The 61,375-nt window shown below is 48.8% G+C and overlaps 1 protein-coding gene across 1 annotated transcript; it reads left to right on the top strand.

Moving 5' to 3' along the window:
- Nucleotides 1-10,159: 10,159 nt before the first annotated feature.
- LOC111939391 (uncharacterized) lies at nt 10,160-55,701 on the top strand. The gene is made up of 65 exons (XM_086860974.1): nt 10,160-10,218; nt 11,417-11,553; nt 12,206-12,275; nt 14,274-14,397; nt 15,675-15,866; nt 17,812-17,960; nt 19,559-19,599; nt 19,677-19,817; nt 20,706-20,888; nt 21,265-21,336; nt 21,569-21,695; nt 21,907-22,046; nt 22,335-22,538; nt 23,116-23,265; nt 23,714-23,893; nt 24,062-24,178; nt 24,527-24,676; nt 25,421-25,636; nt 26,545-26,649; nt 26,732-26,876; nt 26,976-27,190; nt 27,268-27,367; nt 27,992-28,158; nt 28,766-28,999; nt 29,341-29,438; nt 29,969-30,146; nt 30,815-31,042; nt 31,283-31,375; nt 31,538-31,711; nt 32,331-32,486; nt 32,738-32,858; nt 33,228-33,442; nt 33,959-34,210; nt 34,310-34,501; nt 35,410-35,559; nt 35,676-35,779; nt 36,288-36,505; nt 37,886-38,106; nt 38,868-39,014; nt 40,086-40,250; nt 40,391-40,542; nt 41,238-41,406; nt 41,598-41,706; nt 42,208-42,353; nt 42,699-42,824; nt 43,553-43,732; nt 44,543-44,767; nt 45,126-45,252; nt 45,542-45,741; nt 46,103-46,315; nt 47,119-47,264; nt 48,344-48,471; nt 49,470-49,602; nt 49,814-49,946; nt 50,377-50,529; nt 50,846-50,972; nt 51,162-51,373; nt 52,060-52,222; nt 52,349-52,431; nt 53,120-53,280; nt 53,494-53,623; nt 53,944-54,122; nt 54,206-54,266; nt 54,747-54,884; nt 55,251-55,701. Exons 1-65 carry the CDS (start codon nt 10,160-10,162, stop codon nt 55,292-55,294), a joined length of 9,768 nt encoding a protein of 3,255 aa, XP_086717100.1. The 3' UTR covers nt 55,295-55,701.
- The last annotated feature ends 5,674 nt before the right edge of the window (nt 55,702-61,375 follow it).

A 61,375-nucleotide genomic window follows, 5' to 3' on the forward strand; every position in this document is an offset into this window, starting at 1 on the left:
GCCCTGTGGAAACCCAGGGATGTTTTGCTGTTGGATTCTCTGGATCTACAATTCCCCCCCTTGTTTTTTTTCTTCCCCTCCTGCTGCCTTTCACTCCCAATTTCCATCAGCTTTCCATGCTGCTGGAGATGTCTGGCAAAGCTCTGCTTCATCTTCATCTAAAATTTCCTCAAGCTCTGATTCTCTGTGTTAGTCCACTTAATTTTTCCTCTACATTGTTTATTGCCTCTGTAAATTCAGTATTTAACCGTGCAAGCTTAGTAAGGATGGAGTTTAACTTGGATAATAAAGCTCTGCTATGATTTTACACTGCTGCAGTTTATTCCAGAAGGGGAAAAACTTCCAGTTTCATCTTGGGAGTGTGTTGGCATCCTGCTCATGCCACCCTCAGGTCAAGGCTTTGAAACCAAATGATCTCTCATGTCTTTTCCAACCCAAAACATCCAAAATATCCCTGGATTATTTTTTTTCCCCCATGTTAAATCTGCTATTTTTTACCCTCTTTTCCCAACTTGCTCTAGGACTGCCCAACAGGAAAGTGGCCTCTGTGTCACTGCAGCACGTCTCAGTAAACCTGGAGGGTTTTGCATTGCTAAGTGGAGTTATTTTGTGATATTTCCTCATTTTTTTTCTCCCCAGGTCATTGGGATGAACAGATGGGAAGCACTGGAGCTGCCCAAAATCCCACAGTGAATTCTCAGTGTGTTTTATAGGTGTCACTACCTTGCAGAGTTATTTTTTTGGGAGGAGGGGTGTGCATTTACATAAATGACTGAAGGAAAGGTGTAGCCCTGACTTTGCAGCTTTAAAAGGGGAATTTGAATGTACTAATCCACTGAATTAATAATAAAAATAATAAATAAAAAATAAATGTGGTAAAAAGAATGAAATAAAAATAAAAATAAAAATAAAAATAAAAATAAAAATAAAAATAAAAATAAAAATAAAAATAAAAATGAAAAATAAATATTAAATAACAAATAATAATAAATAAATAAAATTAATAATTAATAAATAATAAAAAATGTAATAACATGAGGGAAAGAAGGAGAAAAAGGGAGAGGGAAGCACAGGAGAGGAGGCCTCACCCTCACCCATCACTGCCATCCCTGACTTTTTTTCAAACCAAGGGGTGGTTTGAAGTTGAAATGTCCTTCCTGCTGCTCTACAAGTAATTTGGATCCAAAATCACAGCTTTTTTTTCCTTTTATTTTAAACCTCTGTGAGCTGTTGGTGCCACTGAAATTTCTATCTGTACAAATAAGTAACAGAATAATTCCCAATGTGATTTCCAGCTCCTGCTTTTCCCCCAGCTTTGAGCTGTCTCTGTCCTTTCCCCACTTCCCCTTTTCACCTCTGTACCCGCTGTGGGTGAAATGAGATGTGCAATTTGGGGCATTTGCATATTTTTCATTTAGGAAAGGGATATTTTATCAGGTTTGATGGCTGAGGAAAATTGCCTGTGTGGAAATAGAAACCAATTTCAGGATGAGTGATTGGAGCTCCCTGCGAGGTTCCAGGTCATTCCTGTCCCCTCCAGTGTGTTCACACACAAAATTCTTGCTCTGAGGAATTCCTGCCCTTGTAGTGCTGCTGATTCCACACCTGGGAGGTGCCACTGAGCTGAACAGAATGAACTTTTGGGGGTCAAATCGAGAAAAATGGTGAAATAACTCCAAATATTTCAGGTCTGACTGGTTCCTTTAGGATTGACCAATGAGTTCAGGATAAGTCAGAGCTTTCCAGACACAGCCAGGGTGGCAGGAGCAATACCAGGAGGAGAGATGAGCGTGTCAGTGCTGGAAGCTGAGCCATTTTTATCCTAGAGGGATAAATATGCTGATTTTTGGGCATCCTCCAACACCTGCATGGAGAAGAAGACATTCCTATTTATTTTCCTTGCTGGAGCCACACTCCCATCCCTGTGGGTTGATTTATAATTCAATCAGTGTCCATTTGTTTGCTGACAGAAGAGGATGAAATCGGAGCAGCTTTTCTTTATAACCAGGAGCAGATCTCAGTGTGGAGGGGTTTGGGGATGTGTGGGATGGATGATGTTGCTGCTGCTGCTGTGTGGAAGCAAATCCCAAAATCCTGGAGTGAGTCCCAGGCCACTGCTGCCTCACAGGGTTTGGATTCTGTGCTTGAGGAGAAGCAATCAGGGCAGATTTTCCTTGCTGCTGGCTGCAGTGGGAGTGGGAAGGTTCAAGATGGGTGTGGATGAAGCGGATCAGGACCTGCTCTGAGAGGTTTTGTGCTGGGAATTGGGAATTCTCAGGGGTGCCATCCCTGTCTGACAAGTCAGGGCCCCTCAGAGCTCTGGTGGCTGATCAGAGGAAGGACAAGCCAGCATTTCACCCCTCAAATGAGCCCACAATTAAATAGCTGACCCTTCCCCACGCTCCAGTTCGTGCCACAGGAGGGAATTTGACCTGTGAATTATCTCTGCATAGATCTGAGATTCTGCAGTGCAACGGGAGGGGATCTGACCCCCGAGCTACCTCTGCATTAATCTGAGTATTCCATGGTTAACTGGGGAACTGGAAACCAGACAAAGTGAATCAAACCCTTCCTCTCACCACTTCTGCCTCCTATTGCATCTTCCATCTTTTCTGAACTTTCTCAAGTACAAGGGACGAGCAGGTCGAAAATGAGGAGAAAATCAGAAGCACTTGGCCTGGTGCCTGCCTTTACACTGTGTTGATTAGGTTTTAATTGGCAATTCTTGCCTGTAATATAAGATAATTGCAGAGATTTTCAGGAGTAGTTGTACAATAGGAAGAAAAGACACATCTGAGTTCTGCTGGAGGAGTGTAATTGAAGGCTTTTAAAAGTGCACCAGGTGGTGCTTTGCTGGGTGGGAAGAGAGGTGTGAGGCCTCTCTGTGGACGTGATGTGATGGTCAGAGCTTCTCCTCCCTCCTGCCTGGAAATGTTCTCCATCTCCTGAAGGAAGGGACTTGGACAATTCAAGGATAATGCACAATTCTCATTTTGGTCCCAATTCTGAAGGTCTTTGCTCAGGAAGTGAAGTCAGGCAGCCCTGGAGTGAAATTCCTGGTGTGTGTGGCAGGGCTGCCCTTCCCAGCTTTTTGCTGTCACTGAAGGTGTCCTCAGCTCCCTTCCAGAAGTCACCAGACCAGGGGGAATGGCTTCAGACTGGAAGGGAGAAGGTTTAGATGGGATATTGGGAAGAAATTCCTCCCTGTGAGTGTGGTGAGGGGCTGGGATGGAATTCCCAGGGAAGCTGTGGATCCCCTGGATCCCTGGCAGTGCCCAGGATGGGGCTTGGAGCAGCCTGGGACAGTGGGAGGAGTCCCTGCCCATGGAAGGGAGCAGAACTGATCTTTAATTTCCCTTCCAACCCGAACCATGCTGGGACTCCACAAAACTTCTTCCTCCCCAGTCCCCAGCATCATCGAAGGGTTACCTTGGAAAGGTGAAAATGAGTGGATAGTGAACATTCCAAAGGAGAATCCTGCTTTAAAATAAGAGTTCATCCAGTCCTTCAGCTTCCAGCAAAAACCTCAAACAGCTGGCAAACAGGGAATGCTGCACCTGGAATGGTATTGAAGGAAAAGAAGACATTGGTGACCCTGCAGGGCCTTTCCTCGGGGTGATTTTGGGCAGCCAGACAGATCTGTGAGAGGGTGACCTGTGCACTTCCAGTTTTCCTTGTGGATGCTCCAAGGGTGCTCATTATCTCCATTTTAAAGGAGTTTCCTGACATTTTGGCCTCAGCAGGGCTGCAGGGAGCTCCCTTGGGATGAGCTCTTTATCCATCTCCTCTTTCTGCAGCTCGGTTTCCATTTCATTTGGGCTGGCTTGGAAGTGATTACCTGGAAGGGGTTGGGTTACCCTGAGCCTCAACAAAGGCAGCACCAGGCGCTCAAGAAACATTTTAATCAGAAGCTCTGAGCTTCTCTTCTTTTTAGGAGCTGCTCACAAGCTCCCATGGCTCAAGCTTTGAGTTGGATGGTTTTGTTCTGGACCTTCCTCAGAGGTGAGCAGGTGACTTTTGTACAAACAAACTTCATTTTTGATTTGTTCTGCTGGATTTTTGGTTGGTTTTTTTTGTTTGTTTTTTTTATTTTTGTGTGTGTGTGGGTTTTTTGTTTGTTTGGGTTTTTATTTGTTTTGTTTGGGGTTTGTTTTGATTTTTAATTGTTGCTGATGCTGTTTCCTTCTGCCAGCATTAAGGATAGCAGTTTTTAGCTCATTTTGGTCATAAAGTGTGGCTGCACAATCTTTTTAGGAATTCGTTCAGGAAAGAAAACAGAGCAGGTGAGGGATGCATTCAACAAGAAGATTTAATTTCCCAAATAGAGAAAAAACCCATGAAAATGTCAATGTGCTGTGATAACAACAATCCCAACAATCCCAAGGTGTTTATTTGAGCATGAAACAAAGGGGGAAATTCCTGGAACTTTCCTCCCCTCTTTTCACACTCAGGTTTGGCTCCTCTTGAGGAACTTCCTCTGAAATCCTCATGGTGAAACTCACTTTTAAAAACCAAAGTAATTCAGTGGGACAGAGACATGACAGAATCTAAATCTGGTAGTAAGAAATGCCAAAAGGGAGATAATCAAGCGTTTGTCCAAATTTTTAATTTCAACTTTCTGGGGTCTTCCTCTTTCTGAAGAATTTATCACCTCCCTCTCATAGAATGTGATGCCAGGAGATTTCTTGAAGAGAGATGGGTAAATTTCTAGTTACCTTAAAAAAGGCTGAGGTACCATTTTTGCATCTAGAAATTGTCATCAGACAGTAGAGTTGAAGCAGTGCAGGGCAAAGAAGAAAGAATGCAATAAAGGGGTTTTTCCTGACTCAGGCCTCCCTGGGATACTGCTTTTGGGCCCAAATCTGAACTCTTTCTGCTGTGAATTTGTGTTTTTCCCCTCAGCTCTGGTCAGCAGCCCAACCCCACTCACACCCTGTGTGTCACCAGCACTCCTGCTCCCCTCTCAGCTGAGGCCACAGGCCCTGCCAGCCCTGCCCTGCAGGTAAATACATCTCACAGGGCTCTTCTGGGCTCATTAAAACACTGAATTTAGGGAGACTGGAGTGGCATTTTGTTCTGGAGAGAGGCTCCTTGTGTTACTGGTAAAACTGGAAGTTAAAATTAATTTTGCTGCTGCAAAGAGCTGGTGAAGGGCAGAAATGTAAGTGAGGGAACGCTGAGGATCACAGCTGGTGTTGGGAATTTATGGTGGAGGTGAAGCTGATGCAGCCCCAGGATGGAAACCAGAGTGTGCAAATGCTGCTGAGCAATGAGGGAAGCTTTTGGGTTCTCTCCTCACACAGAAAGCAGAGCTCTCACTCTCTGATTCTTAACTGATGATCTGTAAAATTGATTTACGTAGAGTCAGAGCTCCCTCCACTCCAGGCCTTGATTCACTGGCTATCACAAGTACCATTTATTGAGAGAGCTGTAGGCATTAGGAACCAAAGAGGGGAACACTGACTTTCTTACCTAATTTCCCCTTCTGCTTGACACTCTCAAAGAAACCCAAACAAGCTCATGTTTAGGAAATTGTTGTGTGCTGTTCAGGGTGTGACTGAGATGCAGAGTGAGGCAGCAGAGGAGTACACTGAGCAGGTTTTGTTGTAAAACCATTGCCTTTTGAAATTTGGTCTCTTCAGTGAGAGGGTGGGAGAAACCTTCCAGCACTGAATGGGCCAAAGTTTCCCTATAAAAAGAGTTTTCTGCAGAATTAAACTCCTGGCGTGTCCCAGGCAATGAGCATAAACCCAGGGAGGATTTGCTAGTCAAAGATGAGTTTATTCTCTGTGCTGTTTCCTGTGAATTATCCCTCCAAGCCCTGCACATAAATCCTGTCCTATCCTTCAACACAGCCCTGGCAAGGGACGTTTGGGGCTAAAGGGAGCAGCAATATCCCCAGCCATTCCCTCCACACACCCTCCTTTCATCCCCATTTCCCAGCCCACCTGAACCCTCAGGAAAAGGCCTGATGGAGAGTGGGGTGTAGCTTGTAAAAGGATCAGCAGTTGGCAATCTGAGGCCCTTCCCTGCCTTTCCCTCTCCTCCAAGCCCTGGCTTGCCACAGATGATTCCATCAGAGTAACCAAGCTCAGAAACTCAACTCTGATGTCTGTAATTAGAACCCCTCCTATTAAATAATGAATTCCTGTGCTCTGGGTACCTCACCTGCTGTCCAGAAAAAGGGAGAATGGAAAAGCCAGAGATCAGGATCTCAGTAGTTCAGTTATAAAACACAGGGGAAGGAATAGAAACAGGATTTCTGAAATTTCCAGTGCCTGGGGCTCAGTACGAACACAGACTATCCCATGCTGGAATTCAGTGTTTAAATCCAAGCCTGCCCAGACCAATCCCAAAGCCCTGAGGTGATGAGGAGTTGGGATTCCATCACCAGCCATGTTCTTTTCTGGGCTTTGACTGATTTTAATGACACATAATCTGTGTATTTAGTGTTACATGAGTGAGAGAAGTGCACAGCGATGGATTTCAGCATAGCAGTGCCTCACTTAATCCTGCCTTCTTTTTCTTTCTGCTCTTCAAATTTCCATCCAGAGTTTAGGAAACCATTTGATGATCTGCAAAACCTTAATTAGGGAGAGCAGTGAATTCTGGGTGGATGTCAGCTTTTTGTCACAGTGTACAACTGGCAGCAGGATTTTAAATGAAAGAACATGTATTGAACCAGGGAGAGGAATGTGGTGCTTGGGAAAATATTAGGAACACCTGAGCTGATCTTTAATCTCCATGATCTTGGAGACAGCAGAAGAATTGGAGTAGAAAGTGAGAACAATTAACTCAAACCATGCTAATAAAACTAATTTAGCCAGAAATTCCACTGTATGTTTCGAATTTTGTTAAATCATTTTGTTAAATATTTGCTTTTCCTTGGTCTTTACAAAAGGAAGAAATTTTTAGGCAGGTAGAGACTGAGCTGCCCAAAATGTTGGGATTTTTTTTTAAATTCTCTCCAGGTCACTTCTGTCCTGATGGCCTCGAGGTCCCTCCATGCCCAGCTGGGAGCTTCAAGCCCAAGGAAGGAGTTCCCAGAGCCAGCAGCAGCTCCTCGTGCTTGCCAGGTCTGTGTCCTAAAATTTTAATTTTGGGCCTGCTGAGGTCACCCAGCAGGTCAGTTGTGACAAAAAACTCAGAAACTTTCTGCTTTTAAAGCTTTTTTGACTGCAGCTTTGCATGGGAGGCGCTTTTTTAACACTCTAAGTGAACTTTTCCAGCACAGCCTCCTCACTCAGACTCCTTTCCAAGCTCCCTCCTGAGCAGGAACAGAGGAGGAACACAATGAAAGCTGAGCATCCCCCTGTCCTTTGGGAAAGGTGTTTTAATTTGTGTTTGAATCACTCACTACAGTCCTCATCCCATTCTGGTATCCAGGGGAAATGAGGTTACAGATCAGGGAATATTTTATATACATTTTTACACAAAATTTTATTTTTTATATAATTTTATATCTTTTTATAATTTAAAAAAAATATTTATTTTATATATAATTTTCACAATATTTTATATTGTAACAGCCAAAAAAAGCACTTGAATTTCTGCCTTCAGAAGCTGCTGAGGCCCTGCCCTTAAATTTAAAAATGCCAAGCAGATGAAGGAGTTTGTAATGTTTGTAATGTTCCAAGCGCTGCAAGGCAGCAGCACAAGGCTTCCCCAGATTTCCAGCTGTGATGCTTCCTTCTAAATATTTTTGTTTTTGTTTGGTTTCCTAAGCCAGTAGAACTTTGTTTTATACACACAGCACTGAGTCACCCTAATGACTGGGAAACGTGGGGAAAGCGATGAGATTTTAGTTTAGTTATGGTGAAATTAAGTTTAAAAGGCAGAATAATAGAGGTTTGTTGGTTTTTTCTGCTGTCAAATCTTTGCTTAGGCATGGAAAGGGAGCTTTGGCTCTATAATCACACGTGGCTGAGGCTCTCTCTGCCTGGGTTTGAGCATTTCAGAGCATCTCACAAAGGTATAAAAATCCCTCTCAGTCCTTAATAACTCTGTACAAACAGGAAAATAGAGGGAGATTCAGGGAATGAGCTCAATCCACCAAAGTAAACCTTGGCCCAAGCTCAGAATGTTTTATCCAAGGTCACAAACCCCAGCCAGGAGCACAAACCTGGGGTTCAGGTGCTCGGTCTCCCTTTGCATCTCTTGGGCTCGTCCCCTGGTGTGCTAAGAAAATAATTAATTCCCTCAAATCAAGCCATGTCTTTGTCTATCTGATCATTTCTTTTCCAGCAAATGACCCAGCTGCTAAAGTGTCTTGACTGTTGAATGATTTTTCTTTGCTCAAAAGGCAAGTCCAGGGAATTGCTGCCTTCCACCCACTCCTGGAATTAAAACCAGGAGAGCATTTCCGTGCTGCAGCGAGGAGCAAACCTCACATCTCATCAAGACAGCCAAATTCAACAGACAGGGCCAGTGGCATCTGAAAACAAAATCATTGTAGGAGCTGCACAGTAAATTAGGGTTTAAAAACTCTTTGGGTTTAATGATGTAAGCTGCTGTGCTGTGCCCATGCTGCTTTATTTGATGGTGTTGTCATCTCTCCTAAGGAACACTTGGCAAAGGCAGGGTAATTCCTGCTGCCACAGGATACAGGGATGAACTCTGAGAAGCCACAGGATATTCCAAATACACTGCCCTGATGGTCTTGCTGTGCTCACCCCCTGCACTGTTGTGTGTCAAGTATGACAAAGATGTTTTCCAGTGAAAAACAAGTTTCATGTCACATTTATTGCACAGCAGCAGGTCCAGCCTGGTCCTGCAGAGCAGATCAAAGCTCAGGTCAGGGGGAACAGGCTTTGGTTGGAGCTGTGGCTGCCCTGGGAGTGTCCAAGACCAGGCTGGAGCAGCCTGGGATGGTGGAAATTTCCCTGCCCATGGCAGGGGTGGGATGGGATGAGCTTTAGGGTCTTTCCAGCCCAAACCATGCTGGGATTCTCTGCTGTCCATCTGCTCCCTCACTGATCTCATATGGAGTGTCCAGGCAGCCACACTGCTCAATCTGCTCTCAACTCCATCATCTCCAGAAAGGCAGGCAAGAATTGGGAATTTTCCACCCCTATACCCACATGGTTCTGTAAAATCACTGTCCTGCTGGATTTGCTAGGGTTGCAGATCCACATCAAGAGGTTTTTGTCAGCTCAAGGCTGAGTTTTGAGTGGGTCTCACAGCTCCATGAGTTTGCAGCCCCCTCAGGCGTGTTGGCTCAGCTCTGTTCAGTGCTGGGGAATTTTATAGTCTGGAGAAATTCAGATTTCATCCTTTCCCACCTTGTGCTCCCCTGGGCTGTGTGTGTAAATGTATGGAGGAAATAATGAGATTTCTCTGAGGGGTGACAGTGAGCAAGGGGGTGGAAGGCAGAGGGGGAGACGGCCCCAAAAGTCTTTCTGCATCCTGAGGAATCCCAGCCTGGCCCTGTGCCTTCAGTCTGTGCAGGGAGAAGCCTGGATTCTAATGAATCCTGATATTTTTGGGGGGCTGTAAGGCTCTACTGCAGCCTGCAGAGGCACCCACACCCCGGGGCATGACTGAGCCTTGACAAACTCGGGTTTGGAGCAGAACCAACCTGGCAGTTCTCCATCCTCAGGCAGCTTTTTCCCTTCCCCTGAATTGCCCTGTTTGCTTTAGAAAGGCCTGGCTCAGGAGGAGAGCAGCTACTCCTGGGCTGAATTTGTGTTTCCTTTACTTGGGGAGGTTTTGTAATGAAATGCACTTTCTAAACATGCTAACAGCAGCCAGGGATCGTTGTTTTATTACTTATTGATCTTGTTTTAGGTTGCAAGACGAGCATCTTTTGTTTAACACTGGGATTTTAAGGATGATCACAGCTCAGGCTGCTTGTTATTCCAGCAGCTTTGCACTGAGTCTATCTCCAGCCTGCAAAACCCCTTCATCTCCCTGAATTCAAACATGGAAACAGCCTGGTTTTCCTGGAAACCCCAGGCTCTCTCCCAGCTGAGCCCCAGGCACGGTGATTATTATCTGTACCTGCATCAGAGGCTGTGTTCAGGCTGATGGGTTTGTGTTTTAACACCTCAATTCTCATCAGAGCATCTCAGAGCACACAGGTTTAGTGCTTCCAGGACTAAATTCAGCTAATCCAACACCACCACCTCCTGGCTTTGCAGGAACTTTATTCCCAGTGTGGATGAACCTCCACCAAATTTCCTCGCTGGAGGTGGAAACAGAGGTGAAATATCTTCATATGTCAGACGCTCTGACCTCAGCAGGTCATAATCCCTTTCTGACCTTAAATATGTCTCTCTTTAGGAGCTGGCTTGTGTTTGAAGTGCCCTGCTGGGTATTTCTGCCCTGCTGGAGCCAGTTTCCCAGTGCCCTGCCAGCCAGGGACACACAACCCTCTGCCAGGGCAGGACGAGGCTGCTGACTGCAGACCCTGCCCGGCAGGGAGGGCTTGCACCCAGGCTGGCCTGGCCCAGCCCGACACCGAGTGCTCAGCAGGGTAAGCCTGGATTATTTTCTGCCCACTTCTTGTCTGTGCAGGCATTTCACCTCCACACTTCTTGCTTTGAGCAGTTTTTTCTGCTTTTTTCCTGCTCGCCCTCCCCTCAGCTCACACAGCACGGAGGTGTTGCTGTCTCTTTGCACCAGGAATATTTTGGCAGCCTCCAGAGCTGTTTTCCCTTGGGTGGTGGTGCCCAAAAACCTCTTTCAGGCCCTGCTGGTGGGTCTGGTCCCAAAGGGAATCACTTTGTCCTCCTCTTCTCCTCCCTGAACTCCTCCTGCTGGGTCTGGTCCCAAAGGGAATCACTTTGTCCTCCTCTTCTCCTCCCTGAACTCCTCCTGATGGGCAGTTTTGTGCTGCTGCTGCCTCCAAGGGTTGTTCTTTTCCTCAACAGAGGAATTATCAACCCCCCCAGGCCAACCCAGCCCCCAGGAGCCCACAGCAGCTTCACCCCTTAGAAATCTGGAGAGATTCCTCCCCGTTCCCAGCTGATGGGATGGGGTGCAGAGAATTAGAGCCACCTGCAAGAGCAGCTGAAAGTGCCCCTGAGAGTGGAATAACTGGCACAGATTTCAGAAGAGCACCAGGAAATCACCCCTCAGGTGCTGGTGGCTTCGTGCCCTGTGCAAGGTTTCATTGCAGTTTCTGGTAAATCAGTGTGACACAGACTGTCCTGGTGGAAAGTTCCACAAAATAGGTAAAAACAGCCAAGAATGAGGCCAGGCCACACACCCCATGGCTGTGAATAACCCACTTTTGGCTTCAAATGCCTCACACAGCCAGCCCATTCATTTTAGTTGTGTGTTATTGGTGCTCATCCGTGTCTCTGCCAGCCACATCAGCTTTTCCCCAGCTGCTGGACCCCAATATTTTTGTAGGGCAGAGTTTGCCTTCCCCTGGCTCTCACACCCTGTCCCAGGTGCTGTGCTGTGTTCCCAGGTACGTGTGCCCCGTGGGCTCGGCCAGCCCCCGTGCCCCCAGCAATGCCTGTCCTCCAGGAACTGTTGGCAACCGCTTCGACCTCTTTGACAAGTCCCAGTGCGAGCCCTGCCCTGCAGGATTTGTCTGTGCCACAGGTACGTGGCTTTAGCACCAGGATCTGCCGAATTCTTTGGTCACCACTGTCACGGAGCCCACCACAGCGATGGGAAATGGGAAAGAAGTTTCTCTTTAGTTTAGTTTTTCTCTGTGCCTGCTGGATGAGGTAATTTTGCTCTGAATTCTCTCTTTGTGCCATCCCTGGTTGCTGTTTTAAGTTCCTGACCTCGAGGCAGGCAATTTTTACAGCTTTCCAAGTTTTTTAGCTTATTTGTGGCCTCTTCACCTTCATCTCCACTCCAGCTTTGGGCAGGGGCACCACGCAGGAGTTGCTGGAGTTGGTGAATAATTGCTTTAGTAACCAATGGGGTAGAGCAGAGGCAGTAATTATTGTTATCCCATTCAAAACAGAGAAAAGGCACAAAACGAGGGGGAGATTTAACTCAGGGTCACTCCCAAAGAGCTGAAAACTCTGAGAACTGGCTGCTATGAACACGCTTGTGCTGCTCTTAAACTGCCCTTGGTGTTTCCACAGGAACTGGGGGGCAGCAGAAGCCCCCCAGCCCGTGCCCAGTTGGTCACTATTGCCCAGCTGGCAGCAGGAGCCCAGCCCAGCTCAGGTGTGCCCCGGGCACCTGGAGCAACAGGAGCAGCCTGGCCTCGGCCCAGGAGTGTTCCCCGTGCCCCCAGGGCTGGTTCTGTACGGCAGGAGCCCGTGTCCCCACCGGGAGATGCAGCTCGGGCCACTACTGCCCTCAAGGTAGGCAGCTCCTCATGGCAATCAGGGAGATTTAACTAATTTAAAATAATTATTATTATTATTATTATTATTATTATTATTATTATTATTATTATTATTATTATTATAATAATTATTATTATTATTATATTATTATTATATAATATATATAATATATTATATAATATATATTATATAATATATTATATTATATAATATATATAATATATATAATATTATTATATATATTATATATTATATATATTAATAATATATTAATAATAATATTATTATTATAATCATCATCATCATCATTATCATTATCATTATTATTATTACATTTTATTTATTTTATTTTATTTTATTTTATTTTATTTTACTTTATTTTATTTTATTTTATTTTATTCTATTCTATTTTATTTTATTCTATTATTATATTTAATTATAATATTTCATTCTTATTTTTAGTTATTAAATATATATAAATATATAACTAAAATATATACTATATACGTATATTTTATTTTAAAATTATTAATTTTAATTATTATTAAACTGATTAATTAAATTAATTAATTCATTGATTTTTGGCTAATTTTTCAGCCACACACTGGCTTTATCAGCCAGTTACTGGCTTGATTTTTTGCACTGTGGACAGCAGACCATCCCTTAAAATAATTAAAATAGTTAAAAAATTTAAAAATAAGAAAGTTTAAGTTAAAATACTTTAAAAACTTAATATAGTGTAGTCACTATTTTATATTCTTTGAACAAAGCATGTTTGTACCATTATTTTTTTTTCCCCCACACTGAATTTGCAAAGAATTAAAATGCCCAATCAAGCACCTGGTACAAGCAACCATCCTAATTTGAATCTTCCTGCACAGCTTCTGAGATTGCTGCTAAATGCTGATTCTTTGTTGTTATCAGAGCTGCGAGCAGTGATTTTTTTTAAATATGTATTTACAAGTAAAAAATTGTAATTGTAAAATTTCAATTGTAAAATTAAATTGTAAAAATTAATTGTACTTGTAAACAATTAATACCCACAAAAAAAAAAACCAAAAAAAAAACCTTCCTGCCTTCTGTGTTTGAAGCTGCATTAAGATTTGGGTGTTTCTGTGCTCTGTGTCTCTTGGAAAGGCAGCTGGAGGAGCACGCAGTTCCCCTGCCCTGCAGGAACCTACAGCAGCAGGATGGCCAGGGGCAGGCTGCAGGATTGCTCTGCCTGCCCTGCCGGAGCCTTCTGCCCCCCTGGCACCTCCAAACCTCTGCTGTGCCCACTGTAAGTGCAGGACGATGCTCTGGGGTGTGCAGGTACAAGGGGAGATGGCTCCTTGTGGCATTTCGTGGCTCTTCTGCTTTTAATTCTTATTTTGCTGGAGGTGACTTTCACTTTGCCTGTTACCGGGTGGTCCAGGCAAGTTTTGTCAGAATTGGGTGGATTTTGCTGCAGAAACAGCACATTTCCTCTGATCAGAGCATCAGGAATTTGGGATAGAGTGTGCTGTTGATGCTGATAGGATTTCAGCTTTTCTGTTTCTCACACATCTGTACTCCTGCCATTCCTCAGTGTGTGACTCCAAACTCCACACACACTGGGAGCTGCTGCTTCCCCACTTTGGGCACACACAACAATTCCTCTCCAGGCCTGGCAATCAAGGACACCTCACTGCCTCAGGCCCCCAGAGATGGAAACAAAAGGGAGTTGGGGGCAGAAAACTTGGGGGAAATTCCTTCATTCCCTGCAGCTGGAACTGGGAGATGAACCCCCAATGTGCAAATGGAACAAACTTAGAAAAGTGTCAAACCCCTGACCCATGGTCCATTTTTGGGTGCAGCCCCTGGGGGGCTTTGTCTGCCCTAAATGTACCTGAAGCCCTTCAATAAATAGAATTGCTTTTTATTCCACTAATTTTGTCTGGCCTCTGTTTTCAGGTAGCCCAAAAGGCATCACTGCGTTTCCTTTTTTGCCTGGCTGCTGTCTGGGAGTCTCTGTGTGTTGTGTTTTCTCCTCAGAGGATCCTTTCGCTCGGCCCCTGGAGCGGAGGTGGCTGCAGACTGCACCCCCTGTCCTGGGGGACACCACTGCCCCGAGCTGGGCACGGTCACTCCTCGAGCTTGTGGGGCTGGAAACTTCTCAGTACGTAACAATCCTTTTATCCTGTCTGCCCTCCTGGATTTGGGCACAAGGGGAGCTCCCAGGGGAGGATGAGGCTGTGAGTGCCCCGAGGGAGGCACTGGGATGAGCCCAGTTCCTGCAGTGATCAGGCTGGGAATTTGGGAATTTGGGGTGGCTGTGTGCAGAGCTTTAAACACCACTGGCCACTGGTACTGGCTCTACAAGGGGTATTCCACTTGCTATTCCTATTCCTATTCCTATTCCTATTCCTATTCCTATTCCTATTCCTATTCCTATTCCTATTCCTATTCCTATTCCTGTTCCTATTTCTGTTTCTGTTTCTGTTTCTAATTCCATTCCATTCCTATTCCATTCCTATTGCTATTTCTATTGCTATAGCTAAACTGTTATTCCAGAGGCTGGGAATGTTCCTACAGCAGGTTTGGGGCTGCTCCTGACACAAAAAGCATCTCCCAGGGGTGAAATCCTGCTGCTGTTCCCAGTGGCTATCCCTGCTCACCTGTCCTGTGCCTTCTGGTGGAAACCTCAGGTTTTTGTGGCACATTTGGCCCTGGCAGGGAGCAGAGAGATCAAAAGGAGCTGTTGGTTGGGCACTGGGATTAAACTCTCAGGTGTCCTGGGGAGGGAAAGCAGAAGGACACAGTGATGACACAACCATTCCCACAAATAGCTGCCAAGGTTTGATTCATGTTTATCTGCCCCACACCTCCAGTTAATTGCTGTACTGATAATTGCCACTGATGGTGACAAATTTCTGTTGAAGGACCTGCCCTGACCATCATCTGCCCTGGCCAGTTTTCATCCCTGCAAAAATCTGGGAGCCACCACTGGAAGCCTCCACTGGGACTGGAGAGGAGATAAATTACAAATGGAGATTTATACGTAGCAAATAGACCCTGATTATTCCTCGTTTGCACTTGGACTTAGGTGTAACAAGGAAAGATGAGGGAATATTTCTGTATTTCCCCTGCTGCTGCTGGCAGGATTCCCTGTTCTGAGTTTGTGTGGATAATCCACAGATGCAACAGGGTGGATTTGTGGAGCAAATCCTTTTTTTGGTTTCCTTTTTGCAGGCTCTGAGCTGCACCCTGATTGCAGTCAGGGCTTGGGGGCAGGTTGGAAATGGGAGGGGTTCTGTTCCCCTGGCACTCCTGTGCACAACAGGAGATGTTTTCCACAAGAGGCTGCGCTCACAGCCTCGGTGTGGGGTCACCACGGCTGTCCCCAGGTGCAGGGGGTGCTCCAGGGCACTGACACTGGACCCTTTCCCATTCCAGGAGCCAGGCTCAGCCTCCTGCTCGCCCTGCAGGGTTGGGCACTTCTGTGCCAGCGAGAACACCAGCCTGGAGGTGATGCTGGTGGCCATGGTGTGCCCAGCAGGGCTCCTGTGCCCGAGGGGACAGGCAGATGTCCCAGATGCCACCACCAACGCCTGCCCTCAGGGACACTTCTGTCCCCAGGGAGATGCTGTGAGTGACTCTTTGCTCTGGGGACTCTCATTCTCTCTGACTGGGATCACTGCTGTGGAAAAAACCTTCCCTAATGATGTTTGTTACTGATTTCTTTGCTCTTTGTGTGTTCACAGATCTTAGCAGTATTTGCCCCCCATAAAATGGTTAATAATATAATAATATATAATAATATAATGATATCAGGATAGCACTTTCTGTACACAATTATTCAGAGTGGTTTTCACAGCTTTATCTGCTGTACCTTGTGAGCTGCAGGACTCATTTTAGGGTGTCCAAAACCCCTTTTTCTACTTCATTCCCAGGCTCAGCCTTGCCCCAATGGCACCTATGGTGAGCACAGGGGGCTGAGCAGCGCTGCTGGATGCTCACTCTGCCCTGCAGGGAAGTTCTGCTACTCTGAGGGGCCAGAGCCTTCAGGAATTCCTCACCCTGTAAGTACATCCCAGCTCCCAAATTTTTACCCCAAAATTCTTACCCCAGGCTGCATCTCTTAATGGAGCCAACTTTGTGCTTTGTGCATGTTTCCTGTCTTTATTTTGCCTTCTGCCTGTCAGTGCAGGCTGGGAAAGACAGTTCAAAGGTGAAGAATTGCTGCTGCTCCTCTTCTAATGAGTTTTGGGATTTTTCATTGCAACTGTTTTGTCTCAGGGAAGAATGAACTCGTCAAACATTAATAGCTGTTAAAAATAAATTTTTAAAAAATAAATAAATGCAGATGGATTCTCTTCTGCATGGATGAATCCGTGGTTTTATTGAAGAGTGAGGTGATAACTCTGTCCCAGTTACAGCTTTCATCCAAGTGTGGAAGAGCATCTTCCTCACAACTCTACAGGGAAACTTGCAGGGCTTGTCTCAATGCCAAGATTTTACCCTAAACCCACCTTGCTTATGATAACTATCCCACATGGCCAGAATTTTACTGGTAAATTCCCTTTCTTCCCTTCTTTCCTACCCCGTTTGCTCACAGTGAAGAAACAGTGGGTTATTCAAACTGCAGGTGAGGCTGAACAGATTCCTCTGGACAGAAAACAGCCGAGCCCTGAGTGTGTGTTTTGTTCCCAGACAGGGGATTGCCCAGCTGGCTACCTGTGTCCTCCAGGCACTGGATTCCCCTTCTCCTTCCCCTGCAAGCCAGGGAGCTTCTGGGATAACTCCAGCACGGAGGGAGAAGGGGTTTGCAAGCCAAGCCCAGCCGGGCACTTCTGTGACTCCCCTGCCCTGACAGAGCCCAAGCCCTGCCCAGCAGTGAGTGGTTTTCCTTGCTTTCCTGGGAGAAGCTGCTCTGAGGGATTTATTTAATAGAAAAGCCTTGACTGTATAAATCTGGCTTTGTTTTGTAGGGTTTTTACTGCGCTGAAGGCAGCTCCAAGCCCGAGCCCTGCCCAGAGGGGACATTTGGTGACAGGCAGGGGCTGTCCAGCCTCTCGGGGTGCAGCCCCTGTGCTCGGGGTTCCTACTGTGCTGCCCCAGGACAGACTGGCCCAAGTGGGCTTTGTGAGGCTGGATTTTACTGCCAGGGCAGGGCTCTGACTCCAGTAAGTCCCACTGAGGAGTTTTGCTCCTCCTTTTCTAACTGTGCTCCCCTGTGTTGTTTTATTTTCCCCACTGTGGTGACTTCTTTAAGCCAGTGATTTGGACAGACACAATTTTGTGCACAAGGACTCTCAAAGGGAGTGTGGCCATGTCATATTTTTCCCCTCTCAACAATGACACCCTCTTAACTAAAAGATCACCATTGATCTTTTAAAAAATAAAAGTCCATTGGGTGTGAAATCAGTGTAAAATTTAATCCCTATTCATTCTCTTTGAATTTCCTTAAGTCAGTGTTTTCTGCACAAGAGCATGTCCCTATTATTTTCTTCTTTATTATCTACACTTTAATGCCTTAAATATTTTAACCTGATTTTCTCCCTTTTTTAAACGATCCTTTTCCCATTTTCAGTGGCCCACAGATGGTGTGACAGGAGATGTGTGTCCTGCTGGGTCCTACTGCCCACCTGGCTCTGCCTTCCCCATCCCCTGCCCTGCAGGGACCTTCAGCAACGTCAGTGGGCTGAGGAACCTCCAGGAATGTTTGGATTGCCCACCTGGGTGAGCGTCCTCCAGCTCTGGAAGCAAACAGGAGCCAGGGCTCTAAAATTCCAGGACATTTTTTGCATTGGGATTTTGCTATCCAGGGGCGGGGGGAAAAAAAAAGGGAATTATTGCTACCCAAAATTTTATTTTTTCAACCTTAGCTTCTATTGTGATGGGACAAACAACCAAGCCCCCTCAGGACCTTGTGAACCAGGTTACTTCTGCACAGGAGGGGCCAAAAATGCTCTCCAGCACGTGGTGATGGAGGGACATTATTCCTTAGCAGGAGCTTTCAAACCCAAGCTGTGTCCCCTTGGCACCTTCCAGCCCGTGAGTACCTCAGGCTTCCAACCTGGGGGTTGGCAGAGCCCTTAGAAACTGGAAAAATGAGTGAGTAGAAATCCCTGAGGTGTTTGGAAGCTGTCAGCTTGAAAAAAGGGGGTTTGGGGAATTCCTGCTAATTTGGGTAATCACCACCTGCTTTGCCTACACTCTGCAACAGAAGAAGAACCGAAAGTTTTTGGGTGAAGACACCAGATCCATCCAGGGCTGTGCCTACAGCTCATTTGGCAGTTTTTGTTAAGTTTTGTTGCACAGCACAGATTTGGGAGGGCTGCTGAGCCTTTGGCATGGCAGAGGTGAATTAACTTGTGCATTTCCCTCACTTCTGTGTTTGATCAGGGCTGTGCCTGCTTTAGGGGTGCAGGTACCCCAAATTTGTTGCTTTTGGACTGCAGGTCATTGTTGATTTTTTATTATTTTTTAATTACAGTGTTTTTTTGCAGAAGGGACTCCTTGGGAGCTGGTAAAACCACAAAGTTTATTTATTTGTTTATTTATTTGTCCTCATGGTAAGCAGCAACACCCCACCTCTGCCAGGCTCTGTGTTCTCTTTCAGGGCCGAGCTCAGTCTCTTTGTAGGGACTGTCCTGAGGGGACTTTCTGCAGTGAGCCAGGCCTGGCTGTCCCCCAGGATTGTCCCAAAGGCCATTTCTGCCCGCCTGGCAGCTCCCTGCCTCTCCCATGTCCCGCGGTAAGCGCCACACGCGGATTTGTTTCCCAAGCAGCGATTTTCAGGAGGGCTCCCATCCCTGGGCAGGGAGATGCAGTGGCTGTGTCTGTGCAGGGAAGGTACTCGGATGTGCAGAGGGCAGGTTCCTGCAAAGCCTGCCCTGCAGGGATGTTCTGCAGCAGGGCTGGACTGCCTGAGCCAGAGGGGCACTGCCAGCCTGGATATTACTGCAGCCAAGGCTCCAGCGCCTCCTCACCCGTGAGTGATGAACATTTTACCCTGCTCAGGGCCTTCTAGCTCTGCCAAAGATTTCACAAACCATAATAAATTTATTTATTTAATAATTTTTCATAATAAATAACTTTAAAATAATTTTAAAATTTAAAAAATAATGATTTTTAATAATAAATTTATTGAAATTTAATTTCAATTCCCTTTAGGTGGGGCTTCCATTCGGAGATCTTTGCCCACGAGGACATTATTGCCCAGCTGGCACAGGGCACCCCAAAGAGATGCCATGTCCTGCTGGCACCTGGAATGGCCAGAGAGGAGCCCCAGATGTCACCTGGTGCCTGCCCTGTGCCCCGGGGTTTTTCTGCAGCGTGTCTGGCCAGGATGCTCCTGGGGGACTTTGTGCACGAGGTGAGAAAAGAACTCATGCAGCTTCTTAGAAACCGGTTTTGACTTGGGGGAAGAACTGCAATGTTCTCTGTTTTAAGGCTATTACTGCACGGGGAGCAGCAAGACTGCAAAGCCAGAGGATGGTGTCACTGGAGATCGCTGTCCTCGAGGACATTTCTGCCCTACAGGCTCAGCAGCTCCTTTCCCCTGCCCCAGTGGGGAATACAGCAATGCCACAGGTGAGGAGCTGCAGAAATGCAGCAGGTGAGGAGCTGCAGAAATGCCACAGGTCAGGAACTGCAGAAATGCAGCAGGTGAGGAGCTGCAGAAATGCAGCAGGTGAGGAGCTGCAGAAATGCCGCAGGTCAGGAGCTGCAGAAATGCAGCAGGTGAGGAGCTGCAGAAATGCCACAGGTCAGGAACTGCAGAAATGCAGCAGGTGAGGAGCTGCAGAAATGCAGCAGGTGAGGAGCTGCAGAAATGCCGCAGGTCAGGAACTGCAGAAATGCAGCAGGTGAGGAGCTGCAGAAATGCCACAGGTCAGGAGCTGCAGAAATGCCACAGGTCAGGAACTGCAGAAACTTAACAAGTCAGGAGCTACAGAAACTTAACAGGTCAGGAGCTGCAACTCCAGTGTGACTGAAGGAAGATGGAAACATCGCTCATAGCTTTTGTCTGTGTCCAAGAAGGCCCTGACAGCTGCTGGCCACTGGGAATATTCAATATTTCAGGGAGAGAAAGGGATCGAGCAGGGATGTTTTGTTGTTTCTCCCGTGGTGTCACATGAGGAATATATTTTCCCCTGCAACAGCTCCTGTGTTTCCAGGTTTGTGGCAGTGCCAGTGCACTGAGGGCTGGCAGCAGTTTCCAGCTTTCCCTCTGTTCTGCCTGCCACCTAATGGGGACACGTGGAGGTGACTCTGCCTGGTAGAGAGGGGTTTGCTGAACCAAATGATCCTCGGAGAAATCCATATTTGAGGCCAGTTACTGTGGGAGAGCTTAAAAAATAGCTTTATTTCGATTTCTGCCTCTTTAAGTGCACAACCAGGCAGAGGGACATTGTGCATGTGGTATTTCCCTTCCATTTCATTCCACACTTCCTTTTAATTCCTGTTTTTCCCTCTCAGGTCAGGACAAATGCCTTCCTTGTCCTGCTGGGTTTCACTGTTCAAAGGGGCTCCTGCACCGCTGCCCTCCTGGCTTCTACTGCCCTCAGAAAACCGGGAGCACTTTTTATCCTTGTCCTCCTGGCACTTACAGCCCCTCCTATGGCCTGAGCCAGGCTGAGAGGTGCCAGCAGTGCCCTGCAGGTGAGGGAATGCTCTCCTGGCAGCTGTCTGAGAGGGTGATGATCTTTCTGCAGCTCTCTCTTCCCCATCCTCTGATGCGTTTTGGCCTCCAGGAAATGCAAATGTAAAAATCCAGTCAGAAGAGGATCCTGGTCCTGCTGGTGGTGTCCCCACAGGTTTCTGGGGGCTCTTTGGTTCCCACTCAGGGTTTCCCAGCAGAGTATGAGCTGAGTTAGGATGGGGATTTGTCCCAGTTGTGCTGATGCTGAGGGATTTGATTTCTCAAAGTCTTTCCTTTGCCTTCCAAACAGTGCATGCACCACAGCAGCTCTCCTGCTTTGTTTTGGGTTTTTTTCTCCCAGTTTGCTGATTCTCTTTCCCCTCTGTGGTCCTCCAGGAATGTTCTGTGGAGAATGGGGATTATCCTCTCCCAGTGGTCCCTGCTGGCCTGGATTCTTCTGCACAGCAGGTACAGAATTTAGGATTCAGAGGGCAGAAAAAGTGAAAAGGTGAGGGAGCTGTGGCCCTTATGATCCTTGCCATTATTTATTCCATTCCACTACGGATTTCTGGCTTTACCTACAATCAGCTCCTCTCTTCTTTCACCTATGGAAATGGTTCTTTAGCCATGGGGAGCAAACTGCCCTATGAGAAACAACCCAAATAATTCAGGATACTTTTGCTTTATCTTCTTCATGCAGGAGCAAGCGTCCCAAACCCCAGTGGAGCCACAAACACGAGCAGTGGTGGCCCCTGCCCGCCTGGACACTTCTGCCCAGCTGGCACCAGCATCCCCCAGCCATGCCCCGTGGGCTCTTACTCAGACAGGTGAATCTCTGTGCATCTTCTGATGCTCATTTTTATTTTCTTCTTATTTTTGTTTATCCATCAGTCCTCTAAGCAACGAAGTGCAGCTCAGTGAGGCTCATTAGACACATCCTTGCATCCATCAGGAAAGTTTAGTGGTTGTTTTCACTTCTCCAGCCTGACACCCCCGTGCTGAGTTTAGGACTCACTGAAACCCTTCTGTCCCTCTCAGGCTCCACAACGGGCAGGATTCCAGCTGCACAGAGTGTCCACCTGGCTGGTTCTGTGGCTCCCCTGGCCTCACAGCCCCCTCAGGACCCTGCTCACCTGGCTACTTCTGCCAGCCTGGGGCTTCCTCACCGTCACCGTCCGGTGAGCGGCACTGCCTGATCCGGGGTTTTAACAACAGGAAAATTTAAAAATGCCACATTTTCTCCCACTATTCCTGGCCCTGCCTCCTGTCAGTCACCCAGATCCCTGTGTGAATTTCCTTTGAGGGGTTTGTGCCATACATACATTCCCTGTTACACAGGGAAATGCCTGCACTGAGCACAGGGGCAGTCACAGCTGGATTGGGCACAGCCACTGTCATTCGATTGTCTCAGGAATTATCATTTCCAGGGGAGATTTCCAACCCCCTGCTCCTCCTGTCTGTCCCAGGTGTGTGGGAGAAAGGAGGTCCTTGCCCTGTGAGCCACTTCTGCCCAGAAGGGACCAGCTCTCCCTTGCCTTGCCGTGCAGGGACCTACAACAACCTCTCCAGACAAGCTGCCTGCTTCCCCTGTGCTGCAGGCTTCTTCTGCCCCGAAAACACCACCAGCTACAGCACAAACCCCTGCCCAGCTGGCTTCTACTGCCCCAAAGGTGAGGCGGGCTCAGGGAACCCAGCAATGCTTTGGCCAGGCTGAAACATCCTCCTTAAAGACAAGAAATTATCTTTGTGGACAAAATAAGTGTACTTCACAGAAAAATACCCCCAAAATATTTTTGTTTACATGTTTGAGTGTCTTTCTTTTTTGTTTAAGTGTGTTTCTGACATGTTTAAGTGCCAGCCTGGTTGTTCAGAGAAAAAAAAACCAAAAAAAAACCAAAAAAACAAACCAAAACAATATTTAAGCTGTAGATAAGCTTAATATTTAATATAATTATTTATTATTAATAATAATTAATACTAATATTATTCGATATTATTAATATTATATATTAGCACTATTATATATTATAATTATTAATAATATTTAATATTTAATATTATTAATGTTTAAGCTGTAATAACAACTTCACGAATTAAACAGAACCCAAACACAATTTTGGCCATGAAGGGCTGTGGGGATCAGCAGTGGGACAAACTGGCCAGGAGGACACAAAGGGATGCAGCAGGATTCAGAGCCAGGATCGTGTTTATATTCCATGGAAGGTTCCTGCCCTCTTTATCCCACAGGCACCAGGTTTGCCACTGAATTTCCGTGTCCCAGGGGTTACTACAACCCCGACCCCATGAGCCAGAGCTTGGACAGCTGCCTGCCCTGCCCACCTGGGCACTACTGCGGCAAGGAGGGGCTGACAGCTGCCTCAGGCAGGTGTGACCCAGGTGAGTGTGAGGCTGCTGGGGGTGCCAGCTGATTCTCTGGGGTGATGCTTTCACCCTGGAGCCTTCACCACAGCCTTCCCAGTGTGTTTGCTGGATCTTCTGTAGGCATCCAGTGGGGCTGGACTCACCTCTGCTGCTCAGGTGGGCCCCAGGGTGACAGGGCTCTGCCTCCTGAGCCTGCTCAGGCTGAGCCCTGCGACCACAGAGCTAAAGTTTGGAATTTGATGTTGCAAGATCTCTTTGTTAATGTGGTATTTATAGTATTAAATTGGACGTGGTGTTGCACAGGAAATTATGGCCTGGCGCTGGTAAATTTGGTGGGGTGAACCTGTCCCACACCCCGTGGTGTGCCCACATCACACCCAAAGCCACCCCAGCTGGTGTCTTTGGGATGTTTTTTGGGGCTCTGTCACTGCCAGAGCTCCTCAGTCCCGTTTCCTGTCCCCAGGCTGGTTTTGCATCTCAGCAGCCTGGACCTCGCAGCCGTTTGACCTGGACAACTACACCAGTGCCAACTGCCTGTGCCCGGCCACTGCCACCGGGGGCAAGTGCACAGCTGGCTTCTATTGTCCCCAGGGAAGCCCAGAGCCTCTTCCTTGTCCCGCAGGGCTCTTCTGCAATGCCTCGGGTTGGTGTCTGTGGGGAAGAGGAGTTTTGAGGGGATATTCCTGGGGATGCAGCAGTGTTTGCCAGATGCCCGTGGTGTCTCCCAGAGGGAGGCTGTGAGCTGCTGTTTTCCCAGCTTTTCCCCCTTTGTCTCAGTGCTCTGAGTGGCACCATCCTCTCTGTCTCACAGGGCTGCCTGTCCCCAGTGGGGAATGTGCTGCTGGCTTTTACTGTGCAGGGGGAGCTGCTGGCCCCAAACCCACGGACGGTGTCACCGGGAACATCTGCCCAGCGGGCTCTTACTGCAGTGGGTATCCAGATTTCATGGCACACAGCTCCTGAAACACCCCCAGGGTGTGGCAGCCAACTGGCTGGGGCCTGACCATGGTGCCAAAGCCCCAGATTCTTCCCCTAATTCTTCCCCTTCCTCTCAAAGTGCAAGGTGACATCTCTGTCTCAATATCTGGACTTTAACTGGCTTTGCCTGTGGGTAAAATGAAGCCAATAATTTCTGTCCCACTCCCTTGCAGCACTCTTGGATCTGTGAGTGGAAAAAATATTTCCCTGCTGCGGTTTTGTGCTCATCCAACCCCCGAGTGCAGCCATCCCATTCATTCTTTCATTTTGCATTTCTCTCTTGCTTCTCCTCTTGCAGCTGCAGCAGCAGCAGCGCCCCAGCTCTGCCCAGCAGGCTCCTTCTCCAGCCTGCCAGGGAGGAGAGCAATTTCTGACTGCCAGCCCTGCCCCTCTGGCTTCTACTGTGAGGAACCTGGCCTCAGTGCCCCCACTGGGGAGTGCTGGGAAGGTGAGTGGGGAGTGAAATGTCCTGCAGGCTGTCACAGTCCCCGGGGACGTGCTCAGAGGACTGTGGGTGACAAATTCACAATAAATGTCTTTCTCTGAGCCACTGGAGTGGCAGAGCCATTTCCCTGCTGGGAGATCTGACAGGAGCAGGAGGTGCTGCACATCCAGAAAATGGGAGTTGTGTTTCACAGGATCCAAATGTTGTTCTGTGCTTCCCTCAGACAAGAGATGGCAGCTTGTTGTTGTCTTTTGAGCCTTCCCATGATCAAAGCTCTGCTGCCTACCTGGTTTCTTCTCTGTACTGGAGGAGAGCATTTTCTGTCTCTCTGAAAAGCCCATTAGAGGTAAAAGCAGCTCAGATGTGAAAACAGAAGCAGCAACATCTGTGTATTCTGAGCAATTTGAGCACTGACAGTGAAAAACTCTGATGTTCAGAGGGAAAACTTTACTTGAAATGCTTCAGTGACTGCAGGGAAACGGAGAGATCAATGTTGGGTCATCAAGTGTTTTCCTGTGTCAGCTCTAAGTCCTGTCCTGGTTGTTGGGGACCACTGGGTGTTCAATTTCCTGTTAAGAGTGCAGTGAGTTTGTGCAGCAGCAGAGGGTCACATCAATAGTTATTTAAGACCAGCAGCAGGTTTATTCTGTGAGTGGCCAGGGAGATGTTTGTGTGCCTGGACAAGCTCTTCTTCCCTAATGAGCAGTTTCTCTGTGCCTAACTCAGCTCTTCCCTCTGTCCCTGCAGGGTTTTACTGTGACAGCCAGCAAGGGCCACTCATCGATGTCACCCTCTACCCCTGCCCACGAGGCTTTTACTGCCCAGCAGGGACCAGCAGGAGCTCCCAGCACAGCTGCCCTGCAGGGACCTTTGGGGCGAGGCAAAAACTGAAATCTCTCCAGGAATGTCAAAGATGCCCAGCAGGAAAATACTGTGAATTCCCTGGCCTGGCTGCCCCAACAGGTACACTGCTCTTCTGAGCATCCTCCTTGTTGCTGGGATCAGCACTGGCTGATAATTAGTGCAGGGTTGGATAATTAGTGCAGGGGTTGGATAATCAGTGCAGGGGTTGGATAATCAGTGCAGGGGTTGGATTCAGGCTCCAGGCTGCTCACCTGTGCTAAGGTAAAATGTCCAATTTTACTCATCTAGAACTTCTTGAGGAAGGAAAAACCCCTCATTTTTCTAAGCAAGGAGTGAGAGAAGGACTGCAGAAATCAGAATTCTGTGTGTGATACTTATTTAAAAAAACATCTGTGTGAAGTTTTTCAGTGTCTGACTTTTTATTTAGAATTAGTTTGGGTTTCTAACCTGGTTCCCAAAGAACTAATCCTTCCATGCAATTGATGTGCATGTGATTAGGTTTAGCAGAGAAACAGAGGGCAAAATACCCAGCAATGACAGCTCTCCATTTTTTTCCAAGATGTTTTTGTTTTCCACATCTGATGACTTTTCTTTGATTCTTATCCTGAAAGGCCCTATTTCAGCAAATCACTTTGATAGAATTCTTAATATTTCAGTCTCTGCTTAAAGATGTGTTGAATATGGTTCTGAAGGGAAATGTGTGCTGGGATATTTGTTGGAATGTGGGATATTTGTAGGGATGTGGGATATTTGTTGGAATGTGGGATATTTGTTGGAATGTGGGATATTTGTTAGAATGTGGGATGTTTGTTGGAATGTGGGATATTTGTAGGAATGTGGAGGCAGTGCCCAGGCATTGAAGGACTTCTCTGTCACCGTGGCATCTGCCACCAGTCCTGCCCTCCTGGCAGCTGCAGCAGCTCCTCAGGGATCCCTTGATGGCAAATGGCTGCACCTGAAATCTGGATTTAGGTGGGTTTTATTTTCCTGTTGTTCTGTTTTTCTAGGAGATTGTGCAGAGGGGTTTTGGTGTAGAAGCGGTGCCCGAGTGAGGAACCCCCAGGATGGAGAGTCAGGGCAGCCCTGTCCTGCTGGTCACTACTGCCCTGAAGGTAGGGGAGCTTTGGAGCAGCATTTCCCTTCATTCCTAGAAATTCTGGGAGCCCTTTCCTCACCATGCTGGGATTTTTCCAGGTGCCCCAGTGCCACTGCAGTGCCCTCCTGGCACATGGTCCAGCCGGGAGGGCAGGAGGAGTGTGCAGGAGTGCCAGCCCTGTCCTGGGGGACATTTCTGCAATGGCTCGGGGCAGAGGGCACCCTCGGGGCAGTGCAGCCCTGGGTGAGCAGCACAACCCCATGTCCATGGCCTGCTGTCAGCAGGGATGGTCTCCAAGGGGTTTTCACCTGTTTGAAATCCAGAGGTGTGTCCTGGCTGCAGGTTCTACTGTGCCAGCCGTGCCCAGAGCCCGACCCCCGGCGATGGCATCTCAGGAGCTCCGTGTCCCGTGGGTCACTTCTGTCCCCAGGGCTCCAGGAGCCCGGTCCCGTGTCCCCCTGGCTCCCACCTGCCCCATTCCCAGGGAGAGCAGTGCCAGGCTTGCCCAGAGGGTCAGTACTGTGTCTCTGGTGAGGAGCCACAGCCGTGTCCCCAGGGTGAGTTCCAGTCACACAGAAATGCCCGCTTTGACTCTCCGAACTCTGCTGGTTCTGATCTGCTCTGTCTTTTCCAGGGTATTTCTGTCCCCAGGGCTCAGCTCTTCCCACTGCTTGTCCAGCAGGATCCTACAACCCTTCACTGAGCCAAACCAGCTGCCTGCCCTGTCCTGAAGGGTGAGACACAGGGAGCTTAGGGACTGCTGGAAAGAATTGTTTATCCAGGCATCCTGGAGCAGTGGGTGTGGGGAAAACGAGCCATTTTACCACTGGAAAGCACTTGAGGAACAGTGAGGCAGCAGAGCAGCTGCTGAGCTGTTTCACAACAGCACAACAGTGGTTATGGGACCAGGAAAAGCCCCAAGCCCACATACAGCCCCTCTGGAAGGGAATTTAGGCTGATCAGAGCACAGAAATCATTGGCACCATCAACTTATCCCACGTCTGGAGTCAAAGCTGGTTCCCTTGGCAACAGGCTGGCACCAGCCTGCTGAAGTGGAAGAGGATCTTGAAAATCACCTGATGCTGAGCCTGGCTTTTCCTTGGGGGATTTATCTCCAATTACTGCCTGGATTTGAACTTGATTAACTTTTACAAGTTGATGAATCACAGCTTGGATGTGTTGTGATTCAAGTTAAGAAAATTACGTCTCTGCGGCTTTTGCAATTATGCCATCAATTTGGCATTTGAGGAATCAACTCAGACTGCAGTGATATGCACAGTTGGGTCCCTTTTCTGGTCAATCCAGCACAGGAGCCAAAATCCTTATTTTATTTTTTTAAATTCTCTCTTTATTCCCAGGTTCTTCTGCCCTAAGAATTCCTCTTCCATTCTGGAGAATGAGTGTCCCCCTGGCCACTACTGCCCTGCAGGCACTGCCTCTGCAGCTCAGTTCCCGTGTCCTAAAGGGACTTACAACCCCTGGTCTGGCAGCAGCCTGAGGTCCCACTGCAGCCCCTGTGAGCCAGGTGAGGCTCAGGAGCCTCAGAGTGTGTTTTATTCACTGAAATGTCTCCTCTGGTGCAAAGCAGGTCGGGGGAAACACTGCTGGGAGGTGCTTTTCACAAGAGTTTTGTGTCTCCCTGATTTCCCACTCCCAGCCCCCTTCTTCCCCATTCCGGCCCTGTTTTTTCCCCATTTTTTCCCAGTTTTTCACCTCTCCCAGCCCCTTTTTATCCCCATTTTTCCCAATCCCATCCCATTCCAGCCCCATTTTCCCAAATTTCCCCCACTCAGACCCAATTTCCCCACATTTTCCTCCTCCCAGCCCCTTTCTCTCCCATCTCCCCAATCCCATCCCCATTTCCATCATTTATCCCTGTTTTACCCCATTTTTCCCAGTTTTTTAACCCCTCCCAGCCCCTTTTTATCCCATTTATCCTCATCCCATCCCATTTCTCCCCATTCCAGCCCCATTTGCTCAATTTTTCCCCCACTCTCACCCATTTTTTCCCACATTTCCCCTCACCCAGACCCTTTTTCTCCCATTTATCCCAATCCCATCCCATTTTCCCCCATTCCAACTCCGTTTTTCCCATCCCAGCCCGGTGCTGATGGCCTGGTTTGCTCTCTCAGGGCACTTCTGTGCACTCCCTGGGCAGTCCCAGGTGACAGGACCCTGCCTGGCCGGGTTTTACTGCACGGGAGGAGCTGCCAGTCCATCCCCCAGGGATGCTGAGGTGGGGAATGTGTGTCCCCAGGGATTCTACTGCCCTCTGGGCTCTGCCTCCCCCCTGCCCTGCCCTCCTGGCCAGTACAGCAGCTCAACTGGGAACACTGGGATTCAGGACTGCCTCCTGTGCGATGCAGGTAAAGCAGAAAAATCCTGATTTGTGAGATTTCAGCCATTTCTAGGGCTCTGGAGCAGGAAATCCTGAGCAGCTGCTTTCCTGGAGAGAGGAGTTAGGTGGAGCTTTCCTGAACAGAGGTGCTGGGCAGAGGATAGAAACTAAATCTGCCACTTTCCCACCTCAGAGGATGCTCACAGTAAGGTGTAGATGAAGAGGTTCCCTTTCCACCCTTCCTCACATCCAGAGGAGACACAAATGCTGTTTGTTCTCGAGAGAACAGCTGCATGAATATTTCCCCACCCCCAGCTTTGCTGTTGTCTGTCTGGAGCCACCAAAATCATTCTCTTAATTTAATTTCAGGTTATTTCTGCAATGGGACTGGACTTGTGTCTCCCACTGGGGTGTGTGAGGCTGGGTTCTACTGCAGTGGAGGAAGCCTTTCCCCCAGACCTCCCAGGGTAAGCTGAGGTGTGCTGGAAATAGTGTAAAATATAGAAAATAGCTGTGAAACTGAGGGCCACCAGGCCACCTGAGTTCTCCTGCCCTGGATCAGACTCACCCTTCCAACATTTCCTCCCTCATCAGGTGCATCTGGTTGATTGATGGTGAAAGGGGAACAGAGATAACAAAATACATCTGGCTTTCCTTGAGCTTTCCGTTTAAAATCTAAGCAAAAGTAGCTCTGTCTTTGCATGTTGATGCCGCAGAGCAGCGCCGAGTGTCACATCACATTAAAATTCCAGAGGTTAATAGTTCATGAGTTTGATTAGAGTGCTGCATCTGCCAGCCCTCCTCTGAGGCAAAATTCAGCAGGAATTTTTAAAGATGATGACAAGACTCAGCCCTGGCTTTGTGCAGCCTTCAGGAGCAGGGGGTGAGAGCAGGATTTCACAGTGAATGTCTGGTTCCCTTCATCTTCACAATCTGACTCAGATCTTTTTGCACACGAGGAGTTTTCAGGATGTAATTGTGGTGTTTTCCTTCCAAGCCAACTGCCAGTGGAGGTCCCTGTCCCCCTGGGCATTTCTGTGAGGAGGGGAGCAGCAGAGCGCAGCCGTGCCCTGCAGGGACCTACAGCCCATCCTGGAGTGGGACACGGTGCCTGCAGTGCCCAGAGGGCTTTTACTGCACCTCTGCCTCCACCAACTACACGGATTGTCCTCAAGGTGGGTTTGGCTGCACCCACCAGGGCACCCTGCTGCTCCCCAGCTGCCTTTGACACTCCTGGACCTGCCAGAGCAGTGACAAATTGCAGGATGGGCCCACACTCATGGCTTGGGGTCAGTCCTTCTGATGCCTTAGGATTTCAGCTTTTCTGTTTCTCACACATTTGTACTCCTGCCATTCCTCAGTGTGTGACTCCAAACTCCACACACACTGGGAGCTGCTGCTTCCCCACTTTGGGCACACACAACAATTCCTCTCCAGGCCTGGCAATCAAGGACACCTCACTGCCTCAGGACCCAGAGATGGAAACAAAAGGGAGTTGGGGGCAGCAAACTTGGGGGAAATTCCTTCATTCCCTGCAGCTGGAATTGGGAGATGAACCCCAAATGTGCAAATGGACCAAAATCATAAAAATGTCAAAACCTGTGAGCCATTTTTGGGTGCAGCCCCTGGGGGGCTTTGTCTGCCCTAAATGCACCTGAAGCCCTTCAATAAATAGAGCTGCTTTTTATTCCCTTAATTTTGTCTGGCCTCTGTTTTTAGGTAGCCCCAAAAGGCATCACTTCCCACAAAGAGATGAAGTGAATGCCTCGTGTGCAGGCTGGGAATCCTCCCTAGGCTGCTCCCAGCCTGTCCCATCCATTAGGAAATCCCCTTTTCTCTCTAGGTCACTACTGCCCCAGCAGCACAGAATTTGCCACACAGCATCCTTGTCCCCCTGGCACCTACAGCGAAGCCCTGAACCTCTGGGATGCTTCCAAGTGCCAGCTGTGTCCTCCTGGAAGGGTTTGTTCCAGGCCAGGCCTGGCGAGGCCAGATGGGCTCTGCACGCCTGGCTGGTTTTGTCCACCTGGATCCACATCAAGCACACCAATGTTTCCTGGAAATTTCTCTGGTAGGGAGGGGAACAGCAAATGGTGTTGGTGGGAGGATTGAGTATTGAGGGGGATATTGGGGTCACCTAGAGGATATTAGGGTTTATTAGGATATTAGGGTTGCCAGCCAAGTTCAGGATGGCTGTCTTTCCCTTTTTTCCCCTTAATTCAGTGCTCTAGCTCTCTTCTTTCCCGAGCTGTTCTAATAAAATAGTGTTTATTTGCAGTTCCCATGTTTCAGCTCACTGTGTCTTCCACAGGAAAGGCAGCTCCAGCCCCAGGACCTGTTGGGTTGTGCCAAGCAGGAACTTTTTGTCCTGCTGGGTCACCCTTTCCCCTTCCCTGCCCTCCAGGTAGGAGCTGGGTCTTTCTTCCAGCACACATTTTTTGGGTTAGCTTTTTGGTGCCTGTGTCCCCTTTCCCCTTCTGCCCAGACCCACAGGTGATCCCAGCCTCGTGCTGGGACTGCTCCTGCTGTCTCCAAAAGCTGCTCCTGGTTCTGCCCCGTGCTCCAGGTCGGTTCTGTGCCAGCCCAGAGCTGGCAGCTCCCTCTGGGCCCTGCGAGGCCGGGTTCTACTGCACGGGAGGCTCCACAATCCCAAACCCCAGGGATGGCACAGCTGGAGACATCTGTCCCCAAGGCCACTTCTGTCCCACAGGGAGTCACTCCCCATCTCCGTGTCCCCCAGGTAGGTTTGGTGGCAGCTGGTCCCTGCTGCCATTTCCCTTCCCAGAGCCCAGCTGAGGCTCTGCAGCCCCTTCTTTCCTGCATTCCCCAAGGAAAAGCTGCTCTCAGCATGGGAATTCAGCCTCTAAACCAGCGCTGCTGGATTGGAACATCAGCCCAGGAATGGCTGAGCTGCCCCTGGAGCTGCTGGTGGGAGGGAAGGCCCTGCTGAAGGACACCCAGCCAGCACCAGTGACAGCCTCTGCACCCCCTGCACAGGGAGAGATCGTTAGCAGCAGCACTAATGAGACAAAGGGCTCATTAAACAAGAGGCTGGGGAACATTTGTTTCTTCCCTGGATTAAATCTATGGTTGTATTAGCAAGGGATTGCACTGCTCAGTCCAGAAATAAATAGGAATTCACCTCAGCAGTTGGGAGAAGCCTCTCCCAGCACCCTCTGATAGGAAGCTCTCATCCCAGGGAGTGCTGGGATTTTGGGAATTCCTTCCTAAACCAGCATCCTTTTGCATCTTCTGGGACAAGTGCAGCCAGAAATTTCTTTGAGATCCAGACAATTCCCCCACAACCACTTCCAGAGGATGCAATAATGTGATTTTGGTGGGTTTTTTTTCCTTATCAGGCTCCTTCTTGCCCCATCCTGGTGGCCACTCAGCACAGGACTGCCAGCCCTGCTCCCCAGGCTGGTTCTGCTCCCAGCAGGGCCAGAGCTCCCCGCAGGGTTTGTGTAAGGAAGGATGGTTTTGCCCTGCAGGCTCTGTGTCAGACCAGCAGTCAGGTAGGAATTCTTTGGGGTCGTTCTTTACCTACAGGAGTTTCAGCAGAAAAAAAAAATCTGACTGTAGTTGCGTTTTAGAAATTACTGTTGAGGTGAAAAACATGTTCCAAAAATTTTTGCAAGTAACACAGGATAAATTATTGGGTAACAGGAAGAAGTATGCAAAATAGGGGATCTTATCAAGCAAAAAAAAAAAACCTGAAAAAATAAAAATATTTTCACCACAGGGGTATTTCTTGTTTTCCTCACAGATTATTTGTGTCCTGTGGGTCACTACTGCCCCCCTGGCAGCCCAGAGCCCGTGCCCTGTCCCCCTGGAGAATACCAGGAGCAGGCTGGGAAAGGCCAGTGTGAAACATGCCCAGCAGGAATGTGAGTGACATGGATTGGCTCCTTCCTCTTGATCCTTCCTTAGGAATTGTCAGGAGTGTTTGCCTCAGGCTGCTCTGTTTGATACACAAGCTACACTTTGATATACAGGAGTGGTTTTCCTGTTTCTGTTTTCACATCACCTTTCCCTCCACTGTGGCATTGTCTGTACCACAAGAGTATCACAAGGTAATCCTGGTAGCTCTGCCTGCAGGGATGGGCAGGGTGATCCTGGCTGGTCCCACCTGAGCTCTCCGTTGGTTTTTCCAGGGAGTTTCCTTCCCTTTCATTCTGTGGTTGCTGCTGCGCACGGAGTTCTTTATCCCTGGCAGAACAGAGGGAGAGCACAAGCACTGGCATTTTTTTTGGCAGGTTCTGTGCCCAACAGGAGCACCCAGGTGATGCCCAGCAGAACATCCATGGCGTGGCCAAAGCCCTGGAATGCCCAGCAGGCCATTACTGCCCACCAGGAACCAGGGCTGCCAACCAGTACCCGTGTCCAGAGGGCACCTACAGCCCCCAGCCCGGCCTGGCAAACCCCAGGGACTGCAGGCCTTGTCCTGGGGGCACGTTCTGTGCCAGGACAGGTGGGAATTGTGTGTGGATTAAACAAAATCCTCGTCTGCTTTGGATCTGGGGGAGAGGGAAGTGTTCTGTGCTGTTCATCCAAATGTTACAGAGCATTTGCAGCCATTTCTGGGACCCCTTGAGCAGATTTTAAAGGGTTTTTTGCAAACCATGTTTTGAAATTTAACTTAAAGGCAGATCAAGGTGGTTTTGTTGTAGCAGAGGTTATGAAACCAGAAATCAAGCAGCCTGGGGGTTAGGACTCATTTGGGTTTGTCTCTCCGTGGAATGACTTATAATGATCAGCCTCCTCTAAAATGGTGATTTAGGGAACAATTTGGGCTTTTATCTCTCTGCTCATCAGCTGTGTGAGCAAATACTGAGAGTACAGATTGATGTTTCAACTAACAGAGCTCCTGATTGGCCAGGGGGCTCTGGGGTCATCGTGGTGACCAGGCTTGTCCGGTTGGTTTAGTCCCAAAATGTGATTTCTGGGATGCCTCTGGCTCATCTCACCTGATGCTGGTTGCCTTTAGGACTCTCAGCCCCGAGCGGTCTGTGCTGGCCTGGGCACTTCTGCACTTCCCAGGCTCGTGTTCCCGCCCCTGTGGGTGATGGCACAGGGGGTCTGTGCCCAGCAGGGCATTTCTGCCCTCCAGGGAGCCCCCAGCCCCAGCCCTGTGCCAGCGGCACCTTCCTGCCCCAGTCTGGGATGGCTTTCCACAACTCCTGCCTGCCCTGTCCTGCTGGGAAGTTCTGCCAAGGAGAAGGTCTGGCTGCTGTTTCTGGTGTGTATTGCACCCATCCAACATCCTTTTTCTGTCCCAGATTGGATATTTTTTATATTTTCTGGTTTCAAACCCGACGCTGAAGCTTTTCTCTTGCAGGACCGTGTTATGCTGGATATTTCTGTGATCCTGGCTCCACACAGCCAGACCTCAGGCATTGCCCTGCTGGCTTCTACTGCCCTGAAGGCTCTGAATTCCCAATTCCCTGCAGTCCTGGAAGCTTCAGCCCTGTCAGTGGGAAAGGGCAGTCAGCAGACTGTCAGCTCTGCCCAGCTGGGCACTCCTGCAGTGGTGAGGATGTGCTGGGGTTACGGAGCGAGGAAAGAAAATCACCCGCCACAGCTCCATTTCTGACAGCTTTGGGTACAGCAAGGACAAACTGAGTGCCCCACATCATTTCTTGGTGGTGATGGTTTCTAGCACCAAGCAGAAATGCCCCAAAAAATTTTAATTCCACAACTCCTGTTGGAGCAGTCTGGGAGCAGCCTCAGGTCACACAGAGCTCCTTGGCTGCTGTTAAACCCTCTCTGCACCTCCTGTGCATGTCTGGCATGGCTGTGGCCTGGCAGAGAAACAAATATTCTTGCCAGGGAGGCAGAGCTGCTCCTGCTCAGAGGTTCTCACCATCTGCCTGCACAAATGTTGATCTGCTCCCTGGTGGTCACTCTGTAACCAATAACCAATCACCAATTCACCCATCACCTTCCTGGGGACAAAGAGGCTTTTCCTTTCTCACATGAGCAGCTAGGAAGGAATTACTTGACTGAGCTAACAGTGAGTTTTAGCAGAGCTGGAGCCACAATTGAGAGTCTCAGAATCCCAGCTGAGCTTTTTAGGGGGAAGCCTTTGTTTTCCCCAGGCATTTAATTCAGGACTGACTCAGCTGTGTGGTAAAATGTTCTTTTTCTGAGGCTGAACTTCAAAGAATTGGTGCTTCCTGATGTGAGATAGAGGTGTATGAGGAAGGAGAACATTATTTTAGGTTTTCATTGTCTCTGATCTGGGCAGAAGCAGGTCTGAAGGACCATGTGCTATATCATCACCTGCAAGACCCCACTGCTATCCTCCTGCCCCATGGGATCTGCTTTCCCTGTGCCCTGTGTCTGCCTGGACAAATGGGGGAAGGCCAGTTCTGTTGATGGAGAATGTCATTACCTGTCACAACCCCTCCTCAGGGAGCTTCTTCCCTTGTGTCCCAGGTCCTGCAGCACAAACTCCTGAGCTGTGCCCTGCTGGGCACTTCTGTCCTCCAGGGACCACCTTCAGCACGGAGCACCCATGTCCCAAGGGCACCTTTGGCCCCAGGACTGGTGCCACCAGTGAGTCTGACTGCGAGCCCTGCCCAGCAGGTGAGCAGGGACTGGGCACAGAAAATGTGCAAAGCATTTCTCTTTTCACCTTCCTGACCCCTCCACTGCCGTTCTGTGCAGCCCCTTCCCCTGACGTGGCTCTCTGCTTCTTTCAGGGATGTATTGCTCAGCTCCAGGGCTATCCCAGCCATCTGGATTTTGTTACCCAGGCTACCACTGTGCCAAGGGAGCCATCAGCCCAGCCCCCTTCAAGCACAGGGTGAGTGCCAGGCAGCAGCAGCACAGTCATCTGGGCACCAGGATGGCCTGTCACACTCTCCTGGTGACACCAGGATGGCCTGTCACACCCTCCTGGCTGCTGGTGGCACCAGGATGGCCTGTCACACTCTCCTGCTGACACCAGGATGGCCTGTCACACTCTCCTGGCTGCTGGAGGGATGTTTTCCAAGCATTTCTGCTCCCTCAGCTGCAGGGATGTGCTGCTCCTGATGTCTGCTGGAATACCTGGCTGCCCATGGATAAATTCTGGCCAGGCTTTCATTTCTACGTTGCACAGGAGCACGGGGTCTGACATCTCCAAAATATGCCACCAGGAACAGGAAAAGCACCCTTCAGGAGCCTTTTTATGCCGATGGTCTTTCTTTAGTTTCAGAGGCAGCAAATTTGCAGGACTCAGCCCCCGTGTGCCCTGCCCAGAACCTCTCTCTGTGCCCACTGTGCCAAATCTCCTCCTGGTAACGCTTTTCCCCTGTATTTTCCTCATCCAGGTGGAATCCTCCAGCCCTGCCCTGCCTGGCAATGACATCTGCCCCGTGGGTCACTTCTGCCCCGGTGGCACCGAGCATCCCGTGCCGTGTCCCCCCGGGTCCCTGTCCGGTGCCGTGGGCCTGGGGGCAGAGGAGCAGTGCCAGCCCTGCCCTGCTGGGAGGGTCTGCAGTGGCCCAGGGCTGGCTGAGCTGGCCCAGACATCGCTGTGTGACCCAGGGTGAGTGGCACTGCCACTGGGCAGTGACCAAACACAGCCTTGCTGTGCCTCATAACCAAGGGACATCCAAATTTCCACATCCTGGGCTCATCCACAGCCCTTTGGTTGGGACGTGGTGCCTCCTTGTAGGTGTTCACAGACATTCCTGTTCCCTTCACCTTTGCCTGATATTCTTATAAATATTTCTTCTCTGTTTTCAAGGGGAAAAAAAATCAATATTACAAATGAATTGCTGCTGCAAATCCCTTATTTAGTTCCATAATCACACTTGCTGAGAATTTCACCTTTTTTTCCCTTTCTGAGTCCTCTTCTCCCACAAGGTGGTGCAAGAGCCAGGGACAAGGCACCGTTCCCAGGCTGTGAACAGTGCCCTGAGCAGTGTCTGTCCCTCTCATGAGCCTCGGGGCAAGAGGATACAGAAATTGGATTTATTTTATAAGTGTAACAGAGTCTAAGAAGTGATTTCAGTGCAGTGTAATGAGATTTCATGAGATCTCTGAGAGGAGCTGGCTGTAGAATGGAGCAGAGAAAATCTCAATGAAATTTGTTTAGAAGTTGAAGCTAACTTCAATTGTATTCCCATTGTATTGGGAATGCAATGAGAGCTACGTTGAGAAGGACTGAAAATAATTATTCTTGGGAATATGAGGGATTTGACCTGTCCTAATTGAACTTTAAGCTTTCCCAAAATTTCCATTAACCCTAAAAATTATTATAGCGTAGCTGTAGCAGCAATGATCAAGACTTTCTGAGCTGGATGGAAATGAAATATAAATTATAAATGACTCTCAACTTCCAAAATCCATAGGAGGAGTTTGATGATTTTCAGCACCTTTATCGCACAGCATCCATCACTGCTCAGAACCTGCTGCTCACTTGGAACTGCTCTTGTTTCCAGGCAAAAAAAGAAGCTGCTTTTCTGCTTTTCATTCAGTGCTGTTCCTTTCCCACTCTGTTGTTTTCCTTCAGGAGTGGGAACTTTTTCTTCTAGAGAAACTCTATCACTTGAATCCTTGTCTGTATGATCACACCTCTCATTTCTTTGTTGCTCAGCTCTTAGAATCATCATGGTTTCTGAATTCCTTCATCTTTGCTCATTGTGAGGGGCTGGGAGGGAGGGAAGAGAGCACTGGGGATAAAAAGAAGCTCAGCAAAGTCATATATTAATCAAAATATATTATATCATATATCATATCATATCATATCATAATTTTGGTAAAAAAGGCCTTTTCCCAGGAGTTTCAGGGCACAAAGTGAGGCGAAGCTTCTGGCACAGCCAGACCAAGCTGTGTTTTCCAGGGCTGGTTCTCTGCATGCCCCCAGCATCAGCCATGAGCAGGACTGGCGTTCCCAATCCAGGTGGATTCTCTCTCTCCCCAGCTATGTTTGCCTGGAAGGAAACTCCGCTCCGTGCCCTTCGGATGGGATCCATGGGTACCGGTGTCCCAGCGGCTCCTACTGCCCGGCGGGCTCGGGGCTGGAGCTGCCCTGCGAGCCCGGCACCTTCAGCCCCGAGCCGGGGGCCAGCTCCTGCCTGCCGTGCCCGCCGGGGCTGTGCTGTGCCGGGGCTGGCACCGTGCAGCCCCGCAGCTGCCCCAGAGGTGAGCGCAGGGCACCGCCAGCCTCCTCTCTCCGCTCAGGGAGTGAGGGGTTTGCCCTGGCTGGGAGCAGTGTCTCCTCCTTGCTGCAAGGATGGATGTGTAAGGTGTTTATTCCTCATGCGCAATATTCTTCATAGTTTATGTCTACGTGGTTTTCTAAAGGTGCCGTGTTTCGTTCTAATTGGTTTGTGACTTACTGCACCTCAGTTCGTTGGTTTGTAGCGCCAGTACACGCATCTGTCAAAAACTCTCCAACAGTGCTTACGTTCTTGTCTCCTAAACAAAAGATGTTTCACAGCTTCCACTGTAGTGAACAAACAGCAGAGTCCCAAGAGAGAAGTTGCAATTATCCAAATGAAACATGGATATTTGCTAACTACTACTACTACTACTACTACTTGTATATAGTATACCACTACTACTTGTATATACCACTTGTATATATGTATATAAAATTTTGGCTCACTTTCACTCTAAATAATCGTTGCTGACTATTACTATCATAGAGAAACCTTAGAGAGAAAGATCTTGGAAGAGTGGGAAGAATACTGTCCTTTTGGTTATTCCCTGCAGAGGGAAGGAACAGGGGCAGAAGCCTCTTTTGGCTCCGGTGCAGATTTTCTTACAGATCTTCCCAGGCTGGCTGTTAGCTGTGCTTGGCTGAAGTAGCAGGCCCAAGCCGTGATTTTACAAGGGTAACAAGGCTCTTATTTTCTATGTGTGTACCGAAATGTGACATTTCCTGGCCCTCTCCACGGCAGGGTACTTCTGTCCAGGCCGCACTGCCGTGCCCCTGCCCTGTCCCGAGGGGACACTGAGCCCCTTGGAGGGGGCGCTGGCACCCACAGCCTGCAGGCAGTGCCCTGCTGGCAGCTTCTGCCAGGGAGAGGCCAACTGGGAGCCCGATGGTGAGTCTGGCTGACAACAAACCTGCCCCAGCAGTGGGCACTGGGGCTGGAGCATCTGGGGAAACGGGAAACATCTCTGGGAATGGGGTAAAGGCTGTGGCAGGACACCCAGAGGCTGTGCGTATCACCCTCCTCTTCCCTCTGTTTCATTCTTCTCACTCAACATTTATTTTGGTTTCATTATTATTTGATTTGGTTTCAAATTATTATTATCATCATCATCATCATCATCATCATCATCATCATCATCATCATCATTATTATTATTATTAATTATTATTATTATTATCATCATCATCATCATCATTATCATCATTATCATTATCATTATTCTCATTATCATTATTTATTTCATTATATTTATCATTATATTATTTATTATATAATATATATAAGTATTATAAAATATAATGGATATTATATTATAATATCCATTCTCTTTTAATGTTTCATTATTTTCTTATTATTTCTTATTATTTAATTATTATTTTATTTTAGTATTATTACTACCATTATTTGGTTTTATTATTATTTGTATTTGGTTTTATTATTATTTTTATTTAATTATTATTTTATTTTAGTACTATTACTATTATTATTTGGTTTTATTATTACTTTTATTTGGTTTTATTATTACTTTTATTTAACAGTTATTTCTGTAACTGCATTGCTTTTCCTTCTCTCCCTTGTTTTTTTTTCTGCTCTCTCTCCCTTTGCTTTAACATTTTATCTCTGCTCTTTCCATTCTCCAAAATCCTTCCCCTCCCATTTATACACAGAGTAATTGTGCCTGGGCCAAAACTCCGGGCTGGATTCCTGGAAGGAAAAGAGCAGAATTCTTCCCGCAGGGAAGAGTGTGGGGACAGTTAGAGAGGAGATAAGGAGAGCAAACAGCAGTGAGGTCAGTGGAGTGAAGAAAGGGATGGAGGCCAGGGGTTAATGGGGAGAGGAAAGGCAAAGCAAAGGTGACCAGCCCAGGCTATCAGCACAGATAACCCGGGACAGGGACGGGCTCTGGCTGCTCTCAGAAGGTTTCTGGGGTGTGAGGGGTTCCTCCCTGTGTGTGCTCAGGGCCCTGCTCTGCCGGCTACTTCTGTGAAGGAGGAGCCGCCAATGCCACCCCACGGGGGACACCAAGGTTCCCCCTCAGCGGGCCCTGCCCTCTGGGCCACTACTGTCCCAAGGGAACTCCATTCCCGGTTCCTTGTCCAGCTGGCACCCTCAACAACGCCACTGGTGAGTGTGACCGCCCCCATGGCTGACCTGTGGTCACTTCAGTGGCCCCTGGGGTCGGTGATGGTGGCCACAGGCCTGCAGTTCAAACAGCGCCGCTGGTGCTGGCAGCTGTCCCTGTTCATGGTGTTTGTGTCCCTCAGGAGGTGACTCCCAGGACAGCTGTGTGCCCTGCTACCCCGGGGCTTTCTGTGCCAGCACGGGGCTCAGCTCTCCCACAGGACCTTGTTCTGAGGGCTTTTACTGCCCTGCAAACTTCAGCTCTGTCAGCCCCATGGCGTTCCTGTGCCCCAAGGTACTGCTGGGGGGAGATCTCAGCTCTGGGCAGGGCTGCTCGTGGCCCACAGTGGCAAAGGGTCACCCTGAAACGCTGGTCACATCCACACAGAGGTCTGGGTGACCCTGGGATTTATCCAGCCCTAGCTTTGGCAGATATTTGCTGTTGTTAGGTAGATACTGCTATTAGTAGATATTTAGAAAAGAGACTTGATAAGGTAGAAGCCTTGTCAAGCCTCTAAAGGAGAGGAATGATGCCTTGGGATTTTAACTGTTTCTGTTTCTCACACATCTGTACTCCTGCCATTCCTCAGTGTGTGACTCCAAACTCCACACACACTGGGAACTGCTGCTTCCCCACTTTGGGCACACACAACAATTCCTCTCCAGGCCTGGCAATCAAGGACACCTCACTGCCTCAGGCCCCCAGAGATGGAAACAAAAGGGAGTTGGGGGCAGAAAACTTGGGGGAAATTCCTTCATTCCCTGCAGCTGGAATTGGGAGATGAACCCCAAATGTGCAAATGGACCAAAATCATAAAAGTGTCAAAACCTGTGACCTGTGGGGGCTTTGTCTGCCCTAAATGTACCTGAAAGCCCTTCAGCAAATAGAACTGCTTTTTATTCTCTGAATTTTGTCTGGCCTCTGTTTTTAGGTAGCCCAAAAAGGCATCACTACCTCCATGAAATGCTCTCCCTCCTCTTTCCCTCCAGGGTCACTTCTGTGGCTCAGGGACAGCCGTGCCGAGGCCGTGCCCTGCTGGGCAGTACCAGCCAGCCCCGGGCTCTGCCTCCTGCATCCCGTGCCAGAGAGGATTCTACTGCCAGGAGCTGGTGGCAGGGGACCCCAGGCTCTGCCCTCCTCATTGCTACTGTCCCCCAGGTACTGTCACCTGCTGTGCCTGCCTGTGACCCCAGAGATGTGCAATCCTCAGTGTCTCCCCCAGGCCGGGTGATGAGGAGGTGGCAACGAGCCAGCGTGGCACAGTGGCCACCTGAGAGTCACTTGGTACAGCTCGAGAGCCTTGTCACTCCACAACAATCTTATTTTTGTCTCTGTGCTCTCCCTTTTAGGGACACAAGTTCCTCTCACCTGTCCTGAAGGCACCTTCACTCCTGAAAACACAACTGGCCTCTGGAATGAGAAGGAATGCCTGCCTTGCCTCCCTGGCCACTACTGCAGGTTAAGATTCGTTTCACCCTGGTGTTTTTTCCCTTCCTCTGAAGTAGTTTGACATCCTTGTTTTGTGCTGGGAAAGTTATTCCTGAGTCCTCTGCTGCATTTCTCTCACTCAAAGAAAAAGAAATAGAAGCTTAGCCACAGATTTGGGTACAGAGACATTGGATCAGTGAATTCCGGGAGGCAAAAGCGGTCTGGCATCATTGCTGTGGCACAAAGAAGCAGCTGAAAGAGCTGTGGGTGGCATTTATGAAACCATGGGAATAATACAGAAAGTCCAGCCTGGTGGAAAGTCACCCACAATCTCCATGGAATTTGAACTGGCTCACTTTAGCCATCTACATGATTTTATAACTGGAAAAATGTGTCTATTTTCTCTCTCATGTCAGAAGTTATTTTTCACTGCCAACCTCGCAGAGTTCCCAGTGCCAATCCACTGCTTTTGCACCAAACCAGCAGCAGCAGCTCAGAGTACACAAATTCTCCTTCTCCTCTCTGCTCCAGGCATGGAAAGCTGGAAGGGAAATGTGCTGCTGGATATTTCTGCCTGTCTGGGAGCTCCCAGGCTGCTCCCCAAGGCCTCCCCTCCTCCTGGCGCTTCCTGGCCGGCTGCCGCTGGGGCCAGGTGTGTGCAGGGCTGTGTCCCGCAGGTAGGTGAGGATCTCAGTCATATCCACACCTCAGGGCATTGACCTGCTGCTGACCAGGTGGAGTGTATAATATATTGCATAATACATTGCATTATGTCTAATTAAAACTATCATTGCTCATCGATTTCCTCATTTTGGAGTTTTTTGGACCAAAGTATGCCAGACCAAAAAGGCCATCTGGAAATTATTGTGCTGAGCTGTCAGTCCAGAAGAGTTTGAAGGCTCCTGACTTCCCAACAGCTGTAAAAGTTCATTCCACAGCAACAGCAGACTCTGGCTCTGTCGTTTTTGCCATTGGAAGATTTGCATGTTTTACTTTTATCACTTTTCCACCCATTTTTGTAGGTTACTACTGCCTGGAGGGCTCTGAGGTGCCCACACCGTGTCCTGCCAACACTCTCAGAGCTCTTCCAGGGGCTGGGAGGAGGGAGGACTGCCTGCCCTGCCCGCCTGGCCACTGGTGCAAAGCAGGTTTGGGTGCTAAACACTGAGGGAAGGGCTGGGAGCTGCTTTTCAGGAGAGTTTTGTGTATCCCTGATTTCCCAGCCCCATTTTCTTCCATACCAGACCCTTTCCCCCCCCCATTTTTGCCAGTTTTTCACCCATTCCCAGCCCTTTTAATCCCATTTTTCTTGATCCCATCCCATTTCCAATCCCATTCCTGCCCCATTTCTCATCCCATTTTTCCCCATTCCAGCCCCCTTTTCTCCCATTTTACCCAGTTCCATTCCATTTACCCCCATTCCAGTTCCATTCCCCACCTCCATCTCCTTTTTCTCCCATTTTACCCAATCCCAGCCCCATTTCCCCCCATTCCAGCCCCATTTTCCCTTTACCAGCCATTTCCCCCACATTTCCCCAATCCCATCCCCTTTTTCTCTCATTTCTCCCATTCCCATTCCATTTTCCCCATTCCAGCTCCATTTCCCCCACACCCTCCCCAATCCCAGCCCCTTTTTCTCCCATTTTACCCAACCCCATCCCGTTTTTCCCCCATCCCAGAGGATGGATTGGGTGTTGGATGTGGAATTTTGGGACAGCCCTGGCAGTGATGAGCTCTGCAGAGAAGAGAGGCATTGGCCAGTGACATCCCTGGGTGCCACCTGGCAGAGGAAGGGTTGGGATGGTGCAGGACACAGAGCAAAGGTGTTCTGTTGGCATTGGGGACACACCCTACACCCTCTTCCTGTGATTTTTAGGGGACTCCGAGGCCCATCCATGTCCTTTGGGACACTACTGCTTTGGGAGCAATGGCAGTGAGCAGAGCAGTGTCCTGGCCCCTCGGGAGTGCCCTCCACAGACCTTCCGTGGGCACCCGGGAGCGCGGAGCCTGGCGGAGTGCCAGCCCTGCCCGCCGGGCTTCCACTGTCCCCTGCCGGGTGAGTGTCCAAGGGCTGTCACTGTCCCTTCTCAGTGTCCAAGGGCTGTCACTGTCCCTTCTCAGTCAGTGCCCTTGGGGTGTCACTGTCCCTTCTCAGTCAGTGCCCTTGGGGTGTCACTGTCCCTTTTTAGTCAGTGCCCTTGGGGTGTCACTGTCCCTTCTCAGTGTCCTTGGGCTGTCACTGTCCCTTCTCAGTGTCCTCGGGGTGTCACTGTCCCTTCCCAGTCAGTGCCCTCAGGGTGTCACTGTCCCTTTTCAGTCAGTGCCCTCAGGGTGTCACTGTCCCTTCTCAGTGCCCTCAGGGTGTCACTGTCCCTTCCCAGTGAGTGCCCTCAGGGTGTCACTGTCCCCTCTCAGTGTTCTCGGGGTGTCACTGTCCCCTGCCAGGTGAGTGCAGAGCAAAGCCAGCCCTTTTTCCACCTCTCGGTGACAAAATTCTCTCCCCTTCCCTTCTGTGGGTGACAGAATTCCTTCCCTTCCCTGCCTCTGATTGACAAAATTCCCTCCCTTTCCTTCCTCTGCATGACAAAATTCCTTCCCTTTCCTTCCTCTGAATGGCAAAATTATCTTCCTTCCACCCTTAAATTCCTTCCCTTTAACCTCTCTGGGTGACAAAATTCCCTCCCTTTCCCTCCTTTGCATGATAAAATTCCGTCCCTTTCCCACCTCTGGGTTACAAAATTCCCCACGATGAGACAGGGAAAGGGAGAGGGAATTCCTGCCCACAGCCACCTAAGAGCCTTTGTCCCAAATTCCCCCTGGCCACCCAGCCTCCTTTCCTTTCCTCACTCCTTTCTGTTCCCCACAGGCCTGGCCAGCTTTGAGGATTATCCCTGTCCCCCTGGCTACTGGTGCCCTGGCAAAGGGGACACTTTCCTCTGTCCAGCTGGCACTTCCAGGATCCAACCTGGTGCAAAATCCTTGGAAGAGTGTGATCCCTGTTCTCCTGGATATTACTGCCCAGATCCAGCCCAGACAGGGCTCCCCAACACCCAGGGAATACCTTGCAAACCTGGCTATGAGTGCCCAGCAGGTGACACTTTGTTTTCCTTCTTTCCAGTCATTTCTGAGCCCAGATGATGGATCAGCAGGGATTTAGCAGTGGCTCTTATCCCATCCTCCCAGGCCATGATCCCTCTCAGCCCTCCTTGGGTTTTTTTTTAGCTGAAGTCACCAAGGAAGTGCTCTGGGCTTGGAAAAGGAGATATTTTCATGCAGTGCTGGGCACTGAGGTGTCAGCATGCTATACTAAATAATAAACTGGTTCCCAACAGTTCTGGGAGCAGCAGGAAAAACAGAGAATTTATGGAAAAGCCTCCTTGCTCTCTTGCCTCCCAGACACAGATTCTCCTGTTCTGGGACTGTCACAGCAAGCACTGTTTCTCCCCCAGGGTCGGTAAATCCCAAGCCCTGCAGGCCTGGCTCTTACTGTGGTGCTGTGACAGGAGAGCCTCCCCTGTGTCCTGCTGGCTACCACTGTCCCGAGGGATCCTGGACCTACACCAGCCCCGAGCAGCTGTGAGTACCTGGGGCTCGGTACAGCCAGCCTCCAGCTCCTCAAAACACCACCAACTGGGAATTGTGCCTAGGATCCAACCTGAACCACAGCCTCTGTGCATGGTGCAAAAGCAAAGGAATCTTTGTGGCTGCAGCCACGGATTTGGTGATGGAATAGGGTGGGGATTTATAGTTTCTGCTTAGCTTGGGAACCTCTTTTAGTTTTGCCCCATGTTTTCACTGATCACTGAATGCAGAAATCATTTTCAGAGATTTTCCTTCCCTTTTGCTGCCCTGTTTTGCCTCCCAGGTGTGTGTTCCCGTACTACTGCCCCCCGGGCAGTGCCCAGCCGGTGCCCTGCGAAGGAGGGCACATGGCCCTCAGCCTGCCTGGCCTCAGGGGCTCAGCTGAGAGATTCTGCAGAGTTTGTGCTGCAGGGACCTTCCGCAGTGACCCCCTGATCTCAGCGCCCTGCCAGCCCTGCCCAGCTGGCTTCACCTGCCCACCAGGTAAATTCAGCTTCCACGGGGGAGTGGGGCAAGGAAGAGGAGCTTAAACTGGGAGCAGAGAGTTTTGAGATGTGTGTGGGCAAAGCTCTCAATCCTCTGCAGTTATAAAACCCTGGTGTGGGCTGTCACGTGGGTTTGCCACTGGATTTAGCCGGTGGAAGGGCTGGGGGAAAGAAAAAACTGAGATTTATATTTCAACATGAATTAGACTGAAAAGCGCTGATCTTTAAAAAGTGTGTATTCATACAGACTCGTATCTATATATAGAGAGACGTGTGTAGATGGATCACTGGGACAAGCAAGTGCTCTCTGCCTCTCTCTCAGCACTTGCTGGGGTCCCTAATGCCACCCCTTTCTCCAGGCAGTGACAGCTACCAGCAGCAGCCTTGTCCCCGTGGCCACTACTGCCCTGCCCTGTCCCCTGCCCCGCTGCCCTGTCCCCCGGGCACCCACGGGAGGAGCCCCTTTGCCAAGCACCCAGGGGACTGCCAGGCCTGTCCTGCTGGCACCTTCAATCACCTCCCTGCCCAGCCTGCCTGCTTCCCCTGTGGCAGCTCTTCTTCCTCGCAGCCGGGTGAGTTTTTTGGTGTGAGCGGAATTTTCCCCTCTGCTGAGGTGTTTCCTGATGTTCCTGGCATCCTCCTGGAGCTGGGGGTGCTGCCCATGCCCAGCTGCTCCTCCCATCCCACCCAGGAGAAGGATTCCAATTGCAAAGCTCTTTTTTCCCTTCTTACACTCTGACCCAAGAAGATTTGATCTCCCTAAAGGAAAGGAGAGCTGAGCAGCTCTATTAATTCTTGCTCTATCTTGCTTTGACAGTGGTGAAGTTTCACCAAGATCACTTTAGCCAGGATTTGGGGGGATTCTATTAAATCTCGGGGTGTTTTTGAGCCAAAATTGAGCCCTGAGGGCATGATAAAGTGGGAAAAGGCTGGAAACTGGAAAAGTAAAGAGTGTTTATTCCTCACTTAGTGTATGTGCAGCACTGCCCCAGCCTTTCAAATCAGGAGGATTTGAGGCTGTTGAGGCATGAGAGAGGGGCTTGGCAGCCCTGCCTGGCTGGGTCTTTATCCAGGGCATACAAAATAACAGAGGGTTTGACAAAACCCTGCTGCCAACGAGCAGCGGGGCCTTTCTGCATCTCTGGCTAAATGGGTGCTGCAGGAGATGCTCTAAGGCTGTGCTGCTGCAGGCTGGCCCCAGCTGGCTGTCCTGGGGCTCAGCTCTGCCCTGGAAGGGGTGCACAGACTCCAGCAGTGGCACTGAAATGAGCAGTGGGATTTGATAAAGAGTTGTGAGCACAGGAGCTGCTCCTTTCCAGCCAGCACGGTTGTTCCAGGCTGTATTCCCCACCCTACATCCGAGCTCTTCTCCCAGGTGCCACCAGCTGTACCTGCCATGGGCTGAACAGAGCTTTCCAGCACTCAGATGCCTCCTGCATCTGCCAGGCAGGTTATGTTTATTATGATGAAAGAGGCAAGAAAGATCCCGACAGCAACAGTGATCAGGATTGCCGACCTCAGGTAAAATCAGGCTCTGAACCAAAACTGAACCAAAACTGTTGTGTGATGTGCAGGAGAGGGGGAGTGTTCAGGCCTTAGGCTAAGCCAAACAAATCTTTTGGGTGTTTTATTGGCTCTTTCTTGTAGGAGGTTTTCTTTACCAGGATCTTGTGAGGTTAAATTTAAATTCAGTAAGGGATGGAAGTAAAGGATCATTCCATGGCAGGGCAGTGGGAGCAGCACAGTGTCTCACATGGATGACAGGTGCAGGAATTTAAACCTCCTTTAATATGAAGTTCTTGTTTAGAACTGCCACAGGCAGGGAGACACTAAAACAACTTCTTGTTTGTACCTTGCATGATGCCACTTTTTTCCTCTTTTTGAATGAACTCCCCTAGTGCAAAAGCCCCTCCTGGCATGGGTTCCACAGCAATCTAGAGTGTCCAAATTATACCCTGGTTCTTTCAAACATTTTCTTGCAGCTGAAGAGAATTAGAACCTTAAAAGGGGTTGGGAGGTGAAATTGTTGTGTGCTTTCTTTGATGCTTTCCTTGTTGGATTAATGCCTGGAGAGGCTCCTGGAGCAGGGGCTGGCCAGAGTTAAAGGAATAAAGCAGGGATTTATTAAAAGCCCTTCCAAGGATCACCTTGGCCACTGCAAGAGCCCGGCCCTGGCTCCACCCAAGATGGGCCCCGGCTCAGGAGTTTCACACTTGGATCAGTTCTGGTCCATTTCCATCTCGGGGTGAATTGTGCAATTGCAGCTGCAGGTGATGCAGTCCCATCCTCCCAGATTGCTCTCCTCAATTCCCTGCTGCTTGTGCTTTTTGGGGCTGGAGCTGCAGCGCTGCCCTTGGCTGTGGGGCTGGGGAAGGATTGTTGTGTGTGCCTGAGCTGTGAGGAGAACTGGCTGACACTTTGTGTGGAGTTCAGAGTTAGCTACCAGTGCAGAGCCTGGAAAATGTGAAAGCTAAAAATGAAGGCATCAGGATTGCCTTTATGTCGCATGTCTGAAGCACAGCAACGGGGAGGAGGAGGACTTTAAGGATGCTGCAGCTCAGCTGAAGCTCTGGAGCGTGTCTGGGTGGGTTTTTCTGCAGGTGGATGAGCTGTGTGCCCCTGGCGAGGTCCGGCTGGCGTCCACGCGCCGCTGCGCCGTCCCCGAGCGCCACGACTGCGCTCCCACCTGCGGGCCTGCGGGAGGGGAGCTCCACGCACAGCTGGGCATGTGAGTCCCACCAGCACAAAAACACTCCTCAGTTAGCCCTGAGCCCACGAGGTCACGGCAGGGTTGGGCTGTGGGAGGTGTTTTTTTGGGAAATTTTCTGTCGGTGGAGTTCCTGTCTGTGGAGGTTTGTGCTTTCAGTGCTCAGCCATTGGTGCTGTTCATCTCCCTGGGGGGGATTTCCTGTATTTTCAACATGACCTGGTGGTTTTGTGTCTTGGGTGGAGACAAGGGGAGTGTGGACAGAGCTCACATTTTCTCACCTCAGGCTGAGCTACTCTAAAGTGGATTGTCTCTCTGTTAGATGTAGGCCAGAAATGAGAAAATCAGTCCCTGTTCCTCCCCACACATCTTTAATCATCATGGATTGGTTTGGGTTTTGAGGCACCTTAAAGATCTGATTCCAACTAGAAATCAATCCTTGTCCCACCCCTACCCACATCTTTAATGGTTTGTCTTGGAAGGGACATTCAAAATTATTTAATTCCAACTAGAAATCAATCCTTGTTTCCCCCCTTCGACATCTTTAATGCTTTGGGTTGGAAAGGACCTTAAATACCACCTAGTTCCAACCCCCTGCCATTAGCAGGGAGATGCTGAAAACAGTTCTTCTCACATGACACCACTTTTTTCCTCTTTGTGGATGAATTTCTGTGTTGCAAAATCTCGCCCTGGCATGAGTTGCACAGAAATCTGCTGGATCAAAATCATACTCTGATCCTTTCAACCATTTTCCTGGAGCTGAGCTTTGGGGAGGGGTGTAGTGCCCCGTCACAGAGTGAAGGTGGTGTCTGCTAGACACCAACCAAGCACTGGTGGTGTCACGTTCTGGCCCTGAAGAGCAGGCACGGTGCTGATGAGATGGACAGGGAGCTCTCTCCACCCTTTGTTCAGTGGGGACAGGGTAGGATCATCCACCCTGTGGGCTGTGAGAGACTGGGGCTCTGCTGTAGCTGTTTGCTGAGGGACCAGGACTGAGCAAGGGTTTGTCCCTTTTTCAGATGTCGCTGCAAGCAGTACGTCTCTGCTGAGGAGCTCTGTGACCAGCTGTGCCTGCTGAGAGCCCCACGCCTCTCCCTGGGCTTTGGCACCCACAGAGAGCTGCTGCTGAGGATGAACCAGGGGCAAGCGAGGGTAGGTGTGGAGGGAGGGATTGATTCCTAAATGTACAGGTCTGGGAGAGCCCAGAAATCACAGTGGGGTGAAGGAACTCCTCCAGGTGAGGCAGCAATTCCTGAATTACAGGGGAAAAACACCTAGAGCAGCCTTTTACAGCTGCACTGAAGGTTGACCACAAACCAGGGTCGATTGAATCACTGATCAGAGTTCCCTCTGCTTCCCACAGGAGGTGTCAAACGTCCTGGGCCCAGATGAGCACGTGCAGAGCAGCCAGAGGGTGCATCTGGTTCTGTTCAGTCCCCAGGGAGTGCTGGGTTTCATTGTCTCCAGCACAGAAATTCTGGATGCGTTTCTCACAGGTAAGGCTTGAGAGGGAGCCCAATTTCCAGCCACACCAGGCCATCCATTTCCTCCCATGCTGGCACAGCCACTGGACAGCAAGCTGGCACAGAGGGAATTAATTTTTAGATGCTCCAAACTATTTAGAAAGCAGGGAAATACCTTGCTCTGTCTGGGAGTAAACAGTGGGGAATTCACTGACTGTGTGGGTAACTGCCTGGGAACGGGTCAGATACAGATTGCAGGATTCGGGATTTCCAAGGAACTAGAAGGGAAACTCTGTTTGGAGCCAGATCTGTTGCCAGGTGAGTGGATTTGTCTTTATGAGCTGTAATTGCCCACAGATACAAATTAGATAAATCTTCCTTGCCCAGGGTCTGGGGTGGTCACATGCTGGTCACTTTACAGTGAGGAAACTTTTATTTTGGTTTCTTCTCTTGCCTGTGGCAGGAGATTTTTCCTCAGATCAGCTGCTGCAGAAAGGGCACAGAGTGCAGAGGAGTTCCCCCAAAGACAGCCAGGCCTTGCCCCTCATCCCTAACCCAGTGGTGTGTCTGGAAGCAGGGGATACGATCCTTTTCCAGCTCAGCATCAATTCCCAGGGTGAGTGTGGCTGGGGCTGAGCACATTTGTGTGCCCAGACCCGTTCAGAGCAGTGGCTCCACGCTGGACATCCTGCATGGATCCATCCCTTCACCTCCTGGACCCCAGAACTGCAGTCTGGGCTCTGCCAGGGGCTTACCTGCAGCTTTTTGGCTGGATTGCTGTAGAGTGAGAGCATAAATCTCTGTGGGGCAATAATTAGACTCAATTAAATGAAACTGCATGGCCCTATAAAAGCAGTTCCACAGCTCTTTGCACGGTTCTGTCCCAGCTGAGGTGGCCCAGGGCTGCTGACCCTGTGCTGCCCCATCCCCAGACCGTGCCTCCAGCCACTACCCCATTTACCAGAAGCAACATCTCTACAACAACAACCCAGGCTGGGATTTCGGACCCTTCCGGAGGCTGGACCACCTGATCCGGGAGACTCAGCTCAACATCTCCTGGTAACACCTGCTGTGGGTAACAGCATCGTGGGCAGGACCTGAGAGCGAGTTTTTCACAGAATCAGCAGGTCTTTGGTAGTGAAAATACCAAATTTTGCTGTGTTCAGGTCCCTGTGTTTAACCATCCTCACAGAGGGAGGCTGGAGGAAGCTTGGATCAGCTGGTACCTTCCTCACTTCTCTCTTCCAGGTTTGCCCATGTTTTCCTGGAGCCTGGGACATTTGTCTTCAGGGACAGCTCCGTTCAGGAACGCTTCCTGATTGTGACAGTGAACAAAGCCAATGTGAGCTGTGACCCTGGGGACGTGTCCTTCCAGCCCTCCTCCCTGTTCCAGCTGGCCAGACACGGCATTTTGAAGCAGCAGCATCTGCACTTGGCTCCCAACTGGGCTGCAATCACAGGTACAGCCAGAACTCTGAGATACCCACCTTCACCCTCCGTTCTTACCCATGACCTTTCCTGTCCTCTTTCAGTGTGTTTAAACAAGCATTTTCTTTGGAAAGGCCACCAAAGCTCTGCTTAGCCAGCTTTAATCCCTTGCTCCTGTGGAGCTTCCCAAAGTCCACTGCTCTCTGGCCAAGAGCCTGTCTGTGCAGGAGCTGAGGTGCTGAGAGAGGGAAGGAGCAGTCGTGCTTCTCCCCACACCCTGTTTGGAGAGCCCAGGGAGCTGAGGGCTTTGTTTTCCTTGGCTGGAAAGCAGAAAATGACAGAGTATTTCCATGATAAACCGAGCTGAAATGAAATCCAGCATTTCAAAGTTGACTAAGAGCTAAACACAAGGTCAGGTAAGGTCTCTGCTCCAGGCCAGGTGTGGGTGTGAGTGCTGTGCACACACCAGTCCTTCAGGGGGAGGCCAGGAAACAGCAGAAATGAAAGCATGGTGTGCAAGCACAATCCTGGCTCTATAAAACATACAAATATTTTATATATTATCTATAAAATTTATAAATTGGATCCCTCAGTCCTGAAAACACTTTGCTCCTGCCCCAGCTTCTCCCAGAAGAAGCAGAAGTAAAATGAGCAGAGGGTGATAAATGGGGTTTTTTTGGTGTTTCTCACTTCTCACCCTCCCTCTTGGCTTCCCCAGCAATCCTCTTTGTCCTGGGCTTCCTCGTGCTGGTGCTGACCACCCTGGCCATCGTGTTCCAGTCTGCTGGCCCCAAAATTAGCCCCCTAAAGAGCTGGAAGCCACGATGGAGGAGCCTGGGGGAGCCCCACGTCCCACCAGAGTACATCCTCCTTAAGGACAGGTAAAGACCAGCCTCTGCATGGTCCTACAAAAAACCTCCCCAAGAAATTCATCCTCTGCTTGAGCTGGGGTCTGATCTCACTGAGAAAAATGAGATGCTCTTCACCCTCTTTGCCCTTCTCTCCAGCCTCAAGTTCTATCAGATGCTTGGTCCTCGTGGATCTGGAGCAGATGCTGGCTCTGGAGAGAGAGGAGCAGTGCCCAGTGCAGGTGAAGTGCTGGGCCAGCCCCAAGTGTTCTTTTTTCCCCACTTCCTCCCCATTTTCTTCTCTCAGGTGCAGTATTTTGACCCTGCTCACCCAGAATTTCCTGCACTCTCAGGAGGCCACACGGGCACTTTGCTGTGCACATTTCCAAAGGCACACACGCTTCCACCCTGGGTTTATTCCAGGGAATTTAACCCCCTGACACTGGGATGGGTTGGAGATTTTTCCCTGAGGAATGAAGAGAGTGAATTCCTTGACAAGCCCTTTAAAACAGCAGCGAGTTCAGGTGTCGGGTGAAGAAAATAAAGATTTACAAGTGTTTTCCTTGGCTTCCTCTGCTGGTTATCCTGTTCCCTGAAGGCACATGACTCCCGGGCCTCGTCTGCTTTCTGGGAATGAGAATTCCGGGATGTTCACAGGGAACAGCAGATGGCAGCAGGCAGTGATGCTGGGGGCAGCTCAGGGAACAGCTCTGGGAGCATCCCGGCAGATTTCTGGACCATTTAGGAGCTGATAGTAACGCTCTGTCATCCTCCCCCTCGCTAGGGAACGAGACCTTCTCTCACATCTCCTGCCTCATCCATCCTCCTTCCTCACAGAACACAGAATTCCCAGGGGCAGGCAGCGTGGGAGACCAGCTCACATTCCCTCGTGTGCAGTGTTTGAGTGTGAGCCTTCCCCTCGTGTTTCAGAGCACAGCTTCAGCCCCAGGCTCCTGGAGGATTTCAGTGTCCGCACCCTCTACGACAAGCTGGAGGATCAGAATTTGCACCTGGCCTCTCAGCTGGCAAAGCACAGGATGGACGTGCTGGTGTTCCACAACAGGATCAGCCACAGCATCCAGAGCCTGGTGGTCAGTGGGGAGAGGCATTTGAGGGAAGGGAGCCTTGGAACCATCACAATTTTTAATTTAAATGGTTGCCCTGAAGTGAAAGTTTATCGAAGGATGGGTGTTGCTCCTTTCAGTAGTTTATTTTGGCATAAAATAAATTTTTATATGGTTTTATATGAGGGGCTGAATGTCAGTTGTGGGGTTGGCAAAATATAATGCTGCTGCTTTCTGCAGGACACGGTGCAAGCTCTGGACTGGGAAGGCCTGAAAACCTTTTCCAGGCAAGGGATCTGTGAGCAGAAAGCTGCAGAGCAGAGCTGGGCAGCAGTGGGTGCAGATCACTGGAACAACAACTTCCAGGCAGGTGAGAGGAGCAGGGTGCAGAGCCAGGGACAGCAGCAGCACTGAGGAGGCTGCAAAAAGACCTGGCTCATCCACCTGAGAGAGCCCAGAAAAGTTTTCTGTAAGAGCTGGCAGCCTGTCTGCACCTGAGTTCAGCCAGAGGAGAGGTCTGGCAGCTCAGGGAGGAGTGAGCACGGGGTTATTTGGAGATGTTGTATGAAATGAAGCATCCTGAGACATTTCCAAAGAAAGGCTCCTGCTCTTGGTGCTGTTCTGGATTTAATCACGGTTTTCCAAGTTGTTCTGGGGAATCCCATGGAAGTTTCATGTTGGGTTCATCAGGTGCCCCGTGGCAAGAGGTGACAGAGTTAATGAGAGCTCTGGAAGTGCTGCTTGGGAACGTTCCTGACGGGAGCAGAGCTGCAAACCCAGAGATGGAGCTCAGGATCCAAGCACAGGCTGCAGTGGGAGCCGTGCCCTCCCTGCACAGCCTGGCCACTGAAAATAAATCAGAAGGGCAGGTGAGCTGCAGGTTTGGGTCCATCTCTCACCTTTCTGAGAGTTTTTCCATTTCTTTAACTTCTGAGTCCTTTTTATTCCGCAGGATCCTGAGCTGTTCAGCAGGAAAGATCCTTTTTCCAGCCTGCCTGGGCATGAGGAGCAGGGTAAGGGCAGTGCCACAGCAGTGAGGTGCTGTCAGAGGAGGCTGATTCTGTGCTAAGAGGGTAAAAGGGGTGTCTGTGTTTGCTAACACAGCAAATGCAGAATTACTTTTCCCCATTTATTCTATTATTTGCTTTCACATAATTTTTTTGCTGAGGTGCAGGGCAGCCACTTCTGCCTCCTCTATCCCCTTGTAGAGAGAAGTCAAGGAGTTTCCATCCCTTTACATCCTCCTCTGTAGGAGAGAAGTCAAGGAATTTCCATCCCTACAGACCCTTCACACCTTTATATTAAGTGATCACCTGTAGTGAAGAGTCTGGATGTCACTATAATAATTAAATGCTAATTTGGGGAGGCCAAGAATATTCTACACCATCATTCTGTGATCTTCACAGCATTGCCTCTGCCCAGGAAAAGATTTCCTTCTTTCAGCCATGAAGAGCCTCTTCCTTTAGGTTTAAAAATGCCCCTGTTTGTTCCAGGTTTAGCTCTCCAGCTGGTTTATCTGACTGAGCTGGAGGTCGAGGGTCTGGTGGCAGCTTCCCCCCTTGCCAAGACCCTGTGTGAGATCAAGGAAGCTTTGGTCAATCTGCAGCAACCCTCAGCCCTTGGTAATTCAGGTAATTCAGCTGTTTTTCTTCATGTGTGCTGGTTTAGAGCAGTAAATAAACCAGGAGTTCAAATAAGCAGGATTTCTCCTGAACTGAACATTTTCCTCCAGCAGCTGCTGAATTTTTTAGGCTGTGCCTCTCAGAGTTTGAAATTAATAACGGTGTGGGCTCGGTGTAATTATGGGAGGATCATTTGCATTACTTTGAAATTCAGATGCAGCGAGTTTGCAAAGGCCTGAACCTGCCTGGATCCTGCAGCTCCTGGGCAGTGCTGCAGCTCCTGTCCTGGGTTCATCCCGTTGCATTTGGCTGTAGAGGTGGCTCTTGGTGTCCACTGAATTTCCACTCTGCTCTTATTCTGAATTTCTCTATCAGACAGCAAACATCAAACCAGCCTGGGGAGCTCAGCCCTCTTCTGACTGCTGGATTCCTGGGATGAAGCCCTGCAGCTGGAATAAGGAGGAGTTGCATTCTCAGAGCACTGAAGGGACAGAAGCAGGAGTATTTCGTGTTCTGCACAGTAAAACAGCCACCAGCTCATTTCCTGGAGGAGCTGAACTTACCCTGGGCAATGGATAAAGTTGGACTGGGAAGGGAGGGGGTGTCTGGGACAGAGCAGCTTTACCTGAAGTGTCAGAACAGACACAGATTTAATTAAGGATGCATTTGGTCAAACATGTGATGAGGAATCCATATTCTTTTTGCTTAACCTTGAAATATTTTCACATTTGCTGTGGATTGCAATAGTTTGTAGGCTGGAGAAGGAGGCTGAAGTCCTTGGTGTTGTTAAGTTAATAAAGCAATAAACAGAAGACCACAAGTGGCATAAGAACCTCAATTTACCAATGTATTCTGTGCAGCCCTTCTGATCTCTGATGTGAAGGATATTTGTGAGTTTTTCAAGCATTTTAGAGCCATCCTTTTAAGCATTTCCCAGCACCCCTAAGTGGCCTGTGCATGTTTTAAATGCACTCAGTGAGTTCTGCTGGCAGAGACCTCAAAGGCCTCTACAAATGTGATTTTTTTCTGAGCAAAGATACACTTGTGGTGGTGACTCCACAATTTCCAAGCTTGCTTTCCCAAGAAACAAAAAGTTTGTTAACTTCCTTTGCAGTTCCACCCTGGGAGAACTTTGAGACTTCCTGGAAGCTCAAAGGGATTTTTTGGGAATGGGAACAGGCAGGCAAACACTGCAAAACCCCTGCAGGTCACTGGCTGGGGGATGTGGCAGTGAAAAAAACCCATCCTTGCTTTCTTGTGTAGGTTTTCAGCAGGTTTGTTCATAACAATCCTCCATGGAGGTAAGAACCTCTCTGACAGCCAAGGGAAACCTGGTCCCCAACAGGTGACAAAATTATCTCTGTGATTTGTGCCTCCAGATCCTATTTGTACAAGGCAGGGTGGAAGGCAGTTGTAAATAAAATATGTCAATTTTTTTTTTATTGCAGTGATATTTCAGTGAGTGAATTGGTTTGCTTTAAACCAAACCAAAGATATGCATGTGGAACTTCACTCAAAGTTTTTGTTTTCCCCGTTCTGTTTTCTTAACTTCAGTTAACCAGAGTTTCAAAATATTTTGGGTCCTTTTTTCCCCCCACAAACCCAAAGGATATCGATGCAAAGACCAGAGGTTCACAGAGCTTCCTTTAACAGTTCCTTGGAATAATAAAAAGAGGAGTGGTGCAGCCACTGGGTTTATTGCACTTGTGAAGTATTTGCTGCTGACAGCTCATTTTCCAGGCTTCTGTGGAACCTCCTGAAAGCCCAGCACACTCTGGAGTGAAATTCCCTCACCTCAGGAGAGCTCCCTGGGACTGCTGATAAGAGAGATGGAGTGCAGGGTCGATTCAATTTGGCATCTGGAGAAGGGTCACGGGTTTTCCTTGGGTTTCTTTGAGTTGTGCCTCTCTTGACAGAGCATGAAAAGTCCCTTTTTAACACCCACTGCAAAGTTCAGCCTCTCCTGGAGAGCATCAGGCTGCTGTGGCTGTGAGGAGGGAGGCAGGGCTGGGTTCCCTGGGGAGGGAGCTCAGGGGTGTGAAATGAGCTGCTGCTGATTTTATCCTTCAGTCAGAAGCTGTTGTCCCACCTGCCAGAGTGTCACCTCTGCCAGACACCGCTCCTGGTGCTGCTCCTGGCACTTAGAGGCTGCCCCTGGGTGCTCCAGTCAAGCAGTTTTAAATGCTGTGAGGAGAAAAAGTTCAGTAAAAATGCCTAAAGAAAAGATCCAGTGCCAGAGGGAAGGAGTCACCTGGAACTGACCTTGGAGCGTTGTTGGCTCATCCTGTAGTGATTCCCTGAATTTTTGGGGCTGCTGGCAGAACCCTGAGACAGCCAAAGCCTCATTTCTGAGATGATGGTCTCGCTGGCCCAGCACAGCAGGAAACCAGTGTGGAGGCAGGATTGTCCCTGAAAAACCCACGGATGCTCCCAGCCGGGCACAAGGACGAGCTGCAGCCCCAGCTGGCTCATCCTTAACACAGCAGTTCTATTTCTGGCATTGCTGAGGTGTTCAATTAACAGGTTCATAGTGCTTTTATCTCTTACTCCACCAGCCTGCCTAATTCACTTTATAACCCCTGAGATAGGAGCTATCTTCATGGGATGGATCCTGGCCCAGACCTGTTGATTCATCATTCCTGCTGGTTCGCTGTGCTGGGTACTTGAATATCCACCACCATTAGAAAGGTGTGTAAAACTGTGTGTAAAAATGCAATTCCTACAGATAAACCTTTCTTCCTCACAGCTTCTCCTGACAAAATAAAACAGGCTATAAAACCTAATTAGCCAGGGCAGAGATTTTCTCTCTACACCACCCAGGGGTTCATTGATCTCAGAAATACTCACAAGCAATTTTAAAGTTGCAGCACTTGGTTTTATGTGGTTCTTTGGTTGTTGTTAACGCTTTGAATTGAACAAAAACATATCCAAAATGTATTTTTTCACTGTGGTACCCAAAGAAGCAGGAGGTTGTTGGGATTTCCCGGTAAGATTGTCGTGCTGGTGGTCATGGAGTGAGAATTCCCTGTGTTTACGTGAAAATTACATGGCAATCTTGGAAGTTTTCAGCTGTTCATGTTCTGGGAAAGTGGTGTCCATATTTTGTACAAGGAGAAGAAATTAAGCAGGACAAAATCTTGTCTTAAAGTAAATCAAGACTAAGAAGAAATTTGGTTTTCCTTGTTCCCTTGTGCTGACTGGGAGCTTTAGACCCTGAAAAAGAGAGGCCTGGAAATTCCACTTTTATCCACCAGCAGCAACAGGCCTCGACTCCCATCTCCCCCCTCACCCATCTGTCAGCCAGAGCAAGTTCTGACAAATCAGAGCCCAAAAATACCTCCAGATCTGCCCTGCTCCCTGGAGGAATCTGCTGCAGCCCCTCACTCCTCCAGAGCCACAGAGCAAAGATCCCTTCCTCCCATCCTTCCCAGCCCACACCTGCGGGAGCCAGACGGGCAGAAAAGCAGCCAATAAACCCATTTCTTGGCGAGGCAAACACAGATAAGGTGTTTGAACCACAGAACTGAAGGTTCTCCTGGTGCCCAGCTCTTCCTGAATTCCCCTGGAGAGCCTGGAGAGCTGGGCCTGACCTTCTCCAGCGGCGCCAGGGAGGTGTGACTGATAACAGGGCTGTGGTCAACAAGGAAGTCACGGTGTGGTGTGTGGGTCAAAGGCCTCCAGCAGCTCAGGTCAGGCCCTTTTGGGCAGCTGGAATTGTTTTTCCTGGAGCACCAGAGTCTCCAGGATCCAGGTGTGAGGTGAAGGATGAGCCTGGGCTGACAGAGGGGAACGTGCTCAGCAAGGATGCCAGGGGAGGGATCACAGGGAAAAGGGGAAGAAGTTGGGAATTGGAGTAAGAAAAAAGACATGGCTCTCTTTTAGGGTTAGGTTTGGGTTAGAATTAGGTTTGGGTTAGGATTAGATGTCCTGGGAGGGATCACAGGGAAGAGGAGCAGAAGGTGGGAATTCAAGCTAAAAAAAGACATGGCTCTCTTTTAGGGTTAGATTTGGGTTAGGGTTAGATGCCCACAGAGGGATCACAGAGAAAAGGGGCAGAAGTTGGGAATTGAAGCTAAAAAAAACATGGCTCTCTCTTAGGGTTAGGTTTGGGCTAGGTTTGGTTGAGGTTTGGATTAGGGTTAGGTTTGGTTAGGGTTAGGTTTGGGTTAGGGTTAGGTTTGGGTTAGGGTTAGGTTTGAGTTAGGTTAGGGTTAGGTATGAGTTAGGATTAGGTTTGGGTTAGGATTAGGTTTGGGTTAGGGTAAAGTTTGGATTAGGATTAGGTTTGGGTTAGGGTTAGGTTAGGGTTAGGGTTAGTTTTGGGTTTGGGTCAGGTTTGGGTTAGGGTTACGTATGAGTTAGGATTAGGTTTGGGTTAGGATTAGGTTTGGGTTAGGGTAAGGTTTGGATTAGGATTAGGTTTGGGTTAGGGTTAGGTTTGGGTTAGGGTTAGGATAGGGTTAGGGTTGAGGTTTGGGTTTGGGTTAGGTTTGGGTTAGGGTCAGGTTTGGGTTAGGGTTAGGTATGAGTTAGGTTTGGGTTAGGATTAGGTTTGGGTTAGGTTTAGGTTTGGGTTAGGATTAGGTTAGGGTTAGGTTAGGGTTAGGTTAGGGTTAGGTTTGGGTTTGGGTTATGGTTAAATGCCCTGGGAGGGATCCCAGGCAAAAGGGACGAAAGTTGGAAATTGTAACCAAAAATACCAGGGTTCTCTCTTATGGAGTGCTGCTGGGAAATTTGGGTTACTCCACCTGCATGAAATTTTGATATTTTGCTATAAATGAATTCAGGACCTGTGGGGGTTTTTTGGGTCTTGTCAGAGGATCCAGAGTTAATTTTTTCTCCTGTAGCCAAAGGAGGGTAACATGGTCAGTAAACAGTCCTTGACCTCTTTCCTGGGGAAATAATTTTAAATTTAAAATGTAAATGTTATTGGATCCAGATTAAGTCCCTCAGCAAATGCCTCCCATCAATGATTTACCACCCTAAGGAGGTTTCCTGCAGTGTATTTTCCTGTGTTTTGTAGGTCAGCAGTAACTAAGAATGAGGAAGACTTTGTTGTGTTATAAATCCTTTGCTTACCTTGGCTCCTCCACCTGCTCTTAGCAAACTGCAGCCTCAAACCCCTTAGCCCAGCTCAGAAATAAAATATCCCTTAAAATATTCTGGGGGTTCTTTTAAAATTTATTTTTATATTTATTTTATATTTATTTATTTATTTATTTATTTATAATATATAATTATATATTATATGATTATATATTTATATTTATAATATGTATTTTATATGTATATTTTATATATAAAATATATATGTATATACCTATATATAAAATATGTATGTGTATACATATATATACACATATGTATATGTAATTATATAATTGTATATTATATATTTATAATATATATTATATATTTATAGTATATATAATTATGTTATAGGATTATATATTATATAAATGTAATTATATATTCATAATATAGATATTTTGTATATTTTAATATATATTTATATATTTATTTATACCTGGTTTTTGTTTTTTGGGGTTTTTTTAATGTTTTTTTTATTTGTGCTGAGCTGTTCCACAGCCATTTGCTCCCACCCCTCTGGAATCCTCCCTCTGTCCCTCTTTCTCCCCATCCCTCACAGCTGCCAGGACTCTGCTTAAATGCATTTTGTATTTCATTTAGGATTCACACTTCAGGACTGCTCACTCTGATTTACAAACCTCTCAGAAAACCGTTGAGATTTTGAATTTACACCTGGGTAATTTTCACTGCTCCATCAGAAATCCTGCTCAGGGAGAGGGGAACAGCCAGGGTAGGAATTTCTGCTTTAGAAGCAAGACTTGCACAGAACAATGTGGTTTTTCCTGTCATTTCTCAGTTCCACAACCACAAAAGTTGTCTTTTTTTTCCAGTTTTACAAGAGTGGTGGCTGGAGAAGCATGGAGAATATGCAGGGTTGGAATGGCTGAAGAAATCAGAGCTTGGAAAAATAAATAATGCAACCACTTCCAATATTTTTATTGTCAAGATAGTTTAAGATTAGGACATTTCTTGCCTGCTGCTAGCAGGTGACTGATAAAATACTTTTCATTTTATCCCCCAGAGCCTGGAATGAGATTGGCTCATTGATCGAACAGTGGGGTTCCACCATAATGTATCAAAGGGCAATTAAAGGGGTTTTGGGGGTGAAATTTGTGGGGACAGAGGCTCAGCAATAAACAGAGACCTGTGTGGGCTGAAGGCCCTGCTATTTCTGTCACAGCTTTTACCAAACCTGTTTTTCCTGGTGCTATAAAAGACCCCAGGAGTGGGGTTTGGTGCCTTGTGGGGCAGAGATTTCACAGCTGCCCAAGCCCCTTCCTTTGGCAGAGAAATCTGTTGCCATTTTTATCATTTTTTATCTTTTCTGCACCTCACTACACATTGTTGTCCTGAAGAATATTTACTCCATTTCCCTTGGCAGCAGGAAAAGCTTTTCCCCTAGGGTTGCT

Source organism: Cyanistes caeruleus, chromosome 23 (genome assembly GCF_971803275.1).
Source record: "Cyanistes caeruleus chromosome 23, bCyaCae1.hap1.1, whole genome shotgun sequence".
Taxonomy (NCBI): domain Eukaryota; kingdom Metazoa; phylum Chordata; class Aves; order Passeriformes; family Paridae; genus Cyanistes; species Cyanistes caeruleus.

Bases quoted from the DNA above. Each gene is read 5' to 3' on its own strand.
- LOC111939391 (XM_086860974.1), top strand. From the start codon at position 10,160: ATGAACCTCCACCAAATTTCCTCGCTGGAGGTGGAAACAGAGGTGAAA. The intron at 27,368-27,991 runs GTGAGACACAGG...CTTTATTCCCAG, and splicing joins TGCCTGCCCTGTCCTGAAGG to GTTCTTCTGCCCTAAGAATT. The intron at 52,432-53,119 runs GTGAAGTGCTGG...CTCGTGTTTCAG, and splicing joins AGGAGCAGTGCCCAGTGCAG to AGCACAGCTTCAGCCCCAGG.